The sequence below is a fragment of the Mus caroli genome, unplaced genomic scaffold, assembly GCF_978045245.1.
Source record: "Mus caroli unplaced genomic scaffold, Mus_caroli_1 scaffold_11, whole genome shotgun sequence".
NCBI lineage: Eukaryota > Metazoa > Chordata > Mammalia > Rodentia > Muridae > Mus > Mus caroli.
Window position 1 is genome coordinate 97,553,686 of NW_028227266.1, and position 72,089 is coordinate 97,625,774.

Here is a 72,089-nt window from a genome sequence, read left to right on the forward strand (position 1 = left end):
AATGCAGATGGCAAACAGAAGGCTAAGCAGCCAGGACTCTCAACTAGCTCACCTCTGACATCTTGACGAGGGATGCTAACTCAGCAATTCTACCACCTCCACCTCCACCTCAACTACTACCACAACCACCATCTTCACCATCTCCACCACCACCATCATCACCACCTTCACCATCTCCACCTCCATCACCACCACCTCCACCAGCTCTACCATCACCACTACCAGCATCACCACTATGTCTCCAGACGCTGCCAAATGCCCCTCGAGGGCAAAATTGACAGAAAAATATGCTCCGTTGTGTGAATGGATGGGTAGTGGCAAATTAAAAGAGCAGTGTCACTTGGTCAGAACAGGACGATTCTAAGGATAGGTGCCAAGGGTCTGGGCTGGAGGATGTCTGTGGAAACACACACAGGAATGACAATCTTAGGGGCGGAGCTGGCAGCGCTGGGCGGTTCTTTACCTGTGCTTTTCTCTTGACTCAGCAGTCATCTGCTCCCACAGAACTGGGCACAAGAGCTTACAGGAATGTAAAACCAAACAGTGCTCAGCCTTAATCAATTTTGAAAACTGTGATAAAAAAGGACAAAGGGAGCCGGGCGTGGTGGCGCACACCTTTAATCCCAGCACTCGGGAGGCAGAGGCAGGCGGATTTCTGAGTTCGAGGCCAGCCTGGTCTACAAAGTGAGTGCCAGGACATCCATGGCTACACAGAGAAACCCTGTCTCGAAAAACCAAAAAAAAAAAAAAAAGGACAAAGGGACAGTTAGAGTGTGGTATACTGAAGGGATATATATATATATATATATATATGTATGTGTATGTATATGTATGTATATATATATATATATATATATATATATATGCCTAAGACATGTTGCTGAGTGTAACAAAGCAAATTACAAAAATATGACCTAGTATTTAGTCTCAAAGTGGAAATAAGGTACTGGTGAAGGCATGCACGTTCCATTTAAAAGAAGAAAGCCTGGAAAAATAGAGTACAAACGTCTGTGCTCCATCCTCGAGGCAGGATGGAGATGAGGAGGGGGTGGTAAGGAGAGTGAGCTCAGAGAGAGGGCGTCTCTCTCTGCTGCCATTTGCTTTGTAGTATTCTATGCTGCTTGGGTTTGAATAGAAACTAGTGTCGTTTTCCGAATTTTTAAAATGTGTTCCACAAAACTTCCCAGATTGAAAGGGTCCTGTTATACATGCAGCAGTAAATGAGTCCCCTGACCTCCATGGACTGTGTCACTTTCCATAGATCAGATTCTGGAAGGTGGCAGGATGCAGCGGGACATGGAACACTTCAGCCCTGGGTCATGCAGGCTACCCCTGCCAGCTGAAGCAAACCCCAGAGCATGACTACAGCAACATCACATCTGGGTGGAGTCTCAGCCACTGGCTAGAGACACACTGGGCCAGGCCTGTGTTTTCTTAGCAATTCCCTGAAATGATCCGAAAGATGGAGCTGGCCAACAACAAAACCAGTTTTCTTCTCACGTTTACTACAGGCTACGTCGTCAGTGGGCCTCCCTACTCTCTTCAGCAGCTGCTGTTGTTTCCGGAGGCTACGTTCAGCTTACAAGTGGGCTCCCGGCCACTCCCCACCACAATGAATTATCCCCAAACAAAAAAGGAAACAGAAGGTCTGAGGTTTGGAACTATTTTCAATTCCCATTTTTATTTTCACAGCATCGTAGGTTTTAAAATTATGTTTTCAACTTGGAACATGCATCAGTGGTTTAAAATAGTAGTTTTGAAGCTTAAGCAAGTGAGTTGCCAGGGAAAGTGTGAAGCTACTTGGGCTAACTCAGCAGAACCATGAGGCACAGTGGTCATGTGAGACATGTTGCTGATCTTGATGTTCCTCCACAAGACTTGAGTACTGTAAAGACCGGTGCTCCACCCCACCTACACCCAGAGAAATGGCAGAGCAGCCCACTAAAATAGCCTGGACCGAGGTGGCATTATCTTATCAGAGTCAAAGATCAGCATATGTGTACTGGCTGGGTTTGTGTCAACTTGACACAAGCTAGAATAGTCAGAGAGGAAGGAGCCTCAGTTGAGAAAATGCCTCCATGAGATCCAGCTGTAAGTGGGCAATGGGGGAGGGCTCAGTCCATTGTGGGTGGTGCCATCCCTGGGCTGATGGTCCTGGGTTCTATAAGAAAGCAGGCTGACTGATATAAGCTGTCTCCTGAGAGGCTCTGCCAGTACCTGACTAATACAGAAGTGGATGCTCACAGTCATCCATTAGATGGAGCACAGGGTCCCCAATGAAGGAGCTAGAGAAAGTACCCAAGGAGTTGAAGGGGTTTACAGCCCCATAGGAGGAAAAACAATATAAACTAACCAGTATCTCCAGAGCTCCCTGGGACTAAACCATCAATCAAAGAAAACACTCAGAGGGAACTGTGGCTCTAGCTGCATATGTAACAGAGGATGGCCTAGGGGTCATCAATGGGAGGAGAGGCCCTTGGTCTTGTGAAAGTTCTATGCCCCAGTATAGGGGAATGCCTGGGCCAGGAAGTGGGAGTGGATGGATTGGGGAGCAGGGGGAGGTGGGAAGAGGATAGGGGATTTTCGGAGGGGAAACCAGGAAAGGGGATAACATTTGAAATGTAAATAAATATCTATATTTTAGATAAAAGATTATAATGATATAATCTTTAATAAAATATTATAAGCAAAATTAAAATATGAATATAACCTTTGGAATCATTGTATCTTGGTTGTGCTCTATATCATATTAAAATAAAAATCTCATTTTTGTCAAAAAAAGTTCCCTAAAATCCTTTGCACATATTCTAATTTATAAAAGGATGAAGTCCAATTTGCAAAGTCACCAGTCTCCTGTGGTGGCAGAAACATACCTGAGAGCAAGCATGACTCAGGCTGAGGCTGAGGCAAGTAGAATTCAAATTTACTAACTACTGAAACAAACACACCAGATCTTGCTGAGATGTTGATAGGAACTCACTCCAGAGTAGAAATGACTGGCTAGCCGGGCGTGGTGGTGCACGCCTTTAATCCCAGCACTCGGGAGGCAGAGGCAGGCGGATTTCTGAGTTCGAGGCCAGCCTGGTCTACAAAGTGAGTTCCAGGACAGCCAGTGCTATACAGAGAAACCCTGTCTCGAAAAAAACAAAAACAAACAAACAAACAAAAAAAAAACCAAAAAAAAAAAAAAGAAATGACTGGCTATTGGTAACAATTCAAAACATTTCCACAGATTACCAATCCCTGTACCGGATCTTGGGACCGGGCAGAAAGGTTTTGAACATAATTTACTTCAAAGCAGAGTGAGATGAATAAAGCTGTGAATGTGGTCATGAAAAAGAAAAGAAGAGGAGGGGAAAGGAGGGGAGGGGAAAGGAGGGGAGGGGAGGGGAGGGGAGGGGAGGGGAGGGGAGGGGAGGGGAGGGGAGGGAGGGGAGGGGAGGGGAGGGGAGGGGAGAGGAGAGGGGAGGGGAGGGGAGGGGAGGGGAGGGGAGGGGAGGGGAGGGGAGGGGAGGGGAGGAGAGGGGAGGAGAGGAGAGGAAGCAGGCTGAGCAAGCTGGGGAAGCAAGCCAGTAAGCAGCCCTTCTTCATGGCCTCTGCATCAGCTCCTGCCTCCAGATTCCTGCCCTGCTTGAGTTCCTATCCTGACTTCCTTTGGTGATGAACAGCAGTGTGGAAGTGGAAGCTGAATAAATCCACTAAATCCTTTGCTCCCCAACTTGCTTTTTGGTCATGGTGTCTCTTCCCAGCAATTGAAACCCTAAGATAATATAAAATCATGGTATGAGATTGTGGCAACTCTGCTGTACTGAAAAGAATTCCTCATCCATCTGCCAAAATGAGAGAACCAAGAGTAAAACTATCTTCCCAGAGGTTCATTTATCTTTCCAGCTTCTGTTTCTTCAGTTGTTACTGCTCTTCATGTGTTATTCTCTTATAGGTATAGATGTTTGGCTTGTACATTTGTGTTGTAGGTCACATGCATGCCTCTTTACATATATGCAGCATGAAATATTAAAAAAGCAATCCACATTATGCCAGCACTGAGCATGGAGGCCAAAATGTAGGTAGTGGAGGCCCTGGTTCAGGTGGCAGATCGGTTGGGATCCACTACTGAAAGATTTAACTTAGAATGGCTTACATATTAGGATGCTAGTTGCTGGGCCCAGTGATTGTGTTTCCTGTTGATTCTTAACTAAGTTTACGTGGTGTTTTCCTTCATGCTGAAACTCACCTGGGTTCCAGAGAGAAAGGTACGGTGGTGGCAAAGCGTGGGTTTGCAAGAAGTACAGACCAAAAAGCCCAGGGAATTTGGAAGCATGGGGTTAGCATCACAACGACCCACCATGGGAACTTAGTGAACCAGGTGGAGAGATTTCAGAGCTCCAGCTCAGAGAGCCTGCTAAGATGAAAGCAGGCTGGCCTGCCATCACTGGCACCAGCCCAGCCCCCTGCCTGCCGGTGTAGTGCTGGCATAGCGTGGATTACTTTTTAAATATTTCATGTTACACATATATGTGTATTTGTATGCATGGGTGTATGGACATCTATGTGCAAATACTGGGAGTAGCCCAAAGAAGGTGTTGGATCCCTGGGAGCTGGAGTTACAACAGTTCTGAGCTTCTCTATATGACTGCTGAACTGAACTCCAGTCTCCGAAAGAGCAGCAGGTGCTCTTAACCACCAAGGCTCTCCCAGCTCCTCTCTTTTCTTTTATTCTGAGCTCAGCATATGAGAAAAGGCACAGGATGCTTGCCTTTCTGAGTCTGGCTTATTTCACTTAACATGAGGATTTCTAGCTTTCATCTACTGTCCTAAAAACATAACTTCTCCTTTTTAAAGTGATTTAAAATGGGTTTCTGAAGTGGAAACTTAAGGATTCTTTGGAGCAAGTCCCATCTTCGTTGTCAGGAAATCGGCAGTTCAGTTCACAGGTCAGCAGCAGCAGCAGCTCCATCCACTCGCAAACACTTCATGGATATACCAGCAGCCCAGCAGTGTTGGGATAGCAGCAGCGGTGGCATGACCCAGCAGGAACAGCCAGGCCTCAGCAGAATTGGCATGCGTTAGCAGAAGACGTTAGGACCAGCAGGGACACCAGGAGTTCTAGGCTATGCCTCTCCCCGTGAAGCAAAGATCTTTGAAGACCAAGAAGTGTTGCACAGCTAACTCTACAAGCAAGTCCAGCCAAGCCCCCATCACTGTCCATTGAGTCCTATTTATACTCCCTCCAAACATCACAGGTCCTCCATGGGTCTTGTCTCATCATGTGTCTTTCCTCAGCATTCAAGTCTGACTTAGCAGAAGTCCATGCATCAGCTGACATCACTCTGCCAATCAGCCTGAGTCCAAGGAAGTGGCAAGAAGCTGTCAAAACTTCTCGAGAAATTTTTTGGTGCATTTTTTTTCTATGGAGTCAAGACAAATGGAGCTCAACAATGCATGTAAGGCAAACCAATACACGCTTGTCATTAGCGAAGAATCCTTCATCGCTTGTCCTTTCGAGGGCTTGCTTGAGCAAAACATCCTTTCACCTGTGTCTGCTTCAGCAAAACATTTCTTCATGTGTTTGCTTTAGCAAACCACCATCCAGCAAAACGGACTTTCCAAAGAACCCTTAACTTTCCACTTCAGGTTTCTTTATGTAGCCATTCTCCTGCCTCGGTCTCTTAAGTACTGAAGATTCTGGGATGTGCCACCATATCCCGTCAACGTGACCTAATTGTCATCATGTTTTCAGAACTGGGCTTGGTACAGTTCTGAAAATTGTTCCTTTAATTGCCTTTAATTAATTAATTAATTAAATTAGTGTCTTACGGGACTGCCAGTCTACCAGAGCAGGAAACTTTTCCTTCTTTCCTACCCTGCTATCCAAGTTCTCAGCAAAAAAGTAGATAATCAAGGTCTCATGAACAAGACAATAGCAGGCTGTATGTGCCTGCCCTCCGGTAGCACCAGCAACCCAAGCTCTGGGAGGCCCAAAGGTCACTGTCCCTATGGAAGTGATGGGGTAGATCCAGCAGGGCTTGCTCCAGGATTCAAGGTCTCCTGATTATTTATCTGGTGACATCCTCCGCAGGGCACAGCCTTTGTCAGAGCCTAGGACAATCACCCTTTCTAAGGAGGCATGACCCAATTGGCCAGGGATATAGGACATGTTACTCCCAAGAACTTCTGCTGTCCACTTCTGAACTCAGAACAGCCGATCTCAATCCCTTGAAGGAAGAGCCCTCCGGCCCATCATCCTGGCTTCTATCTGAGGGCATCCTTCACACTGAATTTCTCAGGCCACATCTGGGTTTCAGACCCAGCCTGGCTCTCATCGTCCTCAGATTTAGTGGAGTCTTTAACACAGCTGCCCCCTCCTCAGGATCAGCCTCAGGCACATATTCTTAGCCTCACCACCTAATTGCCCCATTGACCCCACCTCTCCTCACCTTAGTGACCAGTCTGCTGCCCAGATGCCAGATCCAGCACCTCTGTGGCTCACTCTTCTTTCTCTGTTTGCCCTTGGAAACCAGCTCAGAATCCTGTCGGATCTGCTTAAACTATAGCTTTCTATGAGACACACCTCCCAGACATCCTGCTATGGCTTGACAAATCCATTTCATACCCAGTTATTTGCTCATATTTTTTGTCTCTATTTCAGGACAGAGAAGCCTTGAGGGCTGGAACTGCCTGGGTTTTGGAAATTATTTCTGTGTGTCCAACATTCATTCCAGAATACAGGACAGAATCGTTGTTTAGGAACAGTGATCCATCAGCTGAATGAATGAATAAGCAAGACTAGCAAGCTGGCTCTGTCTCTAGGGCCCCGTGGCACAGAGACGTGGCACAGTGAGACTATGTACTATAATCCCAGCACTCAGGAGGCTGCCAGAATTTCAAGTTACATGCTAGCCTGAACTACAGAGCAAAAGGAAAAGAGAAGAGGAAACTGGGCTAGAGAGATGGCTCAGTGGTTAAGAGCATTGACTATTCTTCCAGAGGTCCTGAGTTCAATTCCCAGCAACCACATGGTGGCTCACAACCATCTGTAATGGGATCCGATGTCCTCTTCTGGTGTGTCTGAAGACAGGAACTGTGTACTCACATACATAAAATAAATAAATACATCTTAAAACAAAAAGAAAAACAAAGCCAGGCAGTGGTGGCGCACGCCTTTAATCGCAGGCAGTTGGGAGGCAGAGGCAGGCGGATTTCTGAGTTCCAGGCCAGCCTGGTCTACAGAGTGAGTTCCAGGACAACCAGGGCTATACAGAGAATCCCTGTCTCAAAAAAAGGAAAAAAAAAAAAAAAGAAAAAGAGGAAAGAAATTATTATGTTAAAACTCCTTATGTTTCTATGTTCTTCTTGACAAAAAAAAAAAAAAGGAGAGAAAGAAAGAACCAAAATGAAAAGGCCAGCTGAGAACTGGAAAGCAGTCCTATAAAGTGCAGCCCAGGGCTGAGGAGCCCCAGGCACCCAGCTCACCACCCCTCCTCCCACTTCGTGTGAGTCCAACCCAGCCTCCTTTCCTTGGCATTGACTGGACACCTGTGTCCATGCTTTAATCCCCAGGTAAGCTGCCTGCACATAACCTTGCACCTCTCCTTGTCCTGGCCATGGGGACATCAATAGCCAGGCACACCTGTGTACTAGTGGTCACTAATCCGTGGGTGAGGCCTAGCAGGACAGACACCTCAGCTTTTGAAGCACTGACAAGACTGTTCCACCAAGCCTGACCCTTGACCTACAGGTGGGCACAGCCATTGTCCCTGCACGTCCTGGCCACTGTCAGCCCAATTGCAGAAACCCATGAAGGCATTCAAGTCAGGTCGACGCAAAGCAAAACAAACAGAAGGGGCAAGGGGCAAGGTTTGTGTGGAAGGCTTGGCTGAGCGAGGAAACCATTGCTTGGCGTATAGGAATAGTCCTCACCAGGTAGGTCCCACTGGCCAGCAGGGGTCCACCTGTCATAGCAGATTGTCTGGAAGCATGTGGCTGGGTCAGCTCTCCAAAAACAAGAGGCTCTGGAGAATCAGAAAATGCCTGGGCATCAGAAAGCAGCGCCTTACTGTTTCAGAGCCCACGGAGAGGCACAGGACTGAGAGGTACAGCTAACTGAACCTCCACAGAGCCCACAATCATCCCTCCCGTTCTTCCATAAGAGTCTCAAGCTCCATCCACTGCTTGGCTGTGGGTATCCTCATCTGTCTGAGTCAGCTGCTGGGTGGAGCCTCTCGGAGGACACCCACGACAGTCTCCTGTCTATAATCGTATCAGTACCACTAATAGTGTCAGGGATTGGCTGCAGATACTTTTTGACTGACGTCACAGGGAAGCAGGTATGAAAATTTCCGTTTATGGTAGCATGTTGGCATTCAAAAGATTTCTGACTATAGAGAATTTTAGATTTCATATTTTCAGCTTGTTCTATAAAATGTAACATAGTGAACTATGCAGAGATCTCAGTAAATACAGTGCTTACCGTGTATAATGGCTATTCCTGGTTGTCAACTTGACTATACCTGGAATGAACTACAATCCAGAATTGGAGGGCTCACCTGTGATCCAAATCTTGAGACTGGAAGACACAGGTTTCTCACCTGGATCTTGGCATGGAGATCTTGAGACATAGTGGCAATGAAAAGCTTAGGCCCAGGCAAGGTAGTACACACCTTTAATCCCAGGAGACTGAGTGCAAGGCCAGTCTGGGACAAAACAAGTCCCAGATCCAGGTGTGGTGGCACACACCTTTAATCTGGGCCACTCCTTCTGCTGGAGACCCACATCAAGACATTGGAAGAAGGAAGATTCACTCTTCTTTGCCGCTTGCATTTACCTGCCAGCACATCTGTTGGAATCTACTTCTACAGAAGACCTCGTGCGATCGAGCAACAACTACTCGATCCTTGGCCTTCCAATTCACAGCTGACCATCATTAGGTAGTTGAACTACAGACTGTAAGTCATCATAATAAATTCCCTCAATATAGAAAGATATTTCATACTCAGTCATACATTCTGTGACTCTAGAGGACCCTGACTAATTCACCATATAAACAGGAAGACCTGAGTTCCATTCCCAAGACTGGCACAAAAACAGTGAGCAGGGCCAGGCGTGCTGGCTCACACCTTTAATACCAACACTTGTGAGGCAGAAGCAAGTGGATCTCTGAGTTCAAGGCCAGCCTGGTCTATATAGAGTTTCAGGCCAGCCAGGGTGACATAATGAGATCCTGTCTCAATGACATAAAATTAAAACCTGGATGTGGTGACATGTAATCCCAGCACTGTGAAGGGCAAGATGGTCAGATGCCTGGGGGCTGCTGGCTGGTGAGATTCAGGACGGTGAGAAACTGTCTCAAAACAGAAGGTGGACAGCTCCCGAGGAAGGACACTCCAGGTAGATCCTGGTCTCCACATGCCCATACACACACATGGTCAATCACACACATGTACACCTGAGCCTATATGCATACACTCATACACACATGCAAAAACATAGTATACTATAAAATTAATACCTATGGGATTCCTAAGTTTGTTTGTTTGGTTTGTTTTTTCGAGACAGGGTTTCTCTGTATAGGCCTGGGTGTCCTGGAACCCACTCTGTAGACCAGGCTGGCCTGGAACCCAGAAATCCGCCTGCCTCTGCCTCCCAAGTGCTGGGATTAAAGGTGTGGGCCACCACTGCCTGGCCATCCTTAAGTTTAAAAACAAAAAAAACCAAAAAAACGGCTCCAGAGTTTACTACCACGACAATCTAATTTGTCTTAGTTTCTTTCCCTGTCAGTATGGTAAAATACTCTGACAAAAGCGGCTTAAAGAAGACAGGGTTGATTCTGGCTCACAGCTCAAAAGTCCAACCTATCGAGGAGAAGAGATCAAAAGTAGCAGATCTAGGAGCAGCTGGTCACATGGCATCCACAGTCAGGAAGTTGCTCAGCTCCTTTCTCTGTTCATGAAGTCAGGGAATGGAGCTCCCCACTAGGGGGCGTGCCTTCCAACCTTGATAATCCCACAGAGTTATGTCCCAAGGTCCATCTTTCAGTTGATTCTAGATTCAGTCAAGCTGACAATTAACACTAGCCATCACACAAGCTTTCCAACCACAGCCCTTCCTAACGCTCTGGTGTGGTGGTTCTCAACTTGTGGGTTGTGACACCTTTGGCAAACCTCTGTCTCCAAAACTATTTACATTAGGATTCATAACAGTAGCAAAATTACAGTTATAAAACAGCAACAAAAATAATTGTACGGTTGGGGGTTACTACAACATGAGGAACTGTATACTAAAGGGCCGCAGCATTAGGAAGGTTGAGAACGGCTCTAGTGGAATAAATGTGTGGTTTTATATAGATACTGGCTCCTAACGTGTATCTTATCCATTGTCATTGCATACAGTGTTACCCATAGTTGTATGCTTAGTTAGATCATTTTCTTTTATTATACAATATTCCAGCATATGGATATGCTATCATTCACTGTAAGCTGTTAATAAGCTTTGTCTATTCTAGAATATAAATATACACTTACTTAAGGTACTAATCTAGGAAATTAATTGTGGGGTCACAGGTTCAGAGCCTCTACAACTGTAGGAGGTAATTCCCCCAACTGATTTAGTGAGGATTTCTATTGCTTTGATAAAACACCATGAGCAAAGGCAAGTGGGGAAGAAAATATTTATTTTTGCTTACAACTCTCAGGTCAGACTCTAAGGGAAGTCAGAGCAGGAACTAATGCAGAGGCCATGGAGGGGTGCTGCTTACTGGCTTGCTCGGTCCACTTTCTTACAGCACCCAGGACCATCAGCCCTGCCTAAAGTGAGCTGGGCCCTCCCAGATCACTCATCATCAGGAAGATGTACTACCGGTGGCCTCATAGGCCAGTCTGGTGGGGGCATTTCTCAATGGAGGCTTCCTCTTCCCAGATGACTCTATCGTGTTAAGCTGACATAACACTAGCCCTCATGCCCACCACGGCCACACCTCCCATCACGGTTATGGCAGTGTGGCATTCCCACCACAGTGCTGAACAGTTCCCTTTTCCTACACCATCAGTAACACTTGATATTGTCAGTTTTCAAAGTCAGTTATTCTGATAAGCAAAATAGCATTATATTGTGGACTGAATTTTCATTCCCCTTTACATCAGCAAGACCAACCACCTTTTAATACATTTATATGACATCGGGGCTGCTGGTTTAAACTCCTTGGTTGGCTTTTTCTTACTAGTCTGTTGATTTTGATGTTGGATAGGGAGTCATCGTCCTCCTCCCTCCTGCCACCTCACGCTTACCTCTGTTCTTACGTTATCATTTAATGAAAGTTCTTAATTTTAACGTAGTCCTTTTCTTTTATGATTTTAGTGGGTTTGTGGTAAGTCATACAGGAACTTCTGTCTATCCCCAAGTCATAAAGATATGTGCTAGCTTATTTTCCCAAAGCTTCATTCTTCTGTTCTTCTCACTCAGATACAAGCCAAGTCCTTTACATGCATGTAGGTGTAATGTTATTGTGTACTATGTAAAGATTATCCTTATTTTATTCAAATGCTGATTTCTGTGCTTCCATAGCTGGTTGCAATCCCTATTTTGAAAAATCTACTGTCTCAATGCTGTGTAAACATTGCTCCTCAATTATTCCCTGATTGGTCAATAAAGCCAGCTGATGAGTCAGTGACTAAGCAGGGGAGAGAATAGGGCTGGACTTCTTCCCAGTAAGGGAAGGGAAGAGTTGGACAAAGAAACAGAGAGAGGGGGCAGGGAGTAGAGATTAGCCACAGGGACAGAGTCCAGGAGAGACCATTAGAAAAACAACTAGAGGGACTGCAGAGATGGCTCTGTAGTTAAGAGCACTGACTGCCAAGGTCCTGAATTCAATTCCCAGCCACCACATAGTGGCTTACATCTGTAATGGGATCCTCTCCTCTCTTCTGGTGTGTCTGAAGACAGCTACACTGTACTCATATACATAAAATAAACAAATCTTTAAAAAGACGGACAGACAGACACACACATACACACACACACTCACACAGAAACCTGAAGCAGAGAAGGTGATTCTGGTTGTGAGGCAGCCAGATTAGCGTAGAGATTAAAATAGAGTAATACTGCTCAGTTATAGTGCCCTTAAACTTGTTAAATACATTAATCCAGCCTCAATTATTTAGGAGCTAGCTGGGTTAAGAGAAAACTGTAACACACTTATTAAAAAGCCATTAGACACACGTAGAAACCCACTTTCCTCAAACTGTTTATTGATGTAACCATCTTCATTTCCTACAGTGACACCTTTGTCATAAGTCAATGGCTGTGTGGCCCACTCTGCTTCTGGGTCCCATGTCTGTCCCATGTCCACACCACAGTCTTAAGTGCAAACCTGTAATACACTTTGAGGGAGCACTGCGTACTCAAACGCCTGCTACCCTTTTTCTAGTCACTCTCCAGTCGTGGACATGGATGTCTCTATATTCAGTTAGGCTGCTTTATTTTCTCTCAGTAGCATTCAGTAGTTTTCTTCTAATGGATTGCATGGATGTTTTATTAAATTGATTTCTAGGTTTTTTTATATTTCTTAATGTATTTATAGCATTTTTTTTTTTTTTGCTGTTAAATCACTAAACACTTCAAAGAAGCTGCTCTGGCCAAAGCTGCCAGCAGTAACATTACAGACATATGTATTTACAGGGCAATTTAACAGACATATCATCCCCATTAAGGGGAAAAAACAAACAAAAACAAAAACAAAAAACAAAAACCAGCAATAGCTCCCTTATAGAACTTATGACATGCCCAGCCACAGGCTTTTATCCAGGTTTACAGTAAACACGAATTCCCTCCTGTTGAGATGTGGACATCTCATCTAATTGAAAAATAGTCTGTTACACCAATAATAGACTTGTCACACCTGCAGTCGTGTGCACGTTTCGCCTGGCCAGCCTGTCCTGCTGCACATAGGATTCATGACTACTGCTGTTGACTGTAATTCTCCAGTACCTTCCAGTGCTATGAGGGCTGACCAGAGGGGAGGAAGTTCCCAGTTCACTTCCAACTCTATATCCGTTTCTATATTCTGTAACCACAGCATGAGGTACACTAAGGAATACATTCAAGACAGCAACTGTCTCTAAATCTAGCTAACCTTTCTTAATACAGCTAATAATTCATATGCAAATGCCTTTGGATATTCTATATATGTGGCCTTTTCCCCTTAAAATAGAGTTTATTCACTTCTTTATAAAGTCTGGGTTGGGTTTTTGTTTGTTTGTTTTTCTTTATTTTTGTTTTGTTTTTGCCATGTTTCTCTAGTTAGGACTTTTAGGACAATGCTGAACAGAAGTGGTTAGAATGGATGGATGCCTTATTTCTAACCTATGGGAGAAGGTAAAGGAACCCAGCATCCCCACCTGCCTGAAGTTAATGCAAGTGCCTCACCTTACTGGGCGCCGTTCTTTTTTAAAATTTTTTTGAAAGTGGTTTTTTTTAAATAAATAATAAATAAAATTTGATCAAATATTTTATCTACTGAGATACCATATATTTTTCTGCTTTCTGTTAATTTGCTCAGTTATATTGATGGCTTTAAAAATATTAAGCTAGTCTTGCATTTTGGGTTAAATTCAAATGAAGAGTTTTGTGCATGGTATGTGTGACTGGGTTCACCTTGTTTATGCTGCAGCTTAATCTGTATCTGAGTGAACCTGGCCTTTCTTTCCACCTCACATGTGATCTACATCATGTTTAGTAACTTGCTTTTACTTCATGTTGCTGGTTTTTGGTTTTGTTTCTGTTTTCTTTTGTCAGTGCCTTTTTTCTGTCTTGTGGCAGAATTTGTGTAAGATTAATGCCAGACTTTCTTAAATAGTCTGCAGAAGCTAGCTTGCCTGTGTATTTTTGTTGTGGAAACAGTCTTGGCAGGGGGAGAGTCCAATTTCCTTTAACAGTTAAAGAATTACTGAAATTTCTATTTATTATATCCATTTTGAAGCATTATGTTTTTATAAGAATCTGTCTAGTCAGGCTGACGAGATGGCTCAAGGGGTAAGAGCACTGACTGTTCTTCTAAAGGTCCTGAGTTCAAATCCCAGCAACCACATGGTGGCTCACAACCACTCATAATGAGATCTGACGCCCTCTTCTGATGTGTCTGAAGACAGGAACAGTGTACTTATCTATAATAATAAATAAATCTTTGGACCAGAGTGAGCAGGGACTGAGCAAACAGGGCCAGCCAGAGCGAGCAGGGTTGACCAGAGTGAGCTGAGGTCCAAAATTCAATTCCCAACAACCACATGACACTGTACAGCTACAGTGTTTTCATAAACATAAAATTAAAAAAAAAAAAAAAAGAAGAATGTGTCTACTCCAAAAAGGCTGTCTTTTTCCAGTGAGTGTGACAGCTTTGTAAAAAAAAATAAGATGTCCATAGCTGTGTGTGTTTATCTCCGGATCTTCTGGTCTGTACCACTGGTCTACATGTCTCCTTTGCCAGGACCACTCTGTCTGTGTCACTATGGCTCTATGGTATAGTTTGAACTCCAACAATATGGTACCCCCTGCTGTGTTCTTTCTACTTATAACTGCTTTGGCTATTTATGGCCTTTTGGTTTTGTTTTTATATAAATTTCAGGATTGCTTTTTCTAGTTCTGTGAGAATCTCAGTTGAATTTTTGTAGGGATTTTATTTTCTGTGTAGATTGCTTTCAGTAGTATATCCACCTCTCATAATATTGGTTCTGCCAACCCAGGAGCATGTGTCTTCTGTTTCCAGTATCTAGTGTCTTCTTCAATTTCTTTTATTTTGACTATTACTAGACTCAATAGCATGAGACATGTTATATGATGCCACACTGCTTCTTGCATGTATGTGAGTGCATGTGCATGCATGATATATTATGACAGTAGTAGTAACATCACCACTGAGTCAGACCTCATCTTAGGCCATCAGGTTAATGCATAATCCTTTAATAAGTTAAATGTATAGTCTTTGTGTGATTAAAAAGCATAGGATAGGGAGAAAGTGTGACTATGGTAATAAATAGGCACATACAAGATCATTTTCAAGCAAGAAATTTATACAGCCAACAACCAATGTACACATAAATGAATCAAACAACACCCAGGTATCCAGGAAATTTGAGTGGTTCTGAAGGACTGGATAATTATAAATGTCCTTATTTTGACATTATATTTTGTTTTACAAAATGTTGCTACAAAGTATACAGTGGATAACCTTGAAATTTCTTGCAACTACGAGTAAATCTATTACCTCAATTAAATTTTTAATTAGTCAAAATTGGAAATGAGCTGAGTGTGATGGTGCACACCTGTAGTCCCAGCAACTTGTGAGTCTGGGACAAGAGGACCTTCTGAGTTTAGGAGTGCTAGGCTGGGTGATATAGTGTGGCCATATCTCCTCTTTTTAAAAAATGGAAAAGGTTAAATCATAACCTCAATTTTAAAAAGGAAAGTAAAACATAAAATTTCTTCAAATGTTTTCCCTTAGAAAAGATCAAACTTATGATCTTAGGACCTCTATTTGAAGCCCCAGCATCCATTTAATAAATGGATGTTGGTACATCTGTTACTCCAGGATGTGAGGGATGGGTGTGAAGGCAGATGATTCCTTGGACCTTTGTTAGCCAAAGTGATAAGCTTCAGGTTCAATGAGAAACCCTGTCTCAAAAAGTAATGTGGGGGGCCAGCAAGACAGCTCGGTGAGTAAGGTGCTTCAGCCAAGCCTGATGACCTGAGTTTGATCCCCAAGACCCACACAGTGGAAAGCGAGAATTATCAAGCTGTCCTCTGACCGTCACACATGCTGCAGTATTCAGGTGTGTGTGTGTGCCTGAGGAGGACACCTGAAATCAACACATCAACCTCTGGTCTCCACACACATGAGTGTACAGGTATGTGCATATAAACAGAGAGAGAGAGAGAGAGAGAGAGAGAGAGAGAGAGAGAGAGAGAGAGAGAGAGAGAGAGAGAAGTTACTGTTATTAGAATTTAATGCACATTACTAGTGAAGTATGGTATACACATCTGTAATCCAGCACTCAAGAAGCTAAAAAGTTGGAGACCAACCTGGGCTACACAAAGAAATCCTGCCATAAAATGCATCAAAAGGCTGGTCCTAACGGCAAAGATTGATAATGTCGGTCAGAGTGAGTTCAAGGCCACTGAGCAACTTAGACGTTGTCTTGAAATAAGAGGAAAATGTTAGAAAGGCTGAGGACACAGCTCAATGGTAGAGTCCTTGCCTCATGTGAATGAGGCCCTAGGTTCAAGCTTCCGGGTAGGGGATCAGGGGAGAGTGGGGAACAAGGGAAACAAACAAAAAAAATGTTGTTTTCTACAAAAATATGACTACAGAGTTGGATCATTAAAACATACACATATCAATATATATATAAAAACAACTGAAGCCAAACAAAAAGTAGCTGATGATTTTCTTCTAAAAATTGAAATGCAGAACAAGATGGTTATATACAGACAAATGGTGACAAGCCTTCAACAAGTCATTGTCCTCAGGGATCAGACAGAAAACTCTTCACCATGGTTTTCAAGATTATATTTGGTTTTTATAACATATCTGTCTAACACACACACACACAGATACACACATAGATATAGACACACAACATACCATACACCAGAAATACACCCCATACCATACACATACATACACTATACATTACACACATACACTATATACCACACACCACATACACCACACACACATATACACACCACACATACATCATATACATATACCCTACCAGCCCCATCCCCAACACACAGATACACACACCACATACAATACACCACAAATACACCCCACACCATACACATACATACACTATACACCACACACAATATATATACTACACACACACACCATATACCACACATACCCCACAAAAATACACACACCACACATACACCATACACATACACTATACACACACACACACATACACCACACACTATATACACACCCTATACCACACACACACACACACACAGTGAGCCAGCCAAAGTTCTATAATAGATACAAAATCATCAACAATACATTCTGAAGCTGAATTTTGCAGACCATAAGAGAATAATTAACAAACTTCTGGTCATCATCTAGCTGAGACTGAGAGGCAAAAGTGAGAAGTCCATTTTCCATAAAGTTCCCCAGTGCCCTGGGAAGCAGCTGCTCTGTGGACAGACATGGGGTCAGTCCAATTAGTCAGTTCAACCAGTGTCCAGTAAGACCTATTAAAACCAATCTTTGGTTCAGAGATGGGGGGTGAGGGGATGGAGAGAGAGAGACAGTTTAAGACTTCATATTGTATTAAGTAGTTTGAAGCTTTTAACTCAATATTGTCACCTGTTTGATATCTGTTATGATGATCATTTCAAACAACTGGCTCCCCTGTCTTTTCATGGATGTACCACTTTTGAGACACTAATCTTTGAACATTAGACACTAAAGTTCTATCTATGTATCTGTTTGCCTGTCTGTCTGTCTGTCTGTCTGTCTGTCTGTCTGTTCTTGGGTTCTCTAGAGCCACAGAGTTTATGGAATATCTCTATATATTAAAGGATTTATTGGAATGACTTACAATCTGCAGCCCAACTAACCCAACAATGGGAAGCTATGAATGAGAAGTACAAGAGTCTAGTAGTTACTCAGTCCACTGACATTGGGTGTTTCATCTGCTTTTCTGTATAAGTTGGAATCCTGATGAAGTAGGTTCCAACAGATGTGCTGACAAGTAAGAGCAAGCAGGCAAAGAAAGAACCCTTTTTCCATTGTCCTTCTGTAGGCCTCCAGCAGAAGGTGTGGCTCAGATTAAAGGTGGTATACCACCATACCTGGACTTGGAATTTTCTCTGTCTTAGGCTGGCCTTAACTCAGAGATCTACTTGCCTCTGTGTTCTTGGCTTCTGGGATTAAAGGTGTGTACTACCTTGCCTCTGGGCCTAAGCTTTTCATAGCCACCATGCCTCAAAGTCTAGATCAAAAGCATGTGACATCGCATGTCAAGATCTGGATCATAGGTGTGCCTTCTTGATTTCAGTTCACTCCATATATAGTCAATATTGACAACCAGGAATAGCCATCACTCTATCTATCATCTATCAATCGACCTACCCATATACCTATGTATCATCTATGTATTCTCTCTCCCTCTCCCTCTCCCTCTCCCTCTCCCTCTCCCTCTCCCTCTCCCTCTCCCTCTCCCTCTCCCTCTCCCTCTCCCTCTCCCTCTCCCTCTCCCTCTCCCTCTCCCTCTCCCTCTCCCTCTCCCTCTCCCTCTCCCTACCTACCTAACACACACACACACACACCATAGCCCAGTGCTGGGAATCAAAGCCAACCTTGCCCACACCAGGCAAACCCCTGACCTACACCACCGATGGGTTCTTCTCCTCTATCATCCCAGATGTTACACTTCATGTATAATATTAACGTGTTCCTGTCTATTCTTTGCCAGTATTGCTGATTTTCCAAAGGACTTCATTTTAGAAGAATGAGCCTGTCAACCATTGCAATGGCTTTTGAATCCATCATAAGCATTAAAATCCGTGACACACTCAGCCTAAGTATCCTCCAGACAGTCAGCAGTGCCCTGTGCTCCCACGGAGGGGGCACGTACACTTTCTCTTGCATCCTTCACGGTGATGATGTTGTTCCCCCTTCTCAGCTTGTTAATCCAATCAGAAAGAAACAATGGGACTGGGTGTTCTAGATTAGCACTACATGAACAACAAACAGTAAAGGTAGCCGATCTTTCCCTGGCTGGGCAGCCAGTTCCTTTGTTTTTCTTGAGTAAAGACAACCCTCCCCATGCTGTATTTTTTTTTTTCTGGTGCAAAGGCTCCAAATCATGTGTACTGGGAGACATGCAGTCTTGGACCAGCCACCAGCCAAGTACCTGGCTGGCCTGATGACAGAGAGTCAGAAACCTGAGTCCCTTTATTTTTTTTGCGAAAACACTTTCATAATGACCAGGCCTCTGAACGGGTGCAGATGCAGGATAAGACAAGCAGAGGATAAAGTGAAAGGCCATATGTGAGGTCTCGTAATTGCCACAGGACTGGAAACACTATTACACTTGCTTTTAATCTCCCCACTCTCAGTCTCTCTCTTCCCTTTTAATTTTCCTAAATGGCCCAGCCGCTGCTTTTGAGAGGGTATTTAATATGGGTGAGGATTTAGCTGTTCCTCCAGGAACAGGCTGGGCCACAGTGTTTGAAATGTCATCTTGATTTGCCGCTTCCCCACTAAGTAAGAGACTTACTGGGGCTTAGGACATGAATCTGAATACAAACCTCCCTAATGAAATGGGCAAGGGCCTCACCTGCTGCACTAGCTCAGGGGGACAGCTGTCCCTCCAGCACGACCTACTGATAGGAAAGGAGCCAGCATGAAGGACTGAATTCCCTGCCATGCCCTCTGTGTCCCTGGCTCCAGTCCAGCTGCCCTGTGTGCGTCTCCCCTCTTGCCACCCACCTCTTCTTCCTCCAGGTCAGTTGATTCCAAGTTTACCCTGCACCCTGCACTTGGGAATTCTGCTAGGATTAATTTCACACTGTAAGAATTAGCTGTCAACCCTTGCACCTCTCCTGCCCCCACTTCTACGCCCATCCTAAACTAGGAGTTCTTTGAAAATGGGGCAGAACTGATGGGAAAGGAGCCTGGAGCCTGATGGACTGTCTTCCCAGCCATTCCCTCTGTGTCCCTAGCATAGGTCCAGAGCTGTGACTATGGTACTTGTTCTCTGTGGAGATTGGGGTGAAGCTACCTACCATGATCCCTTGGTACCAAAGGAGAATTCAATCCATTCCAGATGAGTTCTCAATAAATCATTGGCATGTGCAGATATGAATGGCTGAGCCTCAGAAAGGCCCTTAGTGTCTGAATCTACTTCACCTATGTTGTCCTTGTCAAAGCAAACTCCTGCCAGCGTTTCTTCCCAGAGGCACTGCAAAACCACACTAAACAGCTCTCCACAGTTTGCCTTAAGGATGTATTTGCACAGGTAGTAGTTCTCCCAGGAGTATCTAGACAGGGTGGTGAATGGGAATCTGGAATCAGGTATGAGCTCTGCCTACCATGAACCCCACCCAGATCATGGCGAAGTCAGGCTCAAGATGCTAAAAAGGCCTTATGTAGCCAAATGACAGAGTTACTTAGCCATTCTGCACTCTGCAGCTTCTGGCCACTGGTTTCTAGTTGCCAGGATTTACCAAATCGAATGATCCCACACGCATCAAAGATGTTTCATGCTGTTGGACCCACTAACAGCTATCAACCGTCCCTAGCCTGCGTAACTGAATCAAGCAAGTATTTTCAGATGGGACATGCATTAGCTCTAGCACCAACTAGGGAGTATGATGTTTTTCTTGGGAGGCAGAAGAGGAACTGTTTGTCCTTTGAAGGGTATGTTTCGGCATGCTCTGACCACTGGACCCCTACAATTTCCGTAAACACAGAGGCTCTATGTCTTCATGAGTTTCATCCCAATCTCCACAGGGAACAAGTATTATACCTACAGCTCCAGTCTACTTGCCTCACTTGCTCATCTGTCCTCTCACCAATATGGCACCACCAGCTACTGGCCTGGTTGCTGCAAGGAAACACTACATAAATGATTTAAGAGATGAACCCGTTTGTTTGGCTCACAGCTTCAGAGGGACTTCAGTCCCTCACAGTGGGGACGGCATGGTGGAGTGGGCCCGAGTGACACAAGCTTGTTCACATGGCCACAGAGAACACAAACTGGGACCCCAGGTGGCTATACCATTTAAAAGACCACACCTATGTCTACCAGGCAGGTCTCACCTCTTCAAGACTCTACAACCTTCACAATCAGATCACAAACGGGAGAACAAGCACTCAGTGCACAGGCCCAAGGGAAACACTTCAGATTCAAACCATAAGGGACAGTGTGATGTTCCTCACAATGTGTTCAGGTCCCTTTGGATTGCATTGTAATATAAGGTAAAGGAAGCAATACCACAGAAGACAGGCCATAAATGTGCACTACTATCTGTGGCATATAAACCAAGCTGACTCAGCTCTTGTTTCACAACTGTGGGCTTATGGACATATGTCACCTGCCAGAGACTTTCGTTAGCCCCCAGCCAACAAGGTCAACACATCTGGCTCAGGAAAGCAGTGAAAGACATACTTGGTGTTGAAATAAAAATAAGATTATCTGCCGGGCGTGGTGGTGCATGCCTTTAATCCCAGCACTCAAGAGGCAGAGGCAGGCAGATTTCTGAGTTTGAGGCCAGCCTGGTCTACAAAGTGAGTTCCAGGACAGCCAGGGCTACACAGAGGAACCCTGTCTTGAAAAAAACAAAACAAACAAACAAACAAAAAGATTATCTGAGGCCAAAATGTGATGGCTGATTCAAAAAGTTTTACTGCCAAATAAGGAATCTGATCCAGCACAAACTCTAAGTGAACTCTTGGGGCTAAAATTTATAAGAAAACAAACTGGGAAGATCTGTCAATGCCAACAAACAGAATTGTCTCAGTATTGTCTCCTCGGTACTCAAGAGAGCAAACTGGATGATGTTGACTGACTAGTGATACTGAATTTACCATCGTATAAGCTTCTCTCTGTGTGCATGGTACATTCTTCAGGGCTGTGTCAGCCTGATGCTGCTACAGAAGACGTGTATAGTCTCTGCCTAAGAGTATGACATCCCAATGTTATTGATCAGCCTGAATCAGATTGAATGATTATGCAATATACTGTACAAGTTCATCGAGGTCCCCAGTGGGTGGCACTATTTTGTAAGGTATTAGAAACTTTACAGTGCTGGCCTCCACTGGAGGAGATTGGTCACTGAGCTTGGATCCTTGGGAACATCTTGTCCCTGGTGCCTCCTGTTTGTTGTATGGTTGTTTCCTCATAACTGAAACACTTCTTCCAGGGGTTGGGGTTGGAGGATGACTGATCTACTCAATAAAGGTCAATAACATATACAAAAATGTATTCATGGAACATGGGAGACCTTTGAGATATCATAAAAAAACCTAACCTTCAGATCACAGGCTAAGAAGATGATATAGAGGATATTTTAAATAAAGTCATAGAAGAAAAGATTCCAAACCTAGAGAAACAGATGCTCCACCTAATATAAAAGGTGTATAGAACACCAAACAGACAGGACCAGAAACTCCCAATGACATATTATGACTAAAATGTTAAAAATTAAAAGGGAGAGGTATTAAAAACTTCAAGAGACAAAGGTCAAGTCACCATAAAGGCAGGCCCAGTAGAATTTCACCTATTTAGTTGATAAAAACTGATAAATTTCAGAAGTTCCTGACAAAATGTATTCCAAGTTCTCAACGACCACAACTGCCAACCCAGGCTATTATACCCAGCAAAACTATGAATAAAAATTGACAGATAAATAAAAACAGATCATGGAAATTTATGACCACCGAGCCAGCTTTAAAATGGATACTAGAAGGAATACACTGGGCTGAACTGAGGGATCAATACATTCAAGGTGGTCATAGGGGAGAACAAAGAACACTAGGAAAGAACAGAAGGGTGCAGGAGGATGGGGAAATGGTACGGGTTGTAGAAGCCTGAGCTAGAGGGAAGGACAGATGCATGAAAAGCCCAGTTCAAGGGAAAAACAATCAGAAGGAACAGTAGAACACAGGTGGCATGAAAAGTGGGGTGACAGTCTCAGGATTAAAAATTCACCGTAGACAGCGGGCAGGAGGTGGGCTAGATATAGGAAGATGCCTTATGAAATCCACATGCTTCAGAGACAACTAAAACACGATATATAAATAAAGAGTCTGAACAGAAGTATCCTGCTTGGGTGGACAGCACTGCTCCCAGAAGACCTGGGCTATGAATTGAAAATCCCAGTCCCAGCCATGGGATATCTCCCTATGAGTTATAGACTGGAGAAGCCAGAGGCACCAAAACATTGCAGGCTATTGCCATTTTCTTGGTTGCCTGCCAGCACTAGATGGTACTAGTTCTACTATTAAAGACACTACTCACTTTGGATGTAGGACATAAGACAACCAACCTCAAACTCTCCCTGCTAGCTGGCATAATCAAGACCGGAAGGGCTCCAATGATCTCACCCAGCACTGGTCCCTACATGTGACTATTCTGACAAGATGTATCCACTGGAGCAAAGGTAGCATAATAATTAAACAGAGGGCAGTAACCTACCACTTTTAGATGATATATGAAGCCTTCCTTACAAGAGGGACATGTTGGGTACTATCAACGTGGCAAAAATGCATGACTGGGAAGATCAGAGGCCCTATGGGTAATCTACTTTTGTTTTGCTAAATGGTTATGCAATCGAACTGAATTCTGAATATTTATGTATATATCCATAGGTTTGTGTTGCTTTTGCTTTGGTCAGAAAAGCTCCCCCCCCCCCCATATGGGTGGGTTGGGGAGCAGGGGGAGGGGGAGGGAATAGGGGATTTTCGGAGGGGAAACTAGGAAAGGGGATAACAATTGAAATGTAAATAAAGAAAATATCTAATAAAAAAAGAAAGAAAAGCTTCCCCATCCCACCCTACTCCCTGGCCCCCCAAAAAAGTGTGTTAATGCAGAGACTCATGGCTGGTCAAATGCCAGGGATAAATAATTGTGAGTGCATGGCTGTGGATGAATCATTTATATTAATCCCTCCCTTCCTAAATAGTAGGCAATACTATTCAGCCACAGGAAAAGATACCACTTACGGCAACATGATGGAACTCCACTGTTGGGTTAAATGAAATAAGCCAGGTGCAGAAGGATAAGTACCGCACAATTTTGTATGTGGAGTTAAAAAAAAATGTTGATCTACTATAAGTTGAAAGTAGCCTGGTGTTTACCTAAGAAGAGAGAGAGAGAGTGTGTAGAGGGGACACAATGGGGAGATTAGCAGTGGGTACAAAGTTACAGCAGGGTGTAAAAGGTCCTGGTATGCTCTAGTGGGAGACTGTAGATAGGGACAATACGCTGTATATTCAAGCAGCACATGAAAGATTGTGAGTGTTTCACTAAAAAGTGATAATAGATGTGATTAAAGTGATTAAATGTGTTTGGTCTGATTTAAGCATGCATCGAAGTACTACATGGCATCCCATAAATATGTGTGGCTTTTCTATGCCTGTTTAATTTTTTTTTAATTAGCCAAATCTTTCTACTCCATCAACACAGTCTCTCTCCTCCCAGCACCCTCTCTCGTAAGGGACCATTCCTGACACCACTGTGGTATTCCTGACACCACTGAACATTGAGCACTGAACCCTGAGCCCTGAGCACTGATCACTGAGCCCAGAGCACTGGGCCCTGAGTCCTAAGCCCTGGGAACTGGGCACCGAGCACCAAGCACCAAGCACCAAGCATCAAGCACCAAGCACCAAGAACTGCCCATGGCCAAGCAGAGCAGGTGTTCAGGAAAGCACGTGAAAAGGGAAGGGCATCTGCTCCCCTCAGGAAACTCTCTCAGGCTTCCCAGGACACACACTTGACTGGTATTCTTTAAAATATTTCATACCCTGGTTGTACTAGCTGGTTTTGTGTCAACTTGACACAAGCTAGAGTTATTACAGAAAAAGGAGCTTCAGTTGGGGAAATGCCTCCATGAGATCCAGCTATAAGACATTTTCTCAATTAGTGATCAAGGCAGGAGGGCCACTTGTGGGTGGGGCCATCTCTGGGCTGGTAGTCTTGGGTTCTATAAGAAAGCAAGCTGAGCAAGCCTGGGGAAGCAAGCCAGTAAGAAACATCCCTCCATGGCCTCTGCAACAGCTCCTGCTTCCTAACCTGCTTGAGTTCCAGTCCTGACTTCCTTTGGTGATGAACAGCAGTATGGAAGTGTAAGCTGAATAAACCCTTTCCTCCCCAGCTTGCTTCTTGGTTATGATGTTTGTGTAGGAATAGAAACCCTGACTAAGACACTGATCTTTGCATAAGGGGGTGATTTTGAGCACAGGTAAGAGGCCTGGTTGTGTCCACACATGCCATGGTCTTATGGTGTAGAGATGGTGGAGCGAGTGCACTGGCCAGACCTGGAAGAACTTAAAGATTTAGTGAGACTAGCATGGAAACTACGTGGAAATGCTAATGCTGCTGGTGCTTATGGTGCTGCCCCCCCCAAAGTCCTCAACTCAGAAGCTAAGATATCTGTTCCTCTCTTGGGACATCTCCAACCCTCAAGCCTACTCCTCCTTCTCACATACATTGCTGCCCTCTTCAAGCACTAGACCCCATTCATATTCACAATGGTAAATCCAGGGGAGCAGCTGTTCTGTTCCCTGGGCCTTCTAAAGGGAAAGAGTGACTGACTATTCATGAGTATGTTTAACTGAGTGGCAAGCCAGCCTCCCGGATTTACTGCTCTAGCAGTCTCAACTGACCTCACTAGGGGCAAGACCAAAGGCCACCCGGATATCTCTCTGGTTCAGACTGAGGTTTGAGGATGAAATATAGAATTGGGACACAGAGGACTGTTGAATCATCTGATCCCACAGTTTATCGTGCAAGGAATGCATGCATTCTCCATGCACGTGTGAACATGCACACACCTGATTTTTCTCACTTGTCTTCTATACCCCATCAGCTTCGGGCATTCCCATGAGCAAAGCCACTCTTCTCAGGCCCAGGACACCCGTAAGTGATCACACCTGGCTATCATCACCCTCCTCAGGACCTGGACCATGTCTCCCAGAACTGGCCCTCCCTCACTTAACTACCTTGGTTGACTCAGCCACTTAGAATGGGCCAGGTGTTATAATCATTTAGTTTCTTGCTCAAAATTATATATGTCATAGCCATATAAAGACTTTTGAGTGTATTTATTCTACTTTATAGATAAAAGAGGTAAATCTCAGAGAGGTTAAGCGACTTAACCAAAAGCACACAGCGGTGAAATATTTCAATCCCACTGCATCTATCCAGCACTCTGCCCAGAGCACTGTTCTGATAAACTTTGCACACTGACCAACACACACACACACACACACACACACACACACACACACACACTCTACCCTTTTCTTTTCAAAGCAGAAGGCACCTTGACTCTGAACAGTCTTCACCCCTGTCAGCAATCTTTCCAGCCATCTCTCTTCCTCCTCCACCACCAGTCCCTGCTCTCTGTGTACCTTGTGCTGGCCCTGGAAAATCCCTGCCAGATCTCAGTGGATTCCCACCACAACCAGCCCTCCCCACCCATCTAATCCTGTCCCTTTCCCATCTCCCATCCCCCCACAATCCCAGCCCTTTGGCTTCTCTGTACTAGTCCTGTCCTGTCCTATGTGGGTCTGTGGTCTCACAACTCTGGATATGACAACAGTACCGCTCTGTGTTCTGCCTGAGGGTTTATGGTTCAAATGTCTCCCCTACTGGGAATCCCTAATCCCTCCAGCTATCCCAGCCCTTCAACTCATGTGGTACCCCATGCTTCTCTCTCTCTCTCTCTCTCTCTCTCTCTCTCTCTCCTCCATCCCTGTCTCCCTCCCTCCCTCCCTTTGTTTCTCTCTCATGTGTGTCTGTGTGTACCCATGCGCACACATGTATATGTGTACAGCTTTGACCTTGCAGAAAGCTAGGTTTACACAAATCTTGCTTTCATAGAGTGATACCACCATGCTCCACAAAGCATCTCTTCCTTGTATCCCTGCTGCCACCCTACTTCCATCAGTTCTCCTGTTTCTCTCCCGAGCCTAACACAGAGCACAGAAGGGTACTCAGAAAACATGGCAATTGGCACAACAGACGGACGACAAATCAATCTGGCACCCTACTTAATCCCACCCCACACAGGCTCCTTCACTCTGCCAGTGCAGCCCGAGACAGGAGGGCTGCTCTCTGGCTGCTACCGAGAGAAACATAGAGCAACTTGCTGGCTGAAGGCCAATGTATCACATGGAAAGGAAAATGTAAGACTTTCCAACATGCTGAATATGGTCTCTCAAGCACCATATCCCAAAGGGAGGGCTGGGGAGCCCAGTGATACAGCACTTGACCAACACATCTATATGTGTAAATGTAGATATGGACATATGTATACAGATGTGGTAATGCATAGATGGCTCAATATTATGTTATAATATAATATTATATTATAGCTTGCATGATTTAGAGCACTACTCATACAAATATATGATATACAGCACAACTGCAGTCATCTCAGGGGATGCTCCTTTCCCCAGAGGATATCGCTGTCACATTAGAACTAGCCCTTGTGAAACACTGTCTTCAATGCCTATCTGGGCAGCTCACCCACTATATCACCGCAGGGATTCTGAGGCCATAATACACTTAGCAACAATAAGCATGCCCCATTATTTGCTCTGTGTGGTAGACTATTAAAAAGAGACCACAATTCACTTTTTCCTGTGTTATTTGCCATGTGGCATTTGGGGGCCAACAGACTCTTAGCAGAAATACTGCCCACACTGGAAATGGACTTACACAAGGGTCCTTGTTCCTCTTTGTACAAAGACAAGACAGAGTCAAGTCCCTCAGATAGCCCATCTTAGGCTGGCATCACGCTGCTGCACCCTAGATGTCTGCATAACCCTGGCCAAGGTCAGTCAGCAGATAACAGAAGAAAGCCTAGCCAAGGTCCGCCAAACTTGGCCCAGAGCCACTGAACCCCTGAAGATTCACGAGCTATACAATGTTAGTGTATGCCCCTAGAGTTCTGTGTAGGACTTCTTATGTAGGAATGCTGAAGCAATCAATTGCTGGATCAAGTACCTACATAGTCTTCATTGATCTGAGATCTGGGACTTCCAAAAGCCAAATCTGCCACTAAGAAGAGAAACTGCCTTAATTATGGGCACTGAAGTAGACATGGAGTGGGGTCTGGAGGCAGTCACTTAGAGGAAGCCACCCAAAGGCTTGCCATCATGACAGCACATCCTGAACACTGCAAAGCCTTGTGGGAACTCCTGAAAAAAAGACAACATAGAGGCTGGCACACCTGCCCCTCTATCTGATCATGCTGGTATTTGCTGAGTATCCCCTAATGTAATTGCCAGTTTCACCAACACTTTCTTCCACTTTAGGAGATGATCCCACCCACATTAGACTAATTCAATTAATGGACATTACCATGTCTAACTATGGGCAAGTTTTTTTTCTCTCTCTCAAAATGCCAGATGCCTCAAAGTAGCTACAAGAACGGCTGGATTAGTGGGAAATTATTTGAAAATCTGTTAACAGACTACCGTGAAACTCAACCACTATCATTGGGATTCCAGGCACCAGTGACAGAATCCAAGGCATATGTTTTCCATCCCTACACCCTAATACATTAAAAAGGAAGGTCCCTTCGACCTAAAAATACAATTTGCAAATGTTCAAAGACTGCTTGTCATTACTTCTCCTCTGAAGATGTGCAGAGCTTTGCACTTTTAAGTGCAAATGTTTTACGGTCTTCAAACTCTAGGAAGAACCACAGCTCGACCAGGCTGCAGTCTGCCCTGGCTAGCATCCTCTCCACCAGGAAGATGTGCCTACAAGATAGCCTAATACAAGATCCATGTGCCGAAGCACACCAGCAGTTCTCATTCTTAGGAGTTTGAGGCAAGAAGGATCACTATGAACTCAAGGCCAATCTGAGCTACACAGGAAGGTCATGTTTATGGGATGGCGAAAATGGCTCAGTGGTTAGAAGACTGGCTGCGGTTCCAGAGGACCCAGAATCTATTCCCTCCCAGCCACATAGCAGTTCACAACCCAGTGTATCTGATATCCTCTTCTGGCCTCTGTGGACACCAGGCACATGCATGGTATACTGACATACATACAGGCAGATACATATACACATAAAAAAAATCCTATCTCAAAAAAAGAAAATCAGAGCTGGGGTGATATCTCAGTGGGTAAATTGCTTCACAGACAAACATGAGTTTGCATCTCCAGAATCCACGTGAGGCTGGAAGCAGTAACAAGTATATAATCCCAGAGTTCCTGTGATGAAGTAGAGGGGGAGACGCTCCAGAAGCGTGTTGGGACACTCAGCCTGGAATGTGCAGCAGGAGCAAGAGATCCTGTCTCAGGTGATGTGGACGGCAAGGACCAACATCCAAAGAAGCCCTTTGACCTCCATACACCATGACATGTATACACCTGTACTCACACACATGAACACACACACACACACACACACACACACAAAGATTGAAATAAGAAAAGAATCATCAAAACAGAACAAAAACGTGCTCTGATTGGAACTCATAATACCGTCCCAGTACTAGATCTGCAGTCTGGGAGAAGGGATATGCTGGTCCCTTGAACCTTTTGTAAAGCACAGCCTTTACAAACATGAAAGACTACGTTAGATGAAATTTAACAGTAGAGCCTTTGACCAACATGCATATGTCCAATTCCCAGGACTGCAAAGAAAAGAACAAAAGAAATACATAGGACTATCGGCTAGAGGGCCAGTGGGAGCCTGTTACGGAGCCCGTGGGCTTTACAATCACACCTGGCCCCATGCTGGTCTGGCCACCTGCTTTCTCTAGAGCCCTTGGGACATCACTGTGTCCTTCCAATGCCATTTCCTCAGCAGTGACAGGGAAGCTTGGTAGCTGTCAAACTAGCATATCAGAAAATGAATGTGGAGAACTTAGCACTCTGCCACAAAGGAGTCTTGACAGAAAAACTAAGCCACGAACGGCTGGCAGTGGATTACAACTTGATGAAGTGGGAACTATTTAAAACAGAATTTACTGAACCAGTGGTGTGACTGGGGAAAGCCCCAACTGATGTCATGTTGATTTTAACAACTGAGAAGTCCCTCCTGGCTCCTCACAGTGTACCTACCTGCCTACCATCCTCATTGCCAAAGCCACAGACCAGGCAAACACCAAAGCAAACAGAGAATACGCTAACAGAATCGTGCCTAAGGGCAGGTAAAGCTGCCCTGATGCAGAATTAAGGACTGTGGCTGGGCTCCGTGGCCCTAGCTTGTTCTATCTCTTTGTCAAGCGCATTGCCTTGATGGGCACCTGCTGCCTGCTAGGTGCCATGCCAGGGCACTAAAGGCCTTCTCATCTAACTCTCACGGGGCATATCAAGCTGTGCAGTGACATCCCAGACTGGCAGGTGAGGAAATGAGGCAGCGCAGAAAAGTCATCGACCAGATGTCCCCTGGCCACTATGTGAAGGGTTAAAAGTTGAATCGAGGCTTGTGTGTCTTCAAAGCTCACGGTCTCACTGCTGCCGTCTGCTGCTGTGACCTTCTATGCTGTCTAGATAAATGACTCCACGAGGCTGACACAGCGTGCGCTATAGGAACAAATGAGATGCCTTTTTTTTTTTTTTTGTGGTGCCTTAGTGGTGTTTCCAAGGCCATGAGGAGAATGTTTCTCCTCCACAGATCTGCTACAGCCACACACCCCTCCCCACCGCTCTCTAATTCTGCTCATCAAATTCTGCTCATCAAATCCATTCCGTTTTTCTACTGACCTTCATCCTAGAAAGGAGCCTTTTGTGCTTTCCTGGCTCACATCCCTTGCCATAACCATATTTTAAACACGAATTCATCCATCCATCATTTAAAATCAGCTTACACCAGCCTTTAATCTCAGCAGTTGAGAGGCAGAGGCAGGCAGATCTCTGTGTGTCTGAGGCTAGACCGGTATACATAGCAAGTTCTGGGACAGCCAGGGTACATGGAACTTGTCAAAAAAAATGAGAGAGAAGGAGAGAGAATCAGCATATGTCCTGCACCATATGTAGTGACACTCCGCTATACATCTACTGTCACACACATCCATATTCATATTTATTATGCATATATATACATACATAACTTTTATTGTGCAAGATGTCTCTTCTTATTATAAAATTTTCAAAAGAAAACCAGAAATGATTAATTGTGCAAAAAGTCCCTATGTCCTCACCGCTCAAGTCGACAATTGTCAGCTGTGGTTATCATGCTCCTGACGCACCCCAGTCCACTGCGCTAACTCTGCTGGCATTTTAAAGCAAGTATGGGGGATTGTGTAGCTTCATTCATATACACAGCGTTCTTGACACCGGGAGACATTTGAAGAATGTTTGCTGAGTGCCATTCAGGTTAAATCAAGGCAGACACACACTCATACATCATCAGAAACCACAATGCCAGGTGCCCTCATTGCTATCCCATTGCTATCCCATTGCTATCCCCCTCCCTGTCACAGATGGTGACAGGGAGGCTACAGAAGCAAAAGCAACTAAGCCCATGATCCCACAGCTGGTTAATGGCAGACCTGGGACTTGAGCTCAGGTATCAGGTCTGTACTATATGGGGAGCACAGACATTTTTTCTCCCAAGATCTTCTTCTCCCATTTGTCATAGAGCTGGTCCAGAATAAATAAATAAATAAATAAATAAATAAATAAAATATCATGTACACAGCTTATCCTCTTTGCTGTCCCAGTCCAGCACCACCCCCATACTGCTTTTCTATCAGATTGTCCGAAAGGAATCATTGCCTCAAGACACAGGTTGACACTTAGGTCCCCTGTGGCCTGTGTGGTGTAGTCAGTGCAGGAGGTAACCAGCCCCCACTCCTGGGGCTGAGTAGTGCAACTCGCAGCCCCAAGGCACAGAGCACAGGTCAACCTTTGCCAATTTTTACAACTTGACACCCCAGTGCTCTCCTCTGCAGCCCACGCTGTCTACACACAGGCGCTGATGTCTCCAAGGCCTCACCTCCTGTGAATGCGGCTGCTGCTGCTCGGGCTGCCCTTGACGGCACTGGGAACTGGAGGGCGGGCGGTCGGGGAGGAATGCTTTTTGTCTTGATTGAAACCCTCCGCCTTCATTTGCTTTCAGCAGCATGCGGGGTCCTCGTTTAAAGAGGGGGTGAAAGGGCTTAAGTGTCTCCAAAGGTTTCGGAGACTCGGGACTTCTCGGGGGAGAGAGGGTGGTGATTTCAGGGGTGAAGGAATGAAAAGCACATGTCCCGCCTCTCTCTGTGCACACAGAGTGACTTAGAAATGAAGGGAAGAGAGGGTTAGGAAAAACAGTTTTGAGTTTCGTTGAACCAACATTGGAAAAATGCAGCAAGGCCCTTTCCAAATCCAAAGCAGAACCGTGTCCTTCCACCTCTGTGGGAAACTCTGCTTTGGAAGCCGGGTCTCCTGGGGCTGCCAAGAGCCCCAACCTCCACCCTCCCCCGTGCTTCCTTCTGACACCACCATCCCAGACCTAAAATCTGAATGAGGGTGAGAAGGAGAGCAGCCCAACACTGGTGATTCCCACTGCAGAATCTGTTCCTTGCTCAGTCTGTGATGCCCGGCAGCTTCACCTCTGTGGCTAAGAATGAGCAGGTGAACGGGTTCGGAGGCCTGCCCAGCTGCCTGTACTTGCTGTAGTCCCTGCCACTCTGCCAGCTCATCATCTTTGCTTCTAATGTTCTCCTGACCTCTGCCTTGCCCCTGGCTGCCTGCAGGCATCTCTCTCTTTCTTGGGTACCACACCAACCAAAGGATTTGATTGCATACCAAATCCTGAGTCCTAGCACCCTGCTGTGGAGCATCTGCCAGCATATAAGATGCCACCTTTGCTGAGTCTGCACATCTGGTCCAGTGGATTGTGGCCAGAAGACAACGATGCAGAAGAAGCCAGCAGCCTCTGGCCACTCTGCTTACACCACAGACTTGAGGCTAGAGAAGAACTTGAAATCTACCACAACCCCATATGTTGCCCCAGACCTTGACACAGAAGCCTCAGGGTCCTGGGCAGAGCATCAGAGGCTAAAGCTGCAGCCTCAGCCTGAGGAAGATGTGTGGGCATGCATGTGTGTGGAGCAATGCTAAGTTTGATTAGGTTAAACCTGTTTTGCAAGTTACCCTGGCCTTTTAAATCCCAACTGTCATGGAGGCCTCTGCTTTCCAGGAAGTTATTCCCAACAGCAGTTGTTTCTGCAATCGTGGTTCTTGTGAAAGCCTTTATTTTGAAAACACATTTCAAAACAAGGCTTCGTACGCGCTCCGCTTTCTCCGGTCCACTAGAAGCAAAATGGCGCAGCTGTTTCTCTGTGGCCCACATATTCACGTGTTATCCCTGCAGGCCACTCAAGTCCCCAGATCCATCTTGTAGTCACCATGGAAAAATGCAGAGGCGCGCTGTGGGGGAAGCATGTCAGCTCATCCCGAACACTCCCCTTCAGCCGGCTCCCTGCCCCACACATGGCTGAGCCATAACACAATGACCTGTTCGGAGAATAATTCATTATGTAATTAAAAGGCTATTTCTAAGGCAACTGCCAGGATAATACCAATTAGGAAACACTAACAGAGGAGGAGCTGGGCCCTGACGTCAGGGCTCACACCTTAAGAGTTTACATAAGTTATCAGATTCTTGTACCAGGCACCCTGGCAGGATGCTGGGCAAGAGACAAACAGCTCATGCTCATCCGGCTGCATGGAGTTTTGTGGAGAGGACTTACTTAGTCCTACAGACTGAGCTTAGAGAGCACCAGACTGGGGTGCTGGGGAGACAGGAGACTTTGAGAGGGGATCAAACATGGATCCTAAACTCCTGCTCAAACTGTCACAGCTGCAGGGCCGTGGGCAGTTTCCCTGAACCTCAGTCTCCGTGTATGAGTGATGTGTCGCATACTACCTGTTATATAACAGCTCTGTGAGGGGTGGAGGAACATGTGCAAACACTGGAGAGGAAGACAGACACATTGGCAGTGCATATGGAAGCTCATCTGTTACCACATGCCCTCGGTCTCCTTTCAGATGGGTTTAGCTCACAGGATCCCTCCTGAGCTGCTCTCCTCAAAATCATTCTAAACTTTTTTTTTTTTTTTTTTTTGGGTTTTTCGAGACAGGGTTTCTCTGTATAGCTCTGGCTGTCCTGGAACTCACTTTGTAGACTAGGCTGGCCTCGAACTCAGAAATCCGCCTGCCTCTGCCTCCCGAGTGCTGGGATTAAAGGCGTGCACCACCACGCCCGGCTCATTCTAAACTTTAGAGTCTAAGGAGAAGTGACACGTAGGAGAATGTAAGCACAGTCCCACCTGACGGAAGGCGTGGCGGAAGGCGTGGCAGAAGGCAAGGCATGTATGTGATGCTTCAGAGAGCATCAAGGGAAGGTCGAGCACAGCTTCCTGTGGGGTGCAGAGGGTAAGGGGACAGACAGGTTTCTAGGCATATGCAGCCAAGACTGAGAGGTCAGAGGATGACAAACTGGGAACATGGATGAGACAATGTACACTCTCAGGCCAAGGCCAGTGTGTCCTCTGTCCCTCTTGCCCCTGCTTGCCCCTGCTTTCCCTGCCCCAACACCATCCTTCCTTTTCCTTTAAGTGAGGATTAACATGAACTATCCCTCCTGTCTGAGAGCTCTTCAGCCCTTTGGTCTAGAATGCCCCCTTCTCTCTTTTATAAAGCCAACCAGCCTATTTGTGATCAGTTGGATCTCAGTGTATCTTGACTGAGAGTGGTCTGAGAGTCTACATGTGCCAAACTTGTGGTGTGAACTCCTTCCCACCAGAGCCCAGCTGGATTCATCCAGGTTTCCTCTGACACGTGTCTTCCAACCTTACAATTCTCTAGACAATAGTTAGTGAACAGTTTTAAATTTCTTTTTAGATTTTTACAAACGATTTATTTGTTTGTTTGTTTGTTTGTTTGTTTATTTATTTATTTAATGTATGTGAGTGCTCTATCTGCATGTGCACCCCAGAAGAGGGCATCAGATCCCATTATAGATGGTTGTGAGCCACCATGTGGTTTCTGGGATTTGAACTCAGGACCTCTGGAAGAGCAGTCAGTGTTCTCAACCACTGAACCATCTCTCCAGCCCCCTAGACTTCTTTGAATTTTATTTTATGTGTGTGGATGTTTTGCCCATATACGTGCACCACTCGCATGTAGTGTCCACAGAGGCCAGAGGAGGCATCAGATCCCCTGGAACCAGAGTTACTGATAGTTGTGAACTACTATGTGCGTGTTGGGAAAGAAAACCTGGGTCCTCTGCACGAGCAGCACGTGCTCCTAACCAATAAGCTCTCTCCCCAATCTCCCAGAGAACAGATTCTAGAAGACCTCTGAGAATAGCCTACTCAGTTCCTTCCCGGGGATGCATCGGTCCTTGGGGGCATCAGAACCAGGGGCAGGAAGCGTTCTATGTCTCTGGTAAAGGAAGCCAGGATCTGGCTCTGGTGACCTGGTAGAGCTAAGGAGCACAGCTGAGTTTGCCCAGCACCGCGTTCCTGCCCACACATCCCTGAGTCAGGCTCCTAGTACAGGCAGACCTTGGGCCTGATAATGACATGCAGCAGCTCCAGTCACATTCACGTTTATGAAGAGTTATTAAAAAGAGCTTATGGGAGCAAGGATGGGGACCCTAGGGAAGGGAGCCCAACATTCTTGAAAAAGGTATTGGTTCTTCCATCAAGAAGGGCCGCTGGGCCATTGGCCCCTAGCTAGACCTCGGCTTCTGTAACCTTTGATCTACCATACATTAGCACCTTGTGTGTATGCTCCGTCCCTCAGTGTTGCCCTTCATGGCCACCGTCCTTTCCTTTCATGTAACATAGCCACCAGTCTCCATCATCTCCCTATAAACTGTCGGCTCTCAAAACCTTCAGGCATGCCTGTAGGATGGAGTCTAGACTGCTGTCTTGCCACAGGTCTGGCCTGTAACCTTCAAGCCTAAGGCCGCCTCCCTCTGCTTCTCCTCTACAGCCTGAAGTTCCCCTTCACATTAAATGCTTACAAGGCTTTGATCCATCCGTATTCCAGCTTGCTTCAGGGACTTTGTAAAGGATGCAGGCATACAAAGCTGCACCTGACCACTGCTCAATATTCCCCTCCCAGATGTCCTTCCCTGGACCTCTGCATGTGTTAAATGACTCCCTTCTGTGATCTGCAGGGTGTCCTTGCCACCCACAGTGCCTTTCCTGGGTTGGGCTCAGAGATCTGGGCCTTCCCTGGAACAGATAGATGGTGGATGAGCTATGCTCGTCTCCTCCCCATAAGAGCTCAGGTGAACCTCTTGTCACCGTCATTGCCAGTATGCCTTGCCCTGTTTTCAAGCACTTAGAGAACCAGAGGAAGCTTACTGAGTTAGGCAGCCAAGTAGCAGGGCCTCTCCATTCTGCACAGGCACCACGCTGAAAACTCGGTCCCACTCTTCACAACTCTCTGCCTGCCTGTAGGAACCCAGCCAATACCCCAGGGCGTAACCAGAGCCCACAGGAAAGCGTTCACCGGGAACTCACTGAAGTCACGGCTACTGATGCGGAAGGCTGGAGAATATTCTGGAAATAAGTTATTCCAAAGCCAGCAATTTCACCAGCTGTAAACCTTTATGGGAAGGAAAAAGAGCCCTGGGTCATGCCAGCGCTACAAGTCACCTCTGGGCTTTGCATCGGTACAAGTTGGCTGACCTGAAGTCCCACTTAATCTCCTTGAGCTCTCTGAGCCTCCGCTTTTTCTTCTAGAAAAATAAGAATAGTTGTATCTCTTGTTGGATTACTGGAAGATCAAACACGATGAAGCATCTAGCACAGAGCCGGGCTGCTCCTACAGAACAGTCCTCCAGATTTAATAATATTTTTGTCTGTAGAGCACACTCGCGTTCATACCCTTGTTGTTATGCAGGTAGGGCCAATAAGCAGGGCCCATGATTATCTTCTATTTCCACTATGTTTGGGGTCACCCTTGCTTTTAATTCCTCTCTGCACTGCACAGACTATCAACCATATCACGCATATCTAGATTGATTCTAATTAGTCCAATGTAATGAGACAAGATATACCTTATGGACCACCTAACTATGGATGGATCTGGGCCTGACAGCTGTAGACTTGAACTCCTGCAAACCCACCCCTCTGCAGGGCTCTGCTGGCTGCTCCCATGTCATTCATGTAGTTTGGCATGGAACACAGTCCATAGAAACCTCTGGCCTGAGGCAATGACCTGGGACGTCTCTCATACCATCCAAAAGGGTTTCCTTGACCCTACCTCTGATAACCCTGCTTGACAGGAGTCATGTTATTTCCCTGCCTTGTATCCACTCCCAGACCAGGGTCTTGTGCATGCTAGGCAAGTGCTCTAGCACTTCTCTGCATACCGATCACTCATCCCCTCTCACATATACAGTGCTCTCCTCTTCCTGTCTTCTCTCATGAGATTGTAAGATTCAGCCTTACCATCTTCTGCCTCACCAAAATGTTCCTGGCTTATACCAAAGACACAAAAAGGAGCTTAAACCAGAAGCTTTCTCTTGGCAGCCACACCCTGAAATGGCCACAAAACCTCAAGTGAATGTTAGGCTACTATTTGGAACCTTGTTTGAATATACAACTGGTGACTTGAGAAACAAGGTGTGTGCAGAAAGACACAGGTAACTCAGTTTGCCTTGGTCTCTACCTATAAAAATCAATAAGTGAGTTGGATACTTTCCAAGTTGGTACTAAATAATAAGATTCTCTAACACATAAGTGTTAGAGATACTTATAAAAGTATGCAGAGAAGGAGACTGCATCATGGAGGTCCTTTTTGACCCAGGCCCTCACAGACATTAAGAACAATCACACTCTTCTCCTGAGCCAGGTCCAAGCTCAGAAGAGCCCTTGAGTGTGCACTCCTGAAGCCACTACAACCGACAGGAGTGGACACAGATAAAACGTGTCTGTGTCAGAGACAACAGGCTCTTGAAATTCGCTTCATTCAAAATTCCCCAATATTACCCACCCAGCCTCTGGGAACTGGGGCTTTTAAGTCCCTAGGGTTTGATTTTGAGACTTGCCAGGCTCCCAGCAATGACTGGGCTTTCAGGAGAGCTAGTCCTATCCTGGTTACTCCACAACTCCCAGCATCCATTGAGAGCCCACAAGAGCCTCACCAGCAGCAACTTTTATTCTAAGAATTTCCAAAGAAAGAGAAAAACAAAAGATGACTGTCCAAAGCATATTATGATGGCGCGCGCGCGCGCGCACACACACACACACACACACACACACACACACACACACACACACAGAGAGAGAGAGAGAGAGAGAGAGAGAGAGAGAGAGAGAGAGAGAGAGAGAGAGAGAGAGAGAGATTCTCTTGGATGAAAGGACCTGCAACAGTGCCATCTAGTGGGGCCAAGGACTAGCCTATGCTCTGGTTTTCCCAGCTGATGCTCACAGGACACTAAAGATCCCTTTTGAAGGTTCTGGCTGCTTCTCATTACAAAGATAAAAAAGACATAGTGTCCCACCTGCATGGGCACTAACTGACTCTGACCGCAATCTCTGTCTCCTAAGCATACCTGCAGACATACTCTCTGCCTTCAGCCATGCCCCTGCCTTCCCTCTGGGACTCAGCTGCAGGCCTTTCTATCCAGCACACTGTCTCTAACACAGACCCACGTTGCCAATAATGCAGATAAGGTTCGCTTCAGAGTTGAGCTCAACTGTTCCCAGTTTTACAGTTTCTTCCTTCTGAACCTGTTAGCATTATGGCAGGGTTACTATAAGAAGTTCACCGCTCCTTTCAGAGTCTCTGTCCAAGAAGAGTGCCCAAGTCATGGCCTTGGGATAAACAGATCTGACAGAAGTCTGGGTGGGTATTGCCTTTATATCGGCTAGATATCCTGAAAGTCCCTCTCCACACAGTGGGAGCTCTTACCCCAACCCTCTCCACCAGGGGCACTGTCATTTCAACTAATTGTATGACTTGGGCTACTGTCCAGGAGGATCCTGCCCTGCCTTTCAGTGTTGGGGGAAGAAGGCTGTGGCCAGGACAGATGCCAGCAAGTTATGTCTGTGTGGTGCTGGGAACATAGACTGGGTATGAGCAGTGAGAATGGACAATGACCTTGCTGACCTGGGCTGGACTGGGGAGGGGAGTTATCACTCGGCCTCCTCCTTCCGTCAGTGCACACAGGACTGCTTCTGGGCTTCTGCAAAAGTCAGCCTTCCAAGAAGGTCTACAGAGGGAGGAAATTCTGATCATAGACAGAGGTAGGTTAAAAAAAAAGGGGGGTGGACTGAGTGGTTGTTTTGTGTGTATGGAAGGATGTATCTGTAGAGAAGGGATTTCTTCAGGGTAACAAACAAGGTCAGGCCTGCTATTTCTCCATTGGGCACTCTTGTGCTCGCTCGCTCTCTCCCTCCCTCCCTCCCTTCCTCCCTCCCTTCCTCCCTCCCTCCCTCCCTCCCTCCTTTTTCTCTCAGTCAGAGGCTCATTCTGTCCCCACTAGACTTGACCCTCAGTTCCTGACTCTAGTATCCTACCCCACAACGGAGCAGATCTGGTTGGTTTAACTTGGCCCATGATGTTTGTCTTCTTGAATCAGATGACCTTCCTCATCCAATCAGCTTACAGGAGGATGATAAGAAGGTAAGTATTGAATCATGTGACACCAATGAGATAGCGAGAGCACCTGAGTGGGAGATAGGAACAGAGGCAGGATGGCAGATAGATAGATTGATAGATGATTGATAGATAATAGATGATTGAGAGATAGATAGATAGATAGATAGACGATAGATATGTAGAGCTGCTCCATGCAGCATTACTACCGACAACAAACACCACGATCCTTACTCTCTGGTTCACGCCAAGCTCTATACTCCCTACTCGCCCTCTAGACATATATGGCTTTCTAGTCTCAGAACAAACACTGAACACTGAGACGAGTCAGTCAAACCACAGTTCTACCAAAGGTTCACTGGGTCACTGCGTGGACAGAGGCCCGGGTGGCATCCACTTCTCAAGGGGAAGCGCCACAGAAGTTGGGCAGGGGCTGCCAAGTCCCCTAGAAAAAGGAATCAATAAATAACCACTAAATCAAATCAACTTAGTGTCAACGCAAAAACTGTAGAATACCCCAGATGACACGAACAGCAAGAACTAGACCCTTCCACAGCCAGGTGCCAATAGTGTCGGGGTCCTGTGGGCCGTGGCCAAGAGCCTTGGAATCCACAGCCGAGTTGGCCCCTCTCCAGACTCAGCACATCCGTTCTCCCGGTTAGAGCCTACCTTTTGGACCGTGAGCTGGCAGCCCTGGCTGATAGATACCGTGTCCTTGCCTCTACCTGGACTTAATTCAAACCATTCTGCCCAACCCTGATTCAGGGCTTTTATTAGGTTTTAGGTTACTTTATGTGGCACAATAGAAATATTTTTTTCGATCTTAAATTAGAAACATACCATGGGGGGAATTTTGAAAGCCTTTTGCAAAACTGTAGGGTGAAATGTCTTCAACTCTGCAGCTGAAATCTAACCATAATGACTCCGCTGGGGGACTGACATCAAGACGGACATGTGTCCTGCACAATGTGCTTCCTCCCCACCCTACCCCCTTACCAAAGGCCCTCAACAACATCCCTCTAACTAGTCTAGGGTGTATGAATATTGAAAGCAAGAATACCCTAGAGACGCTCCCAGGAAGGACAAAAATGAAGTCACTCTGGCTGGCTTTTCAGATGGGCTTGTCCATCACCTCTGTGTTGTTGCAGGGTGAGGCCTGGACAGAGGACTGTGCTCTGGGTAGACCAGGCCCCAGATCCATTGCTTGCCTGGCACACTTATAAATTCCAGACAAGTGTTAGTAGGAGCCACTGTCCTAGTGGGGAGTAAGCCAGACATGGGAACAGAAGGCATAGACTCCAGGCATCCAGCTGTGAGGTGCTCTACTGTCTGCTGGCAATGCCTGCTCTCCTGAGCACCCTCAGTGAACACATGGTTAGAGAGGAGGCACTCCAGGAGCTAATGGCACCCCTGGACAAAAGGACAGGTGATTGACCTAGCTCATGAACTGGAATATGCAAATATGCAGTGTCCTAGTACTTGTGTTAAAGCAAAATTTTGGAATCAGTGGCTGGACTCATAAACCAGAGTATTAATCTCCCAGGTCTCCTTTGTCTCTTGGATCAGACTTGTATCTCAAGGGCAGAGCATCTGACCAGCTTGACCCCACTGATGTCACCCCAGGAGCAGGGTAAGCACAGAACCAGGAGGGAAGACAACTCCTGTGCAGAATTGAGAGAGGTGATTCGTTCTTCACGGTACTAGGGAGGAGGCCTTCTGCTTTGTACCCTCCCACCTGTGCCGACTGGCTGGGTGGCGAAGGCCAGGTCGAATAAAAGCCTGGCACCCCCAAGTGCTGCAGCCTGGGCTGTGTAGGCCTGTCTGAGAGTTTCACCGGACACATACCTAGCCATGGCTCTGCTTCTGGTCCTGCAGCATCCTGCACACCTGCAGCCAGCAATGGATAGCAACACGGTGGGCACTGGTCATGACATCACATCCAGTTCCTACCTGCTTGTGGAGACTGGGCCCTCAGAGAACGGCTGGGGAAAGCTCAAAGGGCCACATGTCTAAAAGAAATGTCACTTGACTATTACAAGAGGAATTGGGGAGGTGGGGACCTTGAGTGGGCTGAAAATTCCAAGGGGGCTTTCCAGGAGTTGTCCCTTAAAAAACCTGGAGTTGTCCCTTTAAAAAAAAAAAAAAAAAAAAAACGAAAGAGACAGTACAAAGAACTTATGCCAGGTGTAAGTCAATGTTGCAACATAAAGATGGGAAGAGATACTATGTTCAGGGGCAGATGATGTGGGGTTTCAGCCTTAAGGCTTCATTTGCAGGTGTCCTGACTCTGAAGATCTTCTGGAAAGCCCTCAGGCAGGACTGCCTAAGGGTGGTGAGCCACTTCATCTTCAGCCTCACACTGAGGTTCACATGGTGTCAAAAGTCATGGAAAACGCTGCCTGGCCCTGCTGCCTTACTTCCCACTCCTCCCACATGAAATTCTAGCTCCTAAAGTCTTGGGAGGCAGGATTCCCCATAGATAAATCCCCAAGATCAAGGCTCAGTTTGCCCTGACTTGGAACATGGGAGTCAGAGTTAGACTTGGGACCTTAGGCACAGACTCCAGATGCTGGGCTGGTTGAAACACAGACTTCAGCCCAGGCCCCTACCTGTCTTCCACTTTGAGGATATCATTCTACTGGACTAGAGAGCCAAGGAGCATCAGTTTATTTGGGAGTATGAAAGGGGCGTGGGGAAGAAGACCCAGTAGCCACACCAGTATCATAATATGAGTTCAGATTCTAGATTCTCCAGAATCCACATGAGCTGGGCACAGTAGCTCATGTATGTAATTCCTATGTTCCTAGAGTGAGGTGGGGGGCAGAGAAAAGAGTATCCATGGGAGCCCATGGGCCACTAGCCCAACATATGCAGCAGTAAACAAGAAAGAGACCCTGCTTCAAATAAGATGGGCAGTGAGGACTGACACTCTAGGTTGTCCTCTGATTTCCACATGCATGCCATACATACACACACACAAACACATCCATAGGTACATACATGAACACACACACACACACACACACAATTTTAAAAAGAGAGTTCATATTAGGTGGCTTAGAAACACTGACATTAGACCAATGATGGCCAAGCTTTCCTCTTACCCTGAGTGATAGAAATGTCAAAGGCTCTTGTCTGCAGTGTCCCCAAAGCAGCCCCAGTCTCTGGGCTCTGCCATGTCTCCAAATTTCCTCTGGAGTGCTACAATCTCCTTCATCTAGATTCATAGAGCACTTATGTGAATATTGGTGCCCTTCCCTTGACCAGCTCCAAATCCTGCCCTTTCAGCAAAGAGGGGCACCAGAGAGCTACTCCAGGCCACCTCGCAAGCTGCTTCCCAGGGGAGCCTGCTCAGCACAGCAAGATCATTCTATATGGAGTGACGGACAAGGGCAAGGTCCCAGCCCCAGCCCCAGGCCCGGGGAAGAGATGAGATGCTAGATCAACAAAAACCCTCTGCAAAGATTCCTGCCCTTTTAGATACAAAATGTGAAGAAAAAAAAATACAAATTAAATAAAACAAAACAAAACAGACTCCCATTGTCCAGACAGCCTGGCTCTACCTGGTAACTCAGCTCCATTCACTACAATAGGTGAGAAGGAGGGATACTTAAATGGCCACTGTAAGGCATAGTTTGGATCTTCTGTGTCTTCTGAAAGCTTTTATGTTCAAGGCTTAAGCAGTTCTCTGGGTGCTAGTGAGACGTCGTCTGGCCAATGAGCACATGACCTTCAAGGTAATACTGGAAGAACACCCCATACTGCCTTCTTCTAACTTAGAAGTTGATTGTCTCAGTTATTTGTTGTAGTATTGCCCTGGTTTGCCAAGGCTAATGCATGGTTGAGGCAGACTGGAACCCAGACCCATCTTCAAATCTCAAGATCTTACCAGTCAGACAAAATGACTGAGAGAGGTTTGGGAGGCCACTGTTCACAGTCTGGAGCAGAACCACTCACAGGTTTCTTTCTTTCTTTTCTTCCTTCCTTCCTTCCTTTCTTTCTTTATTCCTTTCTTTCTTTCTCTCTTTCTTTCTTTCTTTCTTTCTTTCTTTCTTTCTTTCTTTCTTTCTTAATTAGATATTTTCTTTATTTACATTTCAAATGTTATCCCCTTTCCTGGTTTCCCCTCCGAAAAACCCCTATCCCATCCCCCCTCCCCCTGCTCACCCACCTACCCATTCCCACTTCCTTGTCCTGGCATGCCTCTACACTGGGGCATCAATCCTTTACAGGACCAAGGGCCTCTCCCCACATTGATGTCCAACAAGGCTATCCTCTGCTACATATGCAGCTAGAGACATGGGTCCCTTCATGTGTACTCTTTGGTTGGTGGTTTAGTCCCTAGGAGCTCTGGGGGTACTGGTTGGTTCATATTGTTGTTCCTCTTATGGGGATGCAAACCCCTTCAGCTCCTTCGGTCCTTTCTCTAGCTCCTCCATTGGAAGCCTGTGCTCAGTCCAATGGTTGGCTGAGAGCATCTACCTCTGTATTTGTCAGGCACTGGCAGAGCCTCTCAAGAGACAGCTATATCAGGCTCCTGTCAGCAAGCACTTGTTGTCATCCACAATAGTGTCTGGGTTTAGTAACTATATATGGGATGGATCCCCAGGTGGGGCAGTCTCTGGAGGGCTTCCTTCAGTCTCTGCTCCACACTTTACCTCTGTATCTCCTCCCATGGGTATTTTGTTCCCCCTTCTAAGAAGGACCGAAATATCCATACTTTGGTCTTCCTTCTTCTTGAGCTCCATTTGGTCTATGAATTATATCTTGGGTATTCCAAGCTTCTGGGCTAATATCCACTTATCAGTGAGTGCATACCATGTGCATTCTCTTGTGATTGGGTTACCTCACTCAGGATGATATTTTCTAGTTCCATCCATTTATCTAAGAATTTCATGAATTCATTGTTTTTAATAGCTGAGTAGTACTCCATTGTGTAAATGTATCTTAAAGGACTCTTTGGAAGGAAGTTTCTAGAAGATCCTGTCAGAGATGTGGCCATAGACTGTGCCTGGATGCAGAGGTTCGGTGAATGTAAAGGCAGAGTTGGGCAGGCTGACCCTAAAGGCTATGAGGGAAGCCTAAAGACTGCCAGGGACCCGGCTAAGCAGTGAGACATGGAAGCATGCATGCTTTTGCAGAAAATGTTTTGTTCCCTAAAAGATCTGCATTTGAGCTTGAACTGAGAGGGCTGACCTTGGGGTGGACCCTGGCAACCTAAGACAGCAACCAAAGCCAGACTGCAAGCGCTTAGCAAGCCCTGGGTTGGGGAGGATGACCTGTTCTTCCTGGGAGGTATCAAGGACATCTACTGGGCAGGTCACAGGCAGACCAGCCTGGAAATCACTGTCTGGAGGTCTGAGACAGCCTGTTGGGGGTAGGGGGTGGTTTAGGAGGTACCACTGTGCTGTATTTGGAAGAGAGAATCAGTCAGCAATAACATCAGAAATCTGGGCATTAACCCCTGGAACTTACACACTTGAGCCAGGTGCCAGCTGTTTGGCATCTCAGGGTGAGCCATTCATGGTCACAGTCTAGTAGAGCTCAGGATGGAGACTCTGGCCTAGAAGGGGCTGTCACAAGCCAGTACATCTTATCAGGCTCTGCTTCTTTTGCATCCCCACATCCAACCCCTGATGGACTCGGGTCCTGAAGCTGAATTGGAGTAACTATCATAGAAAATGTAATGTTCCTTTAGAGAGCTTTTCACCGGGTACAGATAAATTACATTTGTTTATGCATCATATGACTATTCTTAGTCCCCCAGAAGCTCCACAGGAAACTGACTGAGGCTGTCTCATCCATCAGAGTATACTAGGGTCCCTAGCAGCTAACTGCAGTGTTCCTTACACCCTATCACTATCCATTCAATTAGCCTTCATAATATAGTGTGAAGTAATATTATTCATAGTATTCATAATGCAGCAGACCCAAAGTTGGGGGAAATAAAGTTTTTTCCTGTTGTTGTTGTTGTTTAATTCCTTTAAGTTGTCGGTCCCCACGGGAAAGCTACTGCTGACAGAACTTTGCAGACCACTAGGCTGTTTCTACGACAGGCCTCACTCAACCTCTGAGGAGGGAGAATTCCATCCATAATTACAGTGCAGCTTCTGACCCGGGCTGGAGGAGAGCTCGCCAAGCTTTACCACAGACAGTGGGAGGGAGCCACCAGCTCCCATGCCAATCTTGCCAGGCAAGGCCCTGGGCCTGGTTTCACACTCAGAAGACCTTGAAAATACAGGTGCAGGAGCCGAGGAGGGCGTTCACACACTTTTCACCATCTACTCTTCCCACCATGGGAGAGTGGTCACTGTCAGTCATTAGCCATGTCAAACCCAAAAGCCCTGAGGCAGGAGAAGCCCCCAAGTGCAGGGCAGAGCCTGGTCGTGGCACTGGCCAGTGACAGAAAGCTGCTGGGGGAGCTTCTATTTTAAAGATTTATTTTTAATTTTAAAAATTTTTCTCTCTGTGTGTGTGTGTGTGTGTGTGTGCATGTACACCATAGGTGCTCAAAAGGACAGAAAACACCACCTGATCCCTTAGAGCTGGAGCTACAGATAGGTCAATATGAGCTGCCCAACATGGGTGCTGGGAATTGAACTTGGATCCTCTCCAAGAGCAGTGTGGTCTCTCCAGCCCTGGGGGCAGCTTTATATAGGAAATGCAGTCCTACTCTGCCCTGCCCTCCTTCCATGGGACACCTCCATGGGCTTGATCACAGACAGGAGTACTCCACCAGGAGTGTGAAGGGAGGCTGGGCCCATGCTTTGGAGAGGCTGTCAGGATGTGGGGACAGGCACATGCTCGAAGAACGTGGAGGTCAGAGAAGTAGAGCCAAGGACTCAGGCGGTGCAGCCAGATCCCACTGCAATGGAGACTCCAAGGCCAGACAAGGGAGAACTCTAAGCCACTGTGTGCAGAGGAGCAGCTCTGGGCTGGGCCTGGGCTTCTCTCTGGGTAGAATTGACCTTAAAATAATACTGGGGCTACAGAGGCCTGAGTAGCCCACCGCAGGCCCCCTCCACTCAGGAGTCTGTGATATCCCCCTTCATGGACCAGAAGCTGAGCTTCCCTGAGTACTGTGTCCCACAGAGCCTCTTTTAGGCATGGACAAGAAGAATGGAAGGCCACCAAAGAGGAGAGGCTCAGCTCTCACCAAAGGAAAACCTGTGCTCACACTCAGAGTCTCTGCCTAAAGCTCTGCACTTCAGACAGCTCAGCTGAATCTCCACCTGCCCAACAGGGCCCAGCGAGGTGCCTGCCTCAAAGGAGCAGATTCATCAGGCCACACACCAAGTGCAGCATCCTTCTCTTCCTCTTCCTCTTCCTCTTCCTCCTCTTCCTCTCTTTCTCCTCTTCCTCATCTCTTCTTCCCACCTATCCATGTGATTCCCCAGTACTCTAGTAAACATCTTCTCAGTTTCTTCTATGTGTTAGCATTGAGCTTCACCTCATGGGATCAAGGCCAAGCAGCAAGCATGTCTCTTTTGAGCCCCATCAGAGCCCAGTACAGCAGAAAGGACAATTATGTTCTGCATGTAGCATGCCACTCAAAGAACTGGCCAAAGGCTTGTACAATCAGTCAACAATCTATTATTTCAAATCCTACTTACTTACAACTGGCTGTCATGCCGAGAGAGGTTCCAAAGGACTGGCTGAGTTTATCACACCATGTTGGTATTGGGATATGATACCAATAGGAACAGGATATGAGCAGATATGTTTGATTAGCATATTACAAGCTGTTTTGGAGAACCTACTAGCTTGGATTTCCATTTTAGGCCCTGGGTTTCCCAAGGCTATGTAGCCTTGGGCAGGTCTCTTAATTCTCTGGATGCCATTTTCTCTTGCAAAATAAAGCAATATCCCCATCCCCAAGTGAGGATGACAAGCAACCTCTGTCCATGAAGTGTCACATGTGGTTTGAGGCACATGAGTGGGCTCAGCCATTGTCCCAGGTAAAGAAGTCAAGGGCAGCAACCCAGTGCAAAACCAAGTATCAACGAGCACGGCTTAGTCCTAGAACAGCCTTAAAACAGCAAGAAGACAGGAAACCACACAGGAGCTTGTTTTTAAAGACAAAGGAAAAATACGATTAAGCGGCCTGAGAGTGCTGTTACACAAGAATGAAAATATTTTCCTTACTAGGGCACTCGTATGTCAACAGCCGATAGGGAGTGGGAGCAGCCACCTCAAGGCCACCAGGCACCTCCAACAGCACAGGATGGAGTGTGAATCCTTGTGGAGGGTGGGAGAACTGGGATAGCGCTGGCCCCAAAGCCAGCTGATAAGGTCCGAGAGATGCAGCCTGTGAGATGGGTGGGGCTGGGCAACTGGCATTCCATCCACCCATGGCTTCTTCCTCTCTTTCCTCTTCCACTCAACTGGACCATTTCAAAGTCACTGGCAGGAGGCTGGTTTAGTCAGGCCCAGGAAGGGAAAGAACTGCTCCTTAAGATTAACCAGCTAATACAGTACAGCCATGAAAGTCCTGTCAGAGTGACCCCCATGCCAGACCACAGTGCCACCCCATGGGACTCTGCTCAGCCCCAGTGGCAGTATAGAGATAAACCAGACCGCCTTCGGCCCACAGGCAAGGCCTCGCTGCAGCTGCCCCACTCATTCACTTCCTGGTCCTGTCAGGGCTACACACATAGACAGACACAGACAGACAGACAGACAGACAAACACATACACACACACACCAGACACAACGTGTGGGCTTTCTTTCAGCTGACCATCTGTGTCCCATCTCTGCTCACACAGCCATGCCAAGTTTCCTTGTATTCTTTGCACCCTCCCTTCCCACTGCTGTGGAGCTGCTCTGGCTCTCTGCTCTCTGGTCTTGGGTCATGGCAAGCACTCTCCTGACCTCACATGCTCCAGCTTTCTGTTCCTATAGAATGAGAGAAGCACTACCGTGGTGCTGCAGCCCCTATCCACCCACAGGGCAGGGCTCTCCCCTGCCTTGACTCCTTCTGCACCACTGAACTGCCCCCCCATTATCTTTGAACTTCATAGCTTTTCCGTGCATTCCAGCTGTTTCTGCAGTGCCATTCCCCCCAGCAGTCTCACTGTGTACCTGCTGCTGTGCTTCAGCCTTTCTAAGGCCCCCTTCTTTCTGTAGGAGTCACCTGGAGCTCCAGGAGCCAGTGACCCCATAGAGGCCAGTTCCCTGAGCATTTGTTGATTGGCCCTCGGACCCAGTATGACTGTATCCCCCAACTAGGACCCTGAAGTAGAATAACAGGGTGAGGTCACCTTGAGGCTTAAGAGACTCAGAGAGGAGCCTTCCCATTCTCCTAAGAGAAGGGCTATACTAATTTACTGACCTCCAAAACCTGAGTATACAGGGTGTTTCCCAGTCTACTTCTGGGACTCCTCTAGATAGAAACTCTTAGGGGAAGAAAGCAAAACTCTGAGAGGAGTGTGCTGGGGCCTGCCTGAGCCTTCAAGAGCCCAGGTTCAAACCCTGGATGTTCTGGTCCTTTCCACAATGCCATGCCACCCCTCTCCACCCAACACCCTCAGAGGAGACTATAAAATATCCTCAGCCCTTCACAGGAACCAACTTCAGAACTTGAAGACTCCAAGGAGAAGCAGCAAAGGGCCATGCATGACCAGGTCGCCCTCACCAAGCGGTGTCCAGGAGCAGCTGCATGTGGTGGGGGAGAGACCTCCCATTCCCTTCCCACGGCTGGGGTCGTGGGGCAGGAGGACAGGATCAATGCCGGTGTGAGCAGCAGGTACACTTCCTTCCCTGAGTGTAGGTAGACCCCAGGAACTGGGCCTCTGAGAAATGTGGCCATCTTTGTGAGAGCCAGGGCTGGAGACCAGTGGTTTCTGTGCCCAGTGCAGTCACAGGCAGGCAAAAGCTGGGACACCTAGAAACACTTTGCAATGTCCACTCAGAGAGATTTTCCTGAGCAGCAGGGACCACCGAACACTTGTAGACACTTCCCAGGCCTGAGCTTTGCAGACCGGCAGTGAACCTCACACCACCAAAATGGGACCCTTCGGTCTGAAGAGGCAACCAAGGAGATGATTTGAGAACCTGCCCCCACCCCACAGGAATCCACATCCCAGTTCTCAGGCCACATGGGTCAGGCATTCAAGAACAAGACACAAATGATACACGGGCCCTACTTTCATCAAGTAGCCAAGGATCCAGGAGCATCAATAACAGCCTGAGACCATGTGCTAAGGGATGTCTGTGGCTAGAGACACAGGCCAATCCCTCCTCCTCCTGAGAGGCTCTACCAATCAGGCCCTCTCCTGCCTGGGCCATAGTGTGGGCCCTGTGGTTCCAGCAGCCCAGTCCCAGCTAACCAGACCAAGGTGGTCACTGGTTCCAGAGTGACCAGCAAAACAGTTAAGAACCTGGCTTTTTGGAATTAGGATTTTAAAGGGAATGAGTTACCGTGGCTGGCCACGAGACAAGGTTGGGGCCAGGGAGGCCCTGAGCACTGCAAACAGAGAGCACAACCTTTGAAAAGCCTGAGTTTAGAGCCCCCCACCCCTTACAGATTGAATCTGAAATGTCCCCCACTGGCTCATGTCTGCAGTCTCCAGGTTGGGACACTATGCTGATTGCTCTATATCCTCCAGGAAGCGGAGAGGGCCTCTTTGGCAGAAGTAGGTTAGTAGGGGAAAAGACTGAAGATATGATGCCAAGTTTGGGTTCTGGCCTGCTCTCTCTGCTACCTAATCAGTGCCACGTGAACCCTTGCCATCACAGACAACCACATAATAGCATCCCCATGAGCTCTGTCATGCCTTCCCTGAAATGCTGGTCTGAATCTCTCTGAAGCTGTGAACCAACACAGTCCACCCTGAAGTTGTTTCTGTGGGGTGCTTCATAGTGGTGATAAGAACTCATACAGACACAGATGATCAGATGATGGTGATCCTGGAAGCAGGGCTCAGAGAGGATGGACCAGGTAGGTTGTCCAGAAAGCCAGTAAAACTACAGCAAGTTCAAGGCCAGTGGAACATACAGAATCTTCATGGTGCAGGAACAGGACTCGAGCATAATCCAATCCATAGACTTCGCCAGCTGCAGGCTCCATGCAAGGATGACTACATAGCTCGGTCTCTGCATCCTTGGATCTCACATACTTAAGGAAGACATCAACACTAGTCTGATAACCACAGCTCAGGCTTCATGCTATAAACAGAGGAATCCCAGGAATTTATGAAAGCTCACAGTAGGTATGCAGGAGTTCTGGTTGGATTTGTCATCACTGTGACAGGATCTTGACATAAACTACAGACAGGAGGACAGACCTATCTTAGCTGCACTTCAGGTTTGGTCTATGGCCAGCTGGATCCATTGCTAAAGCAGCTGTCCTCAAGGCAGACAGAAAGAAGAAAGAGATGAGGCTGGAAACAAAGTCTAGCTTTCCAGGGTATGTCCCCAATTGCTGGTGACCTACTTCTTCTGAGGCACTGCCTCTTGATAATGTCATGCTATAACCTCTCAATATGGCCTCTACCTTAGGACCCAATCTTCAACATTTGAGTCTTTTGGGAGGCTACTTCTATCCAAACCACAAAGAATAGGCCATCCTGCTTTTCACAGAGACCTCAAGTTTTAATCCCTAAGTTTAGCACATGTCAATTATCTCCCTTATTTGCTTCTCATGAGGGTGGAAGGTAGATGCTTTTTCCAATACTTATTACTATATTTAAATATTGAGTTCATTTGTTCAATGGTATTTTTACTGCCTCCCTGAATGGCAGCAAGGATTAAGATCCTAAGAGAAGCCCCCACTTCTATATACAAGAAAATATATTGTTCCCAACACGAAAATGAAAATCAAAGCACAGCCTACCAGAATCTTTGGGATGTAGCAATGGCCGTCCTAAAAGAGGACTTTATGGTTGTAAATTTAAAAAGTCAGAGAAAGAACTCAAATAAATAACTTAATGATGCATCTCAAAATACTAGAAAAACAAAACAAACTCAAAATTATTATAAAGAAATAAGTAATAAAACTTGATGGCTCGGTCCTTAAAGTGCTTGCCACCCAAACATGAAGACTTGAGTTTGGATCCCCGGAATCTGTGGAAAGGCAAGCACTGTGGCATGTATTTATAATCTGAACACCAGGAAATCAGAGACAACAATTCTGCTGCAGTGCACTGGCCAGCCAACCTAACAAAATCCACTAGCTCCAGGTTCAAGGAGAGACCCTGTCTAAAATAATATGGTGGAGAGCAAATGAGGAAGACATCAAAATTAACCCTTTGCCTCCACACATGTACACATACATGTATGCCCATTTGCATGCACACACACACACACATATATATATACATATATATATATAGAGGGAGAGAGAGAGAAATTAAAACAATTTAAAATCAAAGCAGAAACTAATAAAATAGAAACAAAAAGAATAATACAAAGGACCAAAGAAACAGAATTTGTTCTTTCAAAAGAAAACAAGACGAAGAGACATTAGTCTAATCATCAAAAGAAAAACAGAAAGCCTGAGTTAAAGTCAGAGACAATGAAGGAGTCATTACAATAGCTATGACCAGAATCCAGAATATGTATCTATGTAAATAAATAAAAACACACATATATCATACATACATACATACAATAAAAGCTAAATAAATGAAGAGAAGATGCCTCCTGCTCATTAATTAAAAACCTCAGTATTTTTTGCTTTTTATTTTTTGTTTTGGGTTTTTGGTTTTGTTTCTTTGTATGTGGGTATAGAGGGAAGAGGGAGAAAGAAAGAGAGACGGAGACACAGAGAGAGAGAGAGAGAGAGAGAACATGAAGTTGGGTGGAGAGGGAGGTGAGTAGAGTTGAAGGAGGGGGAACATCAAAACATACTGTATCAAATTATTTAACTAAAAAAAAATATTGGGATGGAGTGGCACATGCCTTTAACACCAGCTCTTCAGAGGCAGTCTGAGTTCAAGGCCAGCCTGGTCTAGAGAGCAAGTTCCATGAAGGGCAGGGCTACTCAGAGAAACTGTATCAAAAAACTAAACAACAAAAAAGCAAGAAGACATCGATTTGGAAAGGAGACATATTTGAGGGTGGGCTGGGGTACTTGGCAGGGAAACAGGGGTGGATATGATCAAATACATCATATATGTGTGTGAAATTCAAAAGGAATAAATAACATAACATAGGAAGATCTTTTCATTAAGTCATACCATGAGACCGTAAAATCAGAAGAGAGAGAGTTGGACTTAGAGTAGAATTCAGATCTAACATACCAGACACTGTCAACAAGGAAAGGGAACTAGAGAAAACCATAGAAGCTGGGCTTCTGAGACCCCTGTCCCTTGCAAGAGTGTCTGGGAAAGCTGTTCACCTCTGGAAGGATGGCCTCTCCACGTTCACAACACAACTCAGCAATAAGAAGTGATCCGTATCAGCAGAACTGTGCTTAATGAAATGCTGTCTAAGACAACTGGTAACCCAAGCTGCTGACAGAAAACCGGGTGCTCAGCTGCACCCTGGCCTCTGGAAGAACCTGAACCTCAAAGACCACGAAGAGGTGGTAAAGACAAGGGTGCGAAAGTCACAGAAACAAAACAAATGAGGCAGGGAGAGAAGCTGGGCTCTGAGGAGAGCTCAGTAAAAGGAAATATGGCTAAGTGATCAATTCTTCACCCATGCCTTCCTAATTTGGAAGTAAAAACTAGGGCCCAAGGGAAGAAGGGATGTAGGGAAGGCTGCAGGGCTCACAGGATTCAAGTTTAACTCTTTCCCTGAAAATGCAGCGAAGTCCAGTATCTTCCCATCGGGTGGTGCTATCACAAAAGACCACAAGCTGGGTGATCTCAACAAAGGTTGACTTGACTCACACTTCTGGAGGCTGGAAAGTTCAAGGCCAAGGGTTTGTGTCCGGTGAAGGTCGTGAGTTCACAGCTTGGCAGAAAGCATCAGATGGCTCAAGAGAAAGCAAGATGGCCGAACTTGCTTTTACAATAAGCCCATTCTTCTCGTGTTTACGAGCCTGACTCTGTGACATGACATCAGTCCAGTACGAGGGCAGATCTTCATGCCTAAACATGTCAAGTTCCCAACTCTCAGTGTTGTTTTATTGTGATTAGGTCTCCAACATATGAACTTGGGTACATCCATCCAAATCATGGGGGGCAGGAGGGTGGGGATAAGCAGTTTCTTGGCAAACTGGGACAGGTGGCCTCTGTAGTTAGCATGATGGAGGGTGGCTTTTCTACTGTTCCAGTAGTTCCTGTCTCTACTTTCTGCTGGGCTCTAGGTAAATGTGTTCCCTATGTCTCCCAACATGGTGACCCATCTCACTAGGGAGCCTTCTCAGGAACCCAAAGCAATCTCTTGGGCCTACCTATACGTATCCCAGGGCTCTGCATACCTCTGGCTGAGGGTCCCAGTGAGAAAGCAAAGACAACTGTTGGCCTGACTCAGAAAAGTAGGCCTCAGACTGCTCAAAGAGGCCTCCCACCAAATCTGGGGATTCCCAAGGGCGAGAACCTTTGGGATTCGTCCATGAACCAAGTAACAGCCAGGAACATGAAGTCAATAGATGCTAATCAGAGTATAATTTTGTGGAGGGAAAAAAAAAACATTCTGGAAACTCTTGTTGCAGTTTTGAGATTTCTTTTTTTAATGTTAATGAGAGTGTTTATTGTTAGTTTTGTCCTATAAATGGCCTTTAAGGGAAAAATATAAACATTACCCCAGCCAAGCTAAATGGAACCGGAGATTGCCACATTTTGGCCAGGCCAAGTGTTGTCTAGGGAACCTAGGGTCCTCAAAGCTGGAGTTATAAAGACTAATGCTTACAAAGAGTGGGAAGGAGAGAAGAATTCACACAGCTACGAGACTGCACAGTATCATAGGAAGAACATGGAAGCCAGGAAGCTAAGAGGGCTGTACCTCTACCCTCTACCTACCTGACAGGTTTGCTCTTAATCCTTCTCCCTATCCCCGCCCCCCACCACAATTCATCCAAACCAGGCACACTGAACACTCAATCTCCTTAGCATCTTTCAACTCCTCCACCTCTGTCTATTCCCGAAGCCCCAGCACTGCATTTTCTCCTAGAACAACTATACCAGCTCCTTCAAGCGCTGCGGGGGACAGGACCAAACCAATCTTTTCAGAATAGCTCTTCCCTGGAGAAGTCATGCTGTGTGTTTTACAAATCCAAAACCAAGTAAGTGAGAAAAGGAAAGCTGGGCTTTAATCAAATTTCCTACAATGGGCTCATTTATGTATGTGTTTTATATTCTCTCTCTCTCTCTCTCTCTCTCTCTCTCTCTCTCTCTCTCTCTCTCTCTCTCTCTCGTGATGGGAATTAGACCCATAGCTTCACTCTTATCACTGATCCATGACCCTAGATAATATATAATTTTTAATGAAATTCATTATTATAATGTAATTCATATGCCACTAAGTCATGAAGGTACCTAAGTTAAGTCTCCATATGGTTTATACCCTACAAGAGAAAAATTGACAGACAAGAAACACAGCTCTGACCACACACTCCCTTACCTGAAACCCTTATATAGCTTTGCCTATACCCTGAACAAAATCCAAACTCCTTTGTAACAGACTGGACACGATCTGGCTCCTGCTCGTCACTGCAGATGCTCACCTTGCATCTGCTTTACCATGTCTTACACAAGCCATCCCTCAGCTCTCCCTCCGCCCAGCAATCCCCTCTGTCTTTGGGTCCTTTGTGACACTCCTTTGTGAGGAAACTGGCAACATTCTATTCATCTTCATATTCGCTAGATCTGCCCCAATCACTCAGTTTAAAGTATAGCCCCTCCCCCACCTACTTTATCCATAGTTCTTACCAAAACCTGTAAAGATGCTATTTCTGTCTATTTGTTCTTGACTGTTGCCTTTTCCAAAGTGTTCCCCAATCTGTAAGCCAACCTTAATGACAGTAGCTTGTACCCAAGGAGTTCAGAGCCAAGATGGAACACAGCTAATGTTTCCTGCTCTCTGATGGGCAGCTGATGATTAATAAGAACCAAGTGTTGCAGCCAAGGGTATATACACTCCTAGAATATGAGTGGAAGAATACAAACCCCAACAGAATGACATGACGACTAACTGCACCTCCCCCTACACACCGTGGATGCTCTGAATTCCCTTCTTAAATTCCCCTGCCTCCCAAGGAGAGTAACCAGGGCTATGGCTGTCTGATTTGTCTCCCTGCCTCCTCCATGTCTACCCTGAACTGTGATGTCTGGGTGGGAAACGGCTTCAGGCTGCAGATGCTATGACAGCACTGCTTAAATTGAATTACTCTGAAATAGGAGCCGCCTTCAGCTCTCCCAGGGAGTTCAGAAGTGTTCGCCCTGAGAGTAACTGCACACTGCACAGGAAGAGGCATTCAAGTTGATAAGAAGTTGTTCAGATCACCATCTAAGGCAGCTCGAGCCTTTGAAATAAACTCATTCCTTATTAGCACACACTTGGGATTCCCAGATTGAATATTATTTCGATTACACAAAACCCATTTTTAAGATTTTCTTTTCATGCTGTCAGGATCCTATGTAATTCCATCTCCCCACAATGTTACTCTCTTTCACATACATGGAGTCGATTGAGCTGATGAGAAATGGGAAGAAAAAGAGGACAAGAGCGAGAGGCATTGCTACGACAATGGACTCATTTGTGTGGATTCTGAAATTTTCTGCTGGGCTTCACTCATGCTAAGTGTGCCCCTTGTCACTGAGCATAATCCTAGACAATATGCAATGTTTAAGGAAATTCACTATTGTAATTAAACTCGTACTCCACTAAGTCATGAAGCTACCAGTAAGTGAAGTCTCCACATAGTTTCTATGTGGGGTAGAGCGGGACACTAGCTGTAGCTAAGTCCTCATCACTGAAGCTGTGGCCAGGAAAACAGCCACTGAGAAATGAGCTTTGGAACTGACTAATAAAGTGCTCCTTCTGGCATCCTAACTTTGGCTGTAATTTTAAAAGATAAGAGGGTGGGAAGTAGCCAAAATAATAAAATATAATATAATATAATATAATATAATATAATAACTGTTCATTCCATTTAAACATGATATGCAAAAACAAACAAACAAACAAACAAAAATGATCAAAGAAGGAATAGATGATTTGAGCTTCACCAAACTTGAAATCTTTTGTGCCTAAAACGTGGATACTGAAAAATTGAAAACACAAACCATAGAATGAAAGGAAATACAGACCCTATATCTGCTGGGAGACTTGTATCACTAATATAGAAAGAGCTCTTTCAGCTAAACAATGAAAAGGCAATGCCAAGCGTTTGTTGGTGCCACATGCCTTCGATCCCAGCACTCAGGAGACAGAGGCAGTTAGATCTCTGAGAGACATATTTCTAAAGTAAATATGCAAATGATGTCAGGCATATGAAAAGATACTCAGCATCATTCCCTAACAGGGAAATGCCTAATTGTGCCTGGTTGTAGAGGCCTGTAATCCCATCTATTCAAGAGGCCTGCAAGTTCAAAGCCTGCCTGGGCTAAAGAGAGTTCAAAGCCAGCCTGGGCAACTAAGTGGACCCTGTTCTCAGACTGAAAAATAAAAGGAGGGACTGAGTAAGATCAGGGGTAGGCGACATGCTAAGATCCCGGTCCAAATCCTAGGACAACAAAAAATGAAAACTAAAAACGGAAGTAAACTTTATAGAATACAAAGTATACTTCAGTGACGTTATTCCCAAAAATGAGAAGCATTCACTCAGTACATTGTTTGTCTAAGAATCGCTCTAGGCAGTGAAGAAAGAGCAAAACCAACATCAGCCCTGCCGTCAGAGAACTGACTTCCTACTGCAATAAGAGGTCTAAGTAAGTTAATAGCACAGAGAGAAGCAGATAGACTCAAAACAGGCTCTCCAATTACAATCAGCATGGTTAGCAGACCAATGTGGGTGAGCATGACATGTGAGGTCACTTCTCCTGGAAGCCCCACGGGAACCCTTGCTGACCCTGTTCCTCGCTTTTAAAACACTGGAAGTTTTACATTGAAATTTTATAAATGCACAAAATTCAGAAATTCCTAAAAGATTAAAGGAGAGAGAAAATTTGAAGCCAAACTTTAAGGGAAGGGATCTGATACACCAGATTGCAAGGCTCCTCGGAGCTCAGAGGTTGTGGGTTCCAGGAACAAGAGAGTGTTGGGAAAGAAATGTCCATGGGTCTTTCTTGTTTCTTCAGGCCTTCTAAAAGAGATTCCGACAACTCTTGTTCGGATCACCCTTTAGGGGATGTTTGAATAGGGAACAGTTATAGCCGACAGAAAGAGGAGCTCCGCAGGAGAAAAGGCAAAACTAGCTCTGTCAGATACAACAAAAGCAACATCCCTCTCTGGATAAACGCTGGGCTCACAGCCGATCACAAATGAGGAGCGTCTTAAGCACAGAGCTCTTCAACTTAACAACTCACTACGTACAGAGCATCTACCTGAGCCCACTGTGCATCACCCCATGTGAATTGGTAAGTTGACAAAAACAAGAAGTGCAGCAACTTAGAATCAGAAGGGCTTATTTCAACTCACACACTGAAGTTGATGGTGAAGTGGTGAAGGCATTAGCGGCAGGAGCAGAGAGAGGCAGCTGGTCTCAAGGTCAGCCATTAGGAAGACGGCCGCAAAGCATGCTGGGGTTGAGCCTGTTTCTCCTTTATAGTCCAGTCCATGACCCTAGAGTTCCCATGTCATGGTGCTGCTACATTTAGGCTATGTAGCCCCACCTTAGTAAGCCCAGTCTGGAAACTGCCACGCAGAAATGTCCAGAGGTCTGTCACCCAAATAATTCTAGATCCTGTCAAAACTGCAATCAATAAAGACCATTGCAAGAATGGAAATCAGCAAATCTGCAGCCACAGATAGAGAATTGAAAATGTCTCTCAATGAGTAATAAGATAGACTAGAAATAGCCAATTATACAAAGGTAGCATTCCATGGGATGCTCTATTTAAAGTGGGGATATCTGGGGTTAAGTTTAAAATAGTTATAATTAGCCAGGCGGTGGTGGTGCACACCTTTAATCCCAGCACTTGGGAGGCAAAGGCAGGTGGATTTCTGAGTTCGAGGCCAGCCTGGTCTACAAAGTGAGTTCCAGGACAGCCAGGGCTATACAGAGAAACCCTGTCTTGAGAAACCAAAAAAAAAAAAAAAATAATAATAATAAAATAAATAAATAAAAATAAAAAATAAAGTTATAATTAAGTAAAATTTAAGCTTTATTCCTAAATTATAACAGACAATGTTTTAAATGATTAATAAATCATATGTGGCCAGTTACTACTTAGACAGGACAGATAAAGAACATTTCTGTCATTTGAACATGATTGACATGATTTAAATGCTATAATTAATAAACTGAATTTAACTGAAAAACAAAGAAAATTACACCTATAAAACAAGAAAACACAATTGCACCAAACACATATGAAACTACAAAGCACCTACTATTGGAACACATAAAAAAAAAATCTTAAGTTTATGTTCACTAACCCAATATATAGAATTGAAAACAAAATGTGTATGTGTGTGTGTATGTATATATATATGTATATATATGTGTATATACATATATATGTATGTATATATATGTATATACATATATATAAACTCTCGTTCTCACTTCTTTCTTAAGTGGGGAATTACAAGAAAAAATTATCAACTAAGATTTATAGGATGCAACCATCATGGAGTTCAAATGATCTGTATCTTTAAGTCCTTTGCTGAGGAGAGTATTAAGGGGCTTGGAATTAAGGTGGTTTTGGAGGCCAATAATCACTAAAAATATGAGGAAAAAACTCATCTTTTTAAAGATTTATTTATTATGTTTATGAGTACACACTGTAGCTATACAGATAGTTGTGAACCTTCATCTGGTTGTTTGGAATTGAATTTAGTACCTCTGCTCCCTCAGGTCGGCTTGGTGGTTTGTGAGCCACCATGTGGTTGCTGGGATTTGAACTCGGGACCTTTGAAAGCATAGTCAGTCCTCTTACCCGCTAATCCACCTCACCAGCCCCCAAGAAAACTCGTTTTTAAGGAACTTAATTAACAAACACTCCCAAATATTCAAGGAAAAAGTAAATACTAGGTTGTAACAAAGTATCCCAGAGCACAAAGAAAATTAGATACCTATAGTGTGATATCACTGTAACTTACCTCACTAAAGTATGAAGGAGTTGAGAACACATGCAACAACAACAACAACAACAACAAAAACAAAACACCAAACATACATAGGAGCCCACATCTACAAATCCCAACCAAACACATGCTAAAAGCATATGGTCCATTTAAATATCCTCTCTTACGTTTCTCTAATCTCTTGAAAAACTACCCAGTGAATAAAATCATCAAGTTGATCATTATCAAAAAGCTGCTACAAAACTCGGATAGGGAAGAAACTTCGGGGGCTTTAAAGGTCAAAACTCTCCCAGGGCTACTTGCTACCACTACGGTAACACACATGGCTAGAGGTGGCCCCAGCAAAGCGAGTGTTCCAGTGCCAGGCACTGGCAGGAAGAGGCGCGCACGTCCTCACTTGCAGCTGAAAAATAAATGGTACCCTGGTAAGTGAATTCACAGAGTAAACAAGCCCCCTGATCATGAGTTCACTAAGAACAGTAACTGCTCGGAAGGAACACTAAGAACAGGAGGCAGGGGTGCTGAAAGAGCAGGTTAAGAGCTAGAAGTAAATGCAAGGATGAATCAAAAAATTTCCCTGGGGCTGGAGAGATGGCTCAGTGGTTAAGAGCACTGACTGCTCTTCTAGAGGTCCTGTGTTCAGTTCCCAGCAACCACATGGTGGCTCACAACCATCTGTGATGGGATCTGATGCCCTCATCTGGTCTGAAGACACAGTGTACTCACATGCATAGAATACTTCTTTAAAAAATAAATAAATAAATAAATAAATAAATAAATAAATAAATAAGGCTGCTATGAACATAGTGGAGCATGTGTCCTTCTTACCGGTTGGGACATCTTCTGGATATATGCCCAGGAGAGGTATTGCTGGATCCTCTGGTAGTATTATGTCCAATTTTCTGAAGAATCGCCAAACTGATTTCCAGAGTGGTTGTACAAGCTTGCAATCCCACCAAAAATGAAGGAGTGTTCCTCTTTCTCCACATCCTCGCCAGCATCTGCTGTCACCTGAATTTTTGATCTTAGCCATTCTGACTGGTGTGAGGTGGAATCTCAGGGTTGTTTTGATTTGCATTTCCCTGATAATAAAGGATGTTGAACATTTTTTCAGGTGCTTCTCTGCCATTTGGTATTCCTCAGGTGAGAATTCTTTGTTCAGTTCTGAGCCCCATTTTTAAATGGGGTTATTTGACTTTCTGGAGTCCACCTTCTCGAGTTCTTTATATATATTGGATATTAGTCCCCTATCTGATTTAGGATAGGTTAAAGATCCTTTCCCAATCTGTTGGTGGTCTTTTTGTCTTATTGACGGTGTCTTTTGCCTTGAAGAAGCTTTGCAACTTTATGAGGTCCCATTTATCGATTCTCGATCTTACAGCACAAGCCATTGCTGTTCTATTCAGGAATTTTCCCCCTGTACCCATATCTTCGAGGCTTTTCCCTACTTTCTCCTCTATAACTTTCAGTGTCTCTGGTTTTATGTGGAGTTCATTAACCCACTTAGATTTGCTCCACTATGTTCATAGCAGCCTTATTTATAATAGCCAGAAGCTGGAAAGAACCCAGATGCCCCTCAACAGAGGAATGGATACAGAAAATGTGGTACATTTACACAATGGAGTACTACTCAGCTATTAAAAGGAATGAATTTATGAAATTCCTAGGCAAATGGATGGACCTGGAGGGCATCATCCTGAGTTCGGTAACACAATCACAAAGGAACTCACACAATATGTACTCACTGATAAGTGGATATTAGCCCAAAAACTTAGGATACCCAAGATATAAGATACAATTTGCTAAACGCATGAAACTCAAGAAGAACGAAGACCAAAGTGTGGACACTGTGCCCCTTCTTAGAATTGGGAACAAAACACCCATGGAAAGAGTTACAGAGATAAAGTTTGGAGCTGTGATGAGAGGATGGACCTAAAGACTGCCATATCCAGGGATCCATCCCATAATCAGCTTCCAAGCGCTGACACCATTGCATACACTAGCAAGATTGTGCTGAAAGGACACAGATATAGCTGTCTCTTGTGAGACAATGCCGGGGCCTAGCAAACACAGAAGTGGATGCTCACAGTCAGCTATTGGATGGATCACAGGGCCCCCAATGGAGGAGCTAAAGAAAGTACCCAAGGAGCTAAAGGGATCTGCAACCCTATAGGTGGAACAACATTATGAACTAACCAATACCCCAGAGCTCTTGACTCTAGCTGCATATGTATCAAAAGATGGCCTAGTCGGCCATCACTGGAAAGAGAGGCCCATTGGACTTGCAAACTTTATATGCCCCAGTACAGGGGAACGCCAGGGCCAAAAAGTGGGAGTGGGTGGGTACGGGAGTGGGGGGGGAGTGTATTGGGGACTTTTTGAATAGCATTGGAAATGTAAATGAGGAAAATACCTAATAAAAAATTAATTCTAAAAATAAAAATAAAAATAAATAAAAATAAGATAAATTAGAACTACTGTACTTTTGGGCTGGAGAGGTGGCTCAGCGGTTAAGAGCACTGACTGCTCTTCCAAAGGTCCTGAGTTCAATTCCCAGCAACCACATGGTGGCTTTTACACCACATCTGTAATAGGATCTGATGCCCTCTTCTGGTGTGTCTAAAGACAGCCACAGTGTACTTGTATAAATAAAAAATAAATAAGTCTTTTTTAAAAATTCCCAAAACCTATTCAGAGAAAAAATTTAATATTCTACATTAAAATTAAAAATGAAGAAGTCAGCTATAGTGTTCCTGGATTAAAAAGAAGAAAAGAAAAGATATGGGGCCTGGAAAGATGGTGCAGGAGTTAAGAGCACCAGTTGCTCTTCTAGAAGACTCAGGTTAAATTCTCAACACCTACATGATGGCTCACACTCATCTGTAATTCCAATTCCAGAGATTCAAATTCCCTCTTCTGGCCTCTGCACGAAACAAGCATGTATACAGGCAGGTGATATCTTTTTAAATGATTACTTAAAAACAACAACAACAAAATACCAGGCTGGGCATGGCGGTTCACACCTTTAATCCCTGCCCTTAGGAGGCAGAGGCAGGCAGATCTCTATGAGCTTCAGGCCAGCTTGATCTCCATAATGAGTTCCAAAGCCAGCCAAGGCTACAGAGTGAAACCCTGTCTCAAAAGAAACAAAAGGAGAGAAATCCAAAGACCATTTTGATATGTAGTACACGTTCACTAAGCTTGATGAGATTATTAGAAGGAAATAAATATCTTTAATTTTCACAGGAAAGTTCTATCGAAGAATGTGATATTTTCTTTCCTTGTGCAACAAAAGATACCATGGTCTACAGGGGGGAAAGCAGCATATTTGAGAAATGTTTAGCAAGGATGACAACCCATAATATGTAGCTTACCAGCAAACTCCACATGACAGGAGACATACAAAGGCCAGAGGGAGAAGATCATGTAAGAAACATAAACACCTGCCCCATAAAGTGAGCAAAAGCCACCATCCTAACCTCGAGGCTATCTCTAATAGATAACCACTTGGAAAGGAAAAACTAGTTTTTTCCAAAGGGGTTTCACTGGATCTACCAACCACACACAAGAGAAAGACTCAAGCCCAGCAGTAGATGGACAACACAAAATGAACTCAAGAGTAATTTTTAGAGGTGTGTGTGTGTGTGTGTGTCAGTGTTTTGCTCAGGCCTGTAGTTGTTGTTGTTGTTTGTTTGTTTTTTGCTTTTTAGGTCTTTTGCTTATAAAATATTGTTTTCTATTTTGTTTGTATGAGTTTTCTATGGATGTGAAGGTGTACCTTGGTATCTGTGTGTGTTTCTTGTGCTTTTTCTCTGTCTCTCATTCTTTCTTACTTTCCTTTTTGTTTGTTTATTTCCCAGGTTTTTAGGGACATGGTTTCTCTGTATAGCCCTGGCTGTCCTGTGCTTGAGAAGATGTGAGCAAACACTCTCATGATGTGAGCTCTTTCCTCTTTGACCTATAGAATCAACAAAATCCAAGTGAAGACCTCAGTGCATTGTGTGGATACTAACAAGTAGATCTGAAGATGTATATGGGGAGGCAAAAGACCTAGAATCACCATCACAATAGGAAGGCAGATCACAGTTGAAGGTCTGACATGTCAGCTTTCAGCCTTATTGTACTACTGCATTAATGGAGCTGGGGGGTATCAGAGAAACAGCAGGCAGATCAACAGGACAGCAGGGCCCATACACTGAGCCTTTAAACACACAGTGCTGCTTTGCTTTTGGCTGTTGTGATAAAACACTGGCTAAGACCAGCTTTGGGAAGAAAGGGTTTATTTCATCTTGTACTTTACAGTCCAACCATCAAGGGAAGCTCACAGATTTCTCTTCCAAGTACCCATAAGAGTTCTTTAAGCCCTAAGCATTCAATAGCTTTTCCAGCCCTAAGTTCCAAATGATTTCACAGTCCCTCCCAAAAGAAACATGGTCAGGCCCATCACAGCAACACCCCACACTGGGCACAAATTTCTGTATTAGTTTCCTTCCTTTGTTGCTGTGATGAACTCTGATCAAAGCAAGCTGGGGCGGGAAATGGTTTAACTTAAAGTCCATCAGGGGAAGCCAGAGCAGGCACTCAAACAGGAACCTGGAGACAGGACTAAAGCAGAGGCCATGGAAGAGCTCTGCTCACAGGCTTTGTTTCCTATGGCTGGTTCACCTCCCTTTTTAGACAGCCCAGTACCAACTGCCCAGGAGTAGCACCAGCCACAACAGGCTGGGCCCTCCCACAACAATATCAATCAAGAAAATGCCCCACAGACGTGCCCACAGAACAATCTGATGGAGGCAGTTTCTCAGCTGTGGTTCTTGCTTCTCAGGTGACAAGAGGGGAGGATGGCAGGGGACAAAGGGGGGGGGGGTTATATGTGGGGGGCATCACAGGGAGGAGATAGGTGGACATGGGCCAGGAATATAGCCAGTAAGTGCCACAGCTGTGATTTAAACCCAAGAAGTTTGAATTCAGGTTAATATAATTAATCAAGAAAACATGGAAAGGCAGGTGGATCTCTGAATTTAATCCCTGCTTGATCTACCAAGCTAGTTCCAGGACAGCCCAGGCTATACTTCTTGGTATATACTCTGTCTTGAAAAGCCAAAAAAGAAAAGACACAGATAAGAGACGTTATGAAATGGTAGCAGATTAATGATTACAGATACAGAAAAGATAACTAAAGCTGGAAGAACACTTTTACTTAAATGTTTTAAGAGCTACACTTTTTTTTGAACTATATTGCTTAAAAATGCAATTCATCCAAAAGACTAGAAACAGAGAAACAAAATCTGAAGTCTATAATTACCAAAAAAAAAGTATATCTGTCAGGCTGACAGTGCCAGGCCCACACAGTTTTACACAACACTGTTCAGTGTATAGATTTCCATGTTTCCAGGTTATTCTTACATAGCAAATCTAACATCAACACCAACATAAATTTAAAAATATTACAGACGAGGGGCCTGCACTTGGGAGGCAGAGGCAGATGGATCTCTGTGTTTGAGGACATCTGGGTCTATGTAGTGAGTTCAAAGTTACCCAGAGCTATATAATGAGACTCTGTCTTGGAAAAAGAGAATGACGATCCTGAAGAGCAATGTCAAGGTAAAGTTAGATGGTAAATACATGGCAACCAGAGTCTAATGGCACATTTTAAAGCTGTATTATTAGGGCCATGGAGAAGGTTCAGTTGGTAAAGGAGCTGGGTTCACACACCTGTAATCTTTAATTTTGTTCTCAACCCTAATTTTAATAACAGTTCTTAAACACTTTAGCCTCCCTTCTCGCCCACCACCCACCAGAAGTAGCAGAAAAGAAAGATTATTAGGAAATGGGGGAAGTGAACCTGCTTAGAAATTGTTCTTTAGAGCAAACCCCATCTATCTTGTCAGGAAATCAGCAGTTTGGTTCACAGGTCAGCAGAAACAGCTTGATCCACTCACAGACTCCTCACCAATATACCAGTAGTCCAGGATAGCAAACAAGAATTAGTAGCAGTGGTACAACCTAGCAGAAACAGCCAGGCCTCAGACACATCGGCATGAGTCAGCAGGAGGGACTAGGACCACCAGGGATGCCAGGAGAAGTTCTGCTCAATGAAGCAGAGATCAGCAAAGACTCAAGACCAAGAAGTGTTGCAAAGCTAGCTACACAAGCAAGCCAAGCACCCCACCTCCCTTGTCACCCTCCATTGAGTCCTATTTATACTCCTTCCCAATATCATGTGTCCTCCACAGGTCTTGCCTCAGTAAGAGAATATAAGTCTGTATCAGCTGACATCACTCTGCCAATCGGCCTGAGGCCGCAGAAGCAGCAAGAAGCTGCAGGAACCTCGGGAGAAGATCTTTGGCAAGTTTCTGTGTATATATATATATCTTCAGTAACATCCTTTCACCTGTGTCTGCTCTGACTGCCATGTGTGTTCCATGTACACTCACACACCTTATGAACTTACAGAGAGAGAGAGAGAGAGAGAAGAAGAAGAAGAAGAAGAAGGAGAAGGAGGAGGAGGAGGAGGAGGAGGAGGAGGAGAACCAGAAGAAGGATAAAACTGAATGTAAACGTGAGTGAATCAAGCTATATTTCTATGCAATGAAATGACCTCACCAAAGAGAAGAATGAATCCATGTACATTTGAACACAGCAATTTAACTGTGGTCCTCCCATCAGAAGCAGAAAAAAAATTCATATAAATCTTGAAACTTTCTACTAAGTTGGTTGTGATGTTAAAGATCTATCAAGACCAAATTAATCTGTATGAGTTATGAGTGGATCAATTGGTAAACAAATCCACAGAGTCTGAGGTTCTTGTCCTGAAAGAAATGAGAAGGAAATAGGAAATAAGGGAAGATTTGTAAAGAAGCCAAGACTTAAGAGAACTGGAGGAACTTAAGTTTCTCCACTGTCCAGTGTAAGAGCAGACAGACAAACGTGCAATCTTCCTAAGAGGCAGAATGAGAAAGCCAATGATCAAGATGATGACAATGATGATAAAAGAAACACAGTTTTGCAATGTTCCTACAAATTTGAAAACACTTCACTAAAAAGGCAGAAGACCACATCTCTTTTACCTGTTTATTTCTGAGCAATGGGGCTTGCATGCTTACCTGGCGAAGATGAGCTGCACTCTCAGAAAGCCTAGAACAAGAAAAAGACACCATCTCTCGTCATTCTTTATCTTGCCCTGGAGGTTCCTGTCAACAGAATTAGCCAAGGGAAAGTGACCATGGGTGTAGAACCCGATGAGGAAGGGAACTGTCATCATTGCAAACGACACAACTGCACAACCTGGAAGACAACTGGAAACCAGTGAGCCTTCACGAGATGGCTAAAGACAAAAGCAGAGTCATTCGATTTTGATGATAACAACAAAGCTCTGAGGTTTGACTTCCTCCTAAGGACTCGGTAAACATCTGCTATTGCCTTCTTCCCCAGTCTTAAAGGCCAAATCATACTCGAATGTCAGCTTGGTAGCCTTAAAATAATACAGGATTAATGATTTGGTGGTCACCTAGGCCATCATCACAGCTAATCCTTAAACAACATCAGCAATACTAGAGCATTCCGTGATGTCAAGCAGTAAAGACAGCCTGTTGTCATATGCCACAGTGACCAGGGTTACTGCAATGCCAGCTGACAGCTCAGCTGTTTTCGGTGTTCCATTAGAGGCAAAGAAATTAATATACAAGTGACTTTAGAAGTTGCCCTTTCTTACACAAAACAATTGAAATCTAGATGTCAACAGCGCATGTAGAATGGCCTCTGGAAGAAGACAGGAGATAGCACGTGCTTTGAAGGTAACAATACAAAATGGCGGTAAGCTCTGATGTGACAGAAAAATGCTCGCAATCCATCAGCATTCCAGCAAGACAACCATCGTAAACACTCAGAAAAATGAGCTCAAGGCCCCAGCACTTAACTCACTAGTAGCTGACCAGAGGCCACAATCTCACAATTTGGATTATTTTTGAAATGCAATTATTACTCATGTGGCTAAAAATAAATAGCCATTTCAGCTGTTTAACTCTGTGTTAAAGATGGTCAAATCACCTGGACAAGCTAGCATAATCCATAACCCCAGCATTGGGAAGTGGAAGCTCAAACAGGAGTCGCGGTCAGCTTCTGCTGCACAAGAGTTCAAGGCCAGCCTGACTGCATAAGCCTGTGTCAAAAGAAGGGAATTAAATTAGGAATAAAAAAAAATGGCCAGTGTCAAGAGTACCAAGGGGGTCCCAAATCCTTGGTGGCTTCAGTCTCACAAACTCTTGGGTCCCATTTGTTCATGTCCTCCTTGTAACCAGTTTCCTGTACCCAAGTCCCCTCCTGAGTTTCCTTCCCTCAATGAGGCCCAGATGTGTACACCTAATTACCTGTCATTTGTGCCAATTTTGTCCACACAGAACTGTAAGCATCTTGTACTAATTAGCTGGATCATATTGCCCGATACCAGTGAGCATGCATAACAATCCCCCCTACAACCATTGGGCATTTTTCTTTTTTCCTTTTCTTTTTAGAAACCACGGTCTCACTCTGTAGCCCTAGTTGGCCTGGAACTCCTGGAGATCCTCCTGTCTCTTTAACTCTCAAGTGAGGGGATTAAAGGCCTTGCCACGAAATCCAACTTCTTTGGACCGTTAAAGGAGGAGGCCAAGATCAGATAAGATGGAGAACATCTGACTGGGAGCCAAGCCCAGCCAATCCTGAACCATGTGAGCACTTAGAAGCTGCTTCCTCGTGGCTCAGACATCCTTCTAGGATGCAATGACTTTCTTACTGTTCTCTAAGCATTTGCCATACAATGTGGAGGACCAGGCAGGCAAGGTCGGCAGTACAAGTAAGAGAGCTCTATTATAAATCTTGCGGTAAATAGCTAATATATAGTCAACATTCACTACATTCCATAAACATTGTGCATACCACCCTACAACCACCCTGGACAGCAGGATGGCATGGCCCACATTTACATGTGAGGAAACAGAGGCCTAGGGAGAGTGAAATGACTTGCCCAGGATTGCCCAATTAGAAACTGGTAGAAGACTGGAAACCAAGATCCCTGCTAATTTGCTTCTGTCCCAGTCTTCAGATCAGATTTTGTGCCAGATAAGCATCTAAGACCAAGCAAACAACAGCTATGGGGACCACCCACTCGGCCCTGAGACCCTCCCTGTGTGCTGCCCCACTCTGTGATAATCCATCTTCCCTTACACCATGATTCTCTTGCCTCCATTCTCAGTAGTACCCTATTCAGGAACCTTCCGGTTCTTCGATTCTTCCACATGATCAAGGGTCACAGACAAACCTCTCCAGGTCCCAAAAGCAAGCTTCGTCCCACCTCCACCCTCAGCCTGGAGCTCTGAGGTTGTCTGGGTTACCTGGGAGCCAGAGTGCAGGGAGCAACACTCCTTCTTGCCCAAGGGAAGGAGCCTCTGGAATTTCAGGTTCTGACCTGGACCTTTGAAACACTCCAGGAGCCTAAACAGAATTGTGCCCCTGTTCTTGGGAAAATGTTCCACCTAACAGTCAGAAATACTGGAAATTCAGCAGGAGCGTAATATCAAAACTGAAGGCCAGCATACCCCGAATGGCTCAGGACAAAGGTTACCGGAGTTTTAATTCCCTTCATAGCGATAATATCGCAGAGCCTACATAAGAGGGTTCCAGTGTGAGCATGGGCAGTCCACAGACTTAAATGATCATCTCAAAGGGACTGGCTTACATGAAGCTTGGCGTCACAAAGTTTATCATCTCATCTCTGAGGACAGCAGGAGAAGCTTTCGTTCACGCCAGTCTGGACTGCGTAGACAGACTCCACCTTAAAAACAAAAAAACAAAAAAACAGGATTCAAATAGGGTGGAATTTTATATGGCCGGAGTTTAAATAATATGTGCATGATTTTCTTTTAAATAAACAAGATACTCTACTATCATAATTACCTCCAGGATGAAGAATCACGTGGCTAAACAACAGGCATAGGAGGGAATATTTTGTTGTCATCATTTGGCTTTTAAACCTGTTCTAAAACTCCGTGATGGGCTCTTTTACGGAGTTAACATTACTCCACCTTGATATGCCAAATAGGACTTGAAGCTGCAGCTTAGATCAATGCGCTGGGCACTATAAGCTTCAGCAAAGTTGAATTGCTATACCTAGTTTAGCTAGAGACCGGATCCTAGAGAATTCGGTAACTCTTTGACATGACTTTTCAACTGCATACTGGACTAAAAATAGATAAGACGATATACCTCCGAGTTGTGATTAACATCCAATTCAATAACTCATACTTCAGCTCACAGTATAATGCTTACAAGACTGGCTCACATAACAATAATAATAATGATAATTACAAAACACGTTAACTCTACATTCTGTTTCACCATTACTAGAGGATGACTGAGTGGTCATTTAAAAATCGGAAAGAGATTTAGGATTACATGCAAAACTTCCGGCACTATAGGTCAGTCCAGAATTACGTCTCATGTCCTGATATGGCATTCCACTCGCGAGACTTGAGCAGTGATCCCTTACAGATACAGTGTGATGAAAGCATACAAGGCCCACAATCCAAAGCGAACCAAAGGCCTACAAACTAAATGGCTGCCCATGCAGTGCGACCAACCCATTGCCACGCACTGACCTACAAACTACAGCCATTGGTCAGCTCGACGCTCCTGGGCGGAGCCTAGAAGGGGCGGAGCTTACTATGACATTTCCCGATCCTTCGACGTGATTTCCCGCGCATCTCCTGAAATATAAATGACGTCCAGGGTGAATCCGGCGTGAGGAAAGCGCAGGGCTGTAGAGCACGAGACTGAAGCCGCTCCATCAGCGCCATCGCACCTGCCCGCGCTGCACCCTGCACCCGCGCCTCTCCAGCCCTCAGAGCCATCCATCATGCTGCGCCCGAGGCCCCGCAGCCCCAGCGCCGACCCCGCGCCCTGCTGGTCACCTCAGACACCAGCACCCAGCCCTGCCAAGCGCCGCCGCCTCCACCAGGAGCCCGCGTGCCCAGAGCCCCTGGCTCAGCCCGAGCTGGAAGCGCCCGCCGAGTCTGCTAGCAGCGCCCTTACCTCCGTTGTGTTCCTGGCCGCCGGCTCTGCCCTGCAGCTGCCCCTGGATGGCATCGACCTGCTATTGGAGCCAGAGCCCACCTCGGTCCTGCAAGTGTCGCTCCAAGAACACACCATCCTCCTGATCCCCGAAGGACTCATGACACAACCCCAACCAGGACAACCTGGATTCGTGGCCATCAGCCCGCAGGGAGCCGCTGCCCAGGACGGGCCCCAGGATCATCTAGTCGGTCTCCAGGAGGAAACCTTCTGTGAGTACTTCTACCAAGAGGATGTCTGTGATGAGGATGCAGACTTGGAATTCCTGGAACCCTGGGCTAGGGCTCCAGATGATCAGGCCAATGGGAGCTTTTCCTCCATCCCAGGGGTGCCCAGTCCTTTGTTGCAGGACCAAGTCCCAGAGCCTTCCACTGGAGCAGAGCGATATTCTCCTAGGTCCATCTGGGAACTGGACAGCTACCTGCTGGGACCCTTCCCTGGCTCACCACTGCAGCCTCTGCCTCCATCTCCTTCCCAGAGTCCCCAAGAGCAGCTTCCGCCACGCCCTCCATGCTCTCCCCGGGCTCCTTGCAAAGCCCGGAAGCGACTGGTCTATGAATGAATTGCCCTGCAATCCTCGATGCCTCCCTGCAAGAGAACCCCTTCCCAATACCATTGTGTGCCTTTACAGAGCCTACAAGGTTAGGATAACATTCTTGGTTTTGAAGTGGGCAGAATGTAGAATATCGGCTCTGTGATTGGCTGGAAGAAAGATCCTTAACGTTTTCTATTGGATATTTAAGTCCAATTAAGTACGGGTACATTCTTATATGTTATGTAATAAGGCACTTTACTTGAATTTTATCATAAAGTATTGTCTTTTCTGTAAAAAGCTATTTGATAGTCTTTGTCCTGCTGAGGTTTTACTTTATAAAGTTTCTGATCATAAAATAATGTTGCTGTCTGTTTTGGTTTTGGTTAAGTACAACGACTTCATCAAAATGTTGGCTTTAATAATTGAATTAAATTACATTTTAAAAACTTGCATATTAGAGTATCTTCATGTAAGAGCTATGTTGAGCCCTGAATCGTTGTTACACACATAACTACATGATAAGAGAAGAAATAAGACCAGGGGTGGGGCTAAAATACTTTTTTTTAAAAAAGTCTCTTTGAGAGACTTGAGGAGAGATGGTTGAAAGGAGAAACAATTGGAGAGTTGCCTTAAAGAATCCATTGTTACATTTTTAGAATTTTTTGCTTCCTACATGGTGCCATGATGTCTTTTTCATCAGTCCATGTGGTGGCTTGGTGGTGACAGCTCTTACAACAACTAAGGACCTTTTCATCTGTACTATTCCATAGAATTTCTTTTATATTAGAGAGCAGTTGGTTGGTTGGTTTTGGTTTGGGTTTTTGGATTTTGAGACAGGATTTCTCTACAGAGACCTGGCTCTCCTGAAACTCACCATGTCGGTAGATCAGGCTAGTCTCGAACTCACAGAGATCCACCTCCCACTGTAGCTGTCTTAAGACTTGCCAGAAGAGGGCATGAGATCTTATTATGAGTGGTTGTGAGCCACCTTGTGGTGGCTGGG

At 45.4% G+C, this 72,089-nt stretch overlaps 1 protein-coding gene across 1 annotated transcript; it reads left to right on the plus strand.

Moving 5' to 3' along the window:
• The first annotated feature begins 70,336 nt into the window (after window positions 1-70,336).
• LOC110302621 (proline-rich protein 23A3-like) lies at window positions 70,337-71,113 on the plus strand. The gene has a single exon (XM_021173424.2). The coding sequence runs from the start codon at window positions 70,337-70,339 to the stop codon at window positions 71,111-71,113; it is 777 nt and encodes a 258-aa protein (XP_021029083.1).
• Window positions 71,114-72,089: the final 976 nt, after the last annotated feature.

What these genes read in the sequence shown, in the direction of transcription:
- LOC110302621 (XM_021173424.2), top strand. Translation starts at nt 70,337, where the DNA reads ATGCTGCGCCCGAGGCCCCGCAGCCCCAGCGCCGACCCCGCGCCCTGC.